A 60,977-nucleotide genomic window follows, 5' to 3' on the forward strand; every position below is an offset into this window, starting at 1 on the left:
GGTGCACTTCCGAACGGAAGCTCGGATCGACTCCAAACCTTCACCATCGTGCTCGGCGACCTCGAAACTATATAATGACGTGCCTCGTTTTCCTTTTACACTTTCATTAAGGGGGGTGCACTTACTTATCTCGGCCGCTGGGGGCGCTATCGAGCTAAAAGTGAGCGCGTTCGAAAGGGCGTCCGCCAATTACTATATATACGCAATTTCAAGTCTCTACCTACATCCCTTCGAAAGATAAGTGGGGGGGTGCACTTCACCAGGGGTGCAACCTTCGTTTTTTGCCCTACAACCTATTCTGATATCTGATCTATCCCCCATCCGAACCAAACTCTTACCCTAAGGTCAGGCACCTTCTGGTCGTTGGACAATTAGGCAAAATTCATCTAACCCCCACCCCAACCAAACTCTAAACCTAAGGTCAGGAACCCTCTGCAATGGACACGAATTGCAACATATCTCATCGAAAGGCTCGGAAACAATTGTCGGACCGCGTTCCGTTCGAAAGGCGTGGGCGAGACCTTTCCGACGAGCCTACGTTCGTATCTCTACGACCTTCCTACGCAGAGTTATGCCCACTTATTCAAAAAATAGCGCCGCCTGGCGGACAAACGTTATAACTCCGTGTAGGAATGGACTAGAAACGCGAGACGGGTGTTGTCGGAAAGGTCTGGATGACACCTTTCCAACGAGCCGTCGACCGACGCGGTACGACCTTCCGTGACGGATAGGGGGAGCCAAACAGAAACGGCTCTAGAAAAAATATCTCGGCCTAGGAAGGTCGCAGCGACGAGTGCTTGGTGTCGTTGGAAAGGTCTCGGCGAGTCCTTCGAGACGCGTCAGACCTCGTCCTGCTGCGACCTTCCTGGCCAGAGATACGCTTTTCAGACGCCTTTCTGTTCGGGGGTCTAGCTCGGCTTAGGAAGGTCGCAGCGACGCGTGCTCGGTGTCGTTGGAAAGGCCTGGACCTCCCCTTTCGAATGACACCTGGCTCTAGGTTCTACGATCTTCGCGGCCCGAGTTACGTCGACTCCAAATTCGTCTGTTTAGAGCGTGTTTTCAGCCAAGTACAACCCCTTGACAACACATTTTACAAAAAGTGTCTCTCGAAAACTATACAGATCGACTCCAAATGGCCTGAAACGTGTAGAAAAAGGCTTTCTGGGTGAACGAATTTGCACTTTTCCACTTAGGAAAATTTGACAAACTTTTACAAAACTTCACCCTGGGGTGCACTTCCGAACGGAAGCTCGGATCGACTCCAAACCTTCACCATCGTGCTCGGCGACCTCGAAACTATATAATGACGTGCCTCGTTTTCCTTTTACACTTTCATTAAGGGGGGTGCACTTACTTATCTCGGCCGCTGGGGGCGCTATCGAGCTAAAAGTGAGCGCGTTCGAAAGGGCGTCCGCCAATTACTATATATACGCAATTTCAAGTCTCTACCTACATCCCTTCGAAAGATAAGTGGGGGGGTGCACTTCACCAGGGGTGCAACCTTCGTTTTTTGCCCTACAACCTAACCCTAACCCTAACCCTAACCCTAACCCTAACCCTAACCCTAACCCTAACCCGAGTTACGTCGACTCCAAATTCGTCTGTTTAGAGCGTGTTTTCAGCCAAGTACAACCCCTTGACAACACATTTTACAAAAAGTGTCTCTCGAAAACTATACAGATCGACTCCAAATGGCCTGAAACGTGTAGAAAAAGGCTTTCTGGGTGAACGAATTTGCACTTTTCCACTTAGGAAAATTTGACAAACTTTTACAAAACTTCACCCTGGGGTGCACTTCCGAACGGAAGCTCGGATCGACTCCAAACCTTCACCATCGTGCTCGGCGACCTCGAAACTATATAATGACGTGCCTCGTTTTCCTTTTACACTTTCATTAAGGGGGGTGCACTTACTTATCTCGGCCGCTGGGGGCGCTATCGAGCTAAAAGTGAGCGCGTTCGAAAGGGCGTCCGCCAATTACTATATATACGCAATTTCAAGTCTCTACCTACATCCCTTCGAAAGATAAGTGGGGGGGTGCACTTCACCAGGGGTGCAACCTTCGTTTTTTGCCCTACAACCTATTCTGATATCTGATCTATCCCCCATCCGAACCAAACTCTTACCCTAAGGTCAGGCACCTTCTGGTCGTTGGACAATTAGGCAAAATTCATCTAACCCCCACCCCAACCAAACTCTAAACCTAAGGTCAGGAACCCTCTGCAATGGACACGAATTGCAACATATCTCATCGAAAGGCTCGGAAACAATTGTCGGACCGCGTTCCGTTCGAAAGGCGTGGGCGAGACCTTTCCGACGAGCCTACGTTCGTATCTCTACGACCTTCCTACGCAGAGTTATGCCCACTTATTCAAAAAATAGCGCCGCCTGGCGGACAAACGTTATAACTCCGTGTAGGAATGGACTAGAAACGCGAGACGGGTGTTGTCGGAAAGGTCTGGATGACACCTTTCCAACGAGCCGTCGACCGACGCGGTACGACCTTCCGTGACGGATAGGGGGAGCCAAACAGAAACGGCTCTAGAAAAAATATCTCGGCCTAGGAAGGTCGCAGCGACGAGTGCTTGGTGTCGTTGGAAAGGTCTCGGCGAGTCCTTCGAGACGCGTCAGACCTCGTCCTGCTGCGACCTTCCTGGCCAGAGATACGCTTTTCAGACGCCTTTCTGTTCGGGGGTCTAGCTCGGCTTAGGAAGGTCGCAGCGACGCGTGCTCGGTGTCGTTGGAAAGGCCTGGACCTCCCCTTTCGAATGACACCTGGCTCTAGGTTCTACGATCTTCGCGGCCCGAGTTACGTCGACTCCAAATTCGTCTGTTTAGAGCGTGTTTTCAGCCAAGTACAACCCCTTGACAACACATTTTACAAAAAGTGTCTCTCGAAAACTATACAGATCGACTCCAAATGGCCTGAAACGTGTAGAAAAAGGCTTTCTGGGTGAACGAATTTGCACTTTTCCACTTAGGAAAATTTGACAAACTTTTACAAAACTTCACCCTGGGGTGCACTTCCGAACGGAAGCTCGGATCGACTCCAAACCTTCACCATCGTGCTCGGCGACCTCGAAACTATATAATGACGTGCCTCGTTTTCCTTTTACACTTTCATTAAGGGGGGTGCACTTACTTATCTCGGCCGCTGGGGGCGCTATCGAGCTAAAAGTGAGCGCGTTCGAAAGGGCGTCCGCCAATTACTATATATACGCAATTTCAAGTCTCTACCTACATCCCTTCGAAAGATAAGTGGGGGGGTGCACTTCACCAGGGGTGCAACCTTCGTTTTTTGCCCTACAACCTAACCCTAACCCCTAACCCTAACCCTAACCCTAACCCTAACCCTAACCCTAACCCTAACCCTAACCCTAACCCTTTTTTGCCCTACAACCTAACCTAACCCTAACCTAACCCTAACCCTAACCCTAACCCTAACCCTAACCCTAAGGACAATTAGGCAAAATTCATCTAACCCCCACCCCAACCAAACTCTAAACCTAAGGTCAGGAACCCTCTGCAATGGACACGAATTGCAACACATCTCATCGAAAGGCTCGGAAACAATTGTCGGACCGCGTTCCGTTCGAAAGGCGTGGGCGAGACCTTTCCGACGAGCCTACGTTCGTATCTCTACGACCTTCCTACGCAGAGTTATGCCCACTTATTCAAAAAATAGCGCCGCCTGGCGGACAAACGTTATAACTCCGTGTAGGAATGGACTAGAAACGCGAGACGGGTGTTGTCGGAAAGGTCTGGATGACACCTTTCCAACGAGCCGTCGACCGACGCGCTACGACCTTCCGTGACGGATAGGGGGAGCCAAACAGAAACGGCTCTAGAAAAAATATCTCGGCCTAGGAAGGTCGCAGCGACGAGTGCTTGGTGTCGTTGGAAAGGTCTCGGCGAGTCCTTCAAGACGCGTCCGACCTCGTCCTGCTGCGACCTTCCTGGCCAGAGATACGCTTTTCAGACGCCTTTCTGTTCGGGGGTCTAGCTCGGCTTACGAAGGTCGCAGCGACGCGTGCTCGGTGTCGTTGGAAAGGCCTGGACCTCCCCTTTCGAATGATCTTCGCGGCCCGAGTTACGTCGACTCCAAATTCGTCTGTTTAGAGCGTGTTTTCAGCCAAGTACAACCCCTTGACAACACCTTTTACAAAAAGTGTCTCTCGAAAACTATACAGATCGACTCCAAATGGCCTGAAACGTGTAGAAAAAGGCTTTCTGGGTGAACGAATTTGCACTTTTCCACTTAGGAAAATTTTACAAACTTTTACAAAACTTCACCCTGGGGTGCACTTCCGAACGGAAGCTCGGATCGACTCCAAACCTTCACCATCGTGCTCGGCGACCTCGAAACTATATAATGACGTGCCTCGTTTTCCTTTTACACTTTCATTAAGGGGGGTGCACTTACTTATCTCGGCCGCTGGGGGCGCTATCGAGCTAAAAGTGAGCGCGTTCGAAAGGGCGTCCGCCAATTACTATATATACGCAATTTCAAGTCTCTACCTACATCCCTTCGAAAGATAAGTGGGGGGGTGCACTTCACCAGGGGTGCAACCTTCGTTTTTTGCCCTACAACCTAACCTAACCCTAACCCTAACCCTAACCCTAACCCTAACCCTAACCCTAACCCTAACCCTAACCCTAATTAGGCAAAATTCATCTAACCCCCACCCCAACCAAACTCTAAACCTAAGGTCAGGAACCCTCTGCAATGGACACGAATTGCAACACATCTCATCGAAAGGCTCGGAAACAATTGTCGGACCGCGTTCCGTTCGAAAGGCGTGGGCGAGACCTTTCCGACGAGCCTACGTTCGTATCTCTACGACCTTCCTACGCAGAGTTATGCCCACTTATTCAAAAAATAGCGCCGCCTGGCGGACAAACGTTATAACTCCGTGTAGGAATGGACTAGAAACGCGAGACGGGTGTTGTCGGAAAGGTCTGGATGACACCTTTCCAACGAGCCGTCGACCGACGCGCTACGACCTTCCGTGACGGATAGGGGGAGCCAAACAGAAACGGCTCTAGAAAAAATATCTCGGCCTAGGAAGGTCGCAGCGACGAGTGCTTGGTGTCGTTGGAAAGGTCTCGGCGAGTCCTTCAAGACGCGTCCGACCTCGTCCTGCTGCGACCTTCCTGGCCAGAGATACGCTTTTCAGACGCCTTTCTGTTCGGGGGTCTAGCTCGGCTTACGAAGGTCGCAGCGACGCGTGCTCGGTGTCGTTGGAAAGGCCTGGACCTCCCCTTTCGAATGATCTTCGCGGCCCGAGTTACGTCGACTCCAAATTCGTCTGTTTAGAGCGTGTTTTCAGCCAAGTACAACCCCTTGACAACACCTTTTACAAAAAGTGTCTCTCGAAAACTATACAGATCGACTCCAAATGGCCTGAAACGTGTAGAAAAAGGCTTTCTGGGTGAACGAATTTGCACTTTTCCACTTAGGAAAATTTTACAAACTTTTACAAAACTTCACCCTGGGGTGCACTTCCGAACGGAAGCTCGGATCGACTCCAAACCTTCACCATCGTGCTCGGCGACCTCGAAACTATATAATGACGTGCCTCTTTTTCCTTTTACACTTTCATTAAGGGGGGTGCACTTACTTATCTCGGCCGCTGGGGGCGCTATCGAGCTAAAAGTGAGCGCGTTCGAAAGGGCGTCCGCCAATTACTATATATACGCAATTTCAAGTCTCTACCTACATCCCTTCGAAAGATAAGTGGGGGGGTGCACTTCACCAGGGGTGCAACCTTCGTTTTTTGCCCTACAACCCTAACCCTAACCCTAACCCCTAACCTAACCCTAACCCTAACCCTAACCCCTAACCCTAACCCTAACCCTAACCTAACCCTAACCCTAACCTAACCCTAACCCTAACCCTAACCCTAACCCTAACCCTAACCCTAACCCTAATTAGGCAAAATTCATCTAACCCCCACCCCAACCAAACTCTAAACCTAAGGTCAGGAACCCTCTGCAATGGACACGAATTGCAACACATCTCATCGAAAGGCTCGGAAACAATTGTCGGACCGCGTTCCGTTCGAAAGGCGTGGGCGAGACCTTTCCGACGAGCCTACGTTCGTATCTCTACGACCTTCCTACGCAGAGTTATGCCCACTTATTCAAAAAATAGCGCCGCCTGGCGGACAAACGTTATAACTCCGTGTAGGAATGGACTAGAAACGCGAGACGGGTGTTGTCGGAAAGGTCTGGATGACACCTTTCCAACGAGCCGTCGACCGACGCGCTACGACCTTCCGTGACGGATAGGGGGAGCCAAACAGAAACGGCTCTAGAAAAAATATCTCGGCCTAGGAAGGTCGCAGCGACGAGTGCTTGGTGTCGTTGGAAAGGTCTCGGCGAGTCCTTCAAGACGCGTCCGACCTCGTCCTGCTGCGACCTTCCTGGCCAGAGATACGCTTTTCAGACGCCTTTCTGTTCGGGGGTCTAGCTCGGCTTACGAAGGTCGCAGCGACGCGTGCTCGGTGTCGTTGGAAAGGCCTGGACCTCCCCTTTCGAATGATCTTCGCGGCCCGAGTTACGTCGACTCCAAATTCGTCTGTTTAGAGCGTGTTTTCAGCCAAGTACAACCCCTTGACAACACCTTTTACAAAAAGTGTCTCTCGAAAACTATACAGATCGACTCCAAATGGCCTGAAACGTGTAGAAAAAGGCTTTCTGGGTGAACGAATTTGCACTTTTCCACTTAGGAAAATTTTACAAACTTTTACAAAACTTCACCCTGGGGTGCACTTCCGAACGGAAGCTCGGATCGACTCCAAACCTTCACCATCGTGCTCGGCGACCTCGAAACTATATAATGACGTGCCTCTTTTTCCTTTTACACTTTCATTAAGGGGGGTGCACTTACTTATCTCGGCCGCTGGGGGCGCTATCGAGCTAAAAGTGAGCGCGTTCGAAAGGGCGTCCGCCAATTACTATATATACGCAATTTCAAGTCTCTACCTACATCCCTTCGAAAGATAAGTGGGGGGGTGCACTTCACCAGGGGTGCAACCTTCGTTTTTTGCCCTACAACCTAACCTAACCCTAACCTAACCCTAACCCTAACCCTAACCCTAACCCTAACCCTAAGGACAATTAGGCAAAATTCATCTAACCCCCACCCCAACCAAACTCTAAACCTAAGGTCAGGAACCCTCTGCAATGGACACGAATTGCAACACATCTCATCGAAAGGCTCGGAAACAATTGTCGGACCGCGTTCCGTTCGAAAGGCGTGGGCGAGACCTTTCCGACGAGCCTACGTTCGTATCTCTACGACCTTCCTACGCAGAGTTATGCCCACTTATTCAAAAAATAGCGCCGCCTGGCGGACAAACGTTATAACTCCGTGTAGGAATGGACTAGAAACGCGAGACGGGTGTTGTCGGAAAGGTCTGGATGACACCTTTCCAACGAGCCGTCGACCGACGCGCTACGACCTTCCGTGACGGATAGGGGGAGCCAAACAGAAACGGCTCTAGAAAAAATATCTCGGCCTAGGAAGGTCGCAGCGACGAGTGCTTGGTGTCGTTGGAAAGGTCTCGGCGAGTCCTTCAAGACGCGTCCGACCTCGTCCTGCTGCGACCTTCCTGGCCAGAGATACGCTTTTCAGACGCCTTTCTGTTCGGGGGTCTAGCTCGGCTTACGAAGGTCGCAGCGACGCGTGCTCGGTGTCGTTGGAAAGGCCTGGACCTCCCCTTTCGAATGATCTTCGCGGCCCGAGTTACGTCGACTCCAAATTCGTCTGTTTAGAGCGTGTTTTCAGCCAAGTACAACCCCTTGACAACACCTTTTACAAAAAGTGTCTCTCGAAAACTATACAGATCGACTCCAAATGGCCTGAAACGTGTAGAAAAAGGCTTTCTGGGTGAACGAATTTGCACTTTTCCACTTAGGAAAATTTTACAAACTTTTACAAAACTTCACCCTGGGGTGCACTTCCGAACGGAAGCTCGGATCGACTCCAAACCTTCACCATCGTGCTCGGCGACCTCGAAACTATATAATGACGTGCCTCGTTTTCCTTTTACACTTTCATTAAGGGGGGTGCACTTACTTATCTCGGCCGCTGGGGGCGCTATCGAGCTAAAAGTGAGCGCGTTCGAAAGGGCGTCCGCCAATTACTATATATACGCAATTTCAAGTCTCTACCTACATCCCTTCGAAAGATAAGTGGGGGGGTGCACTTCACCAGGGGTGCAACCTTCGTTTTTTGCCCTACAACCTAACCTAACCCTAACCCTAACCCTAACCCTAACCCTAACCCTAACCCTAACCCTAACCCTAACCCTAATTAGGCAAAATTCATCTAACCCCCACCCCAACCAAACTCTAAACCTAAGGTCAGGAACCCTCTGCAATGGACACGAATTGCAACACATCTCATCGAAAGGCTCGGAAACAATTGTCGGACCGCGTTCCGTTCGAAAGGCGTGGGCGAGACCTTTCCGACGAGCCTACGTTCGTATCTCTACGACCTTCCTACGCAGAGTTATGCCCACTTATTCAAAAAATAGCGCCGCCTGGCGGACAAACGTTATAACTCCGTGTAGGAATGGACTAGAAACGCGAGACGGGTGTTGTCGGAAAGGTCTGGATGACACCTTTCCAACGAGCCGTCGACCGACGCGCTACGACCTTCCGTGACGGATAGGGGGAGCCAAACAGAAACGGCTCTAGAAAAAATATCTCGGCCTAGGAAGGTCGCAGCGACGAGTGCTTGGTGTCGTTGGAAAGGTCTCGGCGAGTCCTTCAAGACGCGTCCGACCTCGTCCTGCTGCGACCTTCCTGGCCAGAGATACGCTTTTCAGACGCCTTTCTGTTCGGGGGTCTAGCTCGGCTTACGAAGGTCGCAGCGACGCGTGCTCGGTGTCGTTGGAAAGGCCTGGACCTCCCCTTTCGAATGATCTTCGCGGCCCGAGTTACGTCGACTCCAAATTCGTCTGTTTAGAGCGTGTTTTCAGCCAAGTACAACCCCTTGACAACACCTTTTACAAAAAGTGTCTCTCGAAAACTATACAGATCGACTCCAAATGGCCTGAAACGTGTAGAAAAAGGCTTTCTGGGTGAACGAATTTGCACTTTTCCACTTAGGAAAATTTTACAAACTTTTACAAAACTTCACCCTGGGGTGCACTTCCGAACGGAAGCTCGGATCGACTCCAAACCTTCACCATCGTGCTCGGCGACCTCGAAACTATATAATGACGTGCCTCTTTTTCCTTTTACACTTTCATTAAGGGGGGTGCACTTACTTATCTCGGCCGCTGGGGGCGCTATCGAGCTAAAAGTGAGCGCGTTCGAAAGGGCGTCCGCCAATTACTATATATACGCAATTTCAAGTCTCTACCTACATCCCTTCGAAAGATAAGTGGGGGGGTGCACTTCACCAGGGGTGCAACCTTCGTTTTTTGCCCTACAACCTAACCTAACCCTAACCTAACCCTAACCCTAACCCTAACCCTAACCCTAACCCTAAGGACAATTAGGCAAAATTCATCTAACCCCCACCCCAACCAAACTCTAAACCTAAGGTCAGGAACCCTCTGCAATGGACACGAATTGCAACACATCTCATCGAAAGGCTCGGAAACAATTGTCGGACCGCGTTCCGTTCGAAAGGCGTGGGCGAGACCTTTCCGACGAGCCTACGTTCGTATCTCTACGACCTTCCTACGCAGAGTTATGCCCACTTATTCAAAAAATAGCGCCGCCTGGCGGACAAACGTTATAACTCCGTGTAGGAATGGACTAGAAACGCGAGACGGGTGTTGTCGGAAAGGTCTGGATGACACCTTTCCAACGAGCCGTCGACCGACGCGCTACGACCTTCCGTGACGGATAGGGGGAGCCAAACAGAAACGGCTCTAGAAAAAATATCTCGGCCTAGGAAGGTCGCAGCGACGAGTGCTTGGTGTCGTTGGAAAGGTCTCGGCGAGTCCTTCAAGACGCGTCCGACCTCGTCCTGCTGCGACCTTCCTGGCCAGAGATACGCTTTTCAGACGCCTTTCTGTTCGGGGGTCTAGCTCGGCTTACGAAGGTCGCAGCGACGCGTGCTCGGTGTCGTTGGAAAGGCCTGGACCTCCCCTTTCGAATGATCTTCGCGGCCCGAGTTACGTCGACTCCAAATTCGTCTGTTTAGAGCGTGTTTTCAGCCAAGTACAACCCCTTGACAACACCTTTTACAAAAAGTGTCTCTCGAAAACTATACAGATCGACTCCAAATGGCCTGAAACGTGTAGAAAAAGGCTTTCTGGGTGAACGAATTTGCACTTTTCCACTTAGGAAAATTTTACAAACTTTTACAAAACTTCACCCTGGGGTGCACTTCCGAACGGAAGCTCGGATCGACTCCAAACCTTCACCATCGTGCTCGGCGACCTCGAAACTATATAATGACGTGCCTCGTTTTCCTTTTACACTTTCATTAAGGGGGGTGCACTTACTTATCTCGGCCGCTGGGGGCGCTATCGAGCTAAAAGTGAGCGCGTTCGAAAGGGCGTCCGCCAATTACTATATATACGCAATTTCAAGTCTCTACCTACATCCCTTCGAAAGATAAGTGGGGGGGTGCACTTCACCAGGGGTGCAACCTTCGTTTTTTGCCCTACAACCTATTCTGATATCTGATCTATCCTATTCTGATATCTGATCTATCCTATTCTCATATCTGATCTATCCCCCATCCGAACCAAACTCTTACCCTAAGGTCAGGCACCTTCTGGTCGTTGGACAATTCGGCTAAATTCATCTAACCCCCATCCGAACCAAATTCTAAACCTAAGGTCAGGAACCCTCTGAAATGGACACGAATTGCAAGATATCTCATCGAAAGGCTCGGAAACAATTGTCGGACCGCGTTCCGTTCGAAAGGCGTGGACGAGGCCTTTCCGACGAGCCTTCGTTCGTATCTCTACGACCTTCCTACGCAGAGTTATGGCCACTTATTCAAAAAATAGCGCCGCCTGGCGGACACACGTTATAACTCCGTGTAGGAATTGACAAGAAACGCGAGACGGGTGTTGTCGGAAAGGTCTGAATGACACCTTTCAAACGAGCCGTCGACTGACGCGGTACGACCTTCCGTGACGGATAGGGGGAGCCAAACAGAAACGGCTCTAGAAAAAATATCTCGGCCTAGGAAGGTCGCAGCGACGAGTGCTTGGTGTCGTTGGAAAGGTCTCGGCGAGTCCTTCAAGACGCGTCCGACCTCGTCCTGCTGCGACCTTCCTGGCCAGAGATACGCTTTTCAGACGCCTTTCTGTTCGGGGGTCTAGCTCGGCTTAGGAAGGTCGCAGCGACGCGTGCTTGGTGTCGTTGGAAAGGCCTGGACCTCCCCTCTCGAACGAGGCTCTAGGTTCTACGATCTTCGCGGCCCGAGTTACGTCGACTCCAAATTCGTCTGTTTAGAGCGTGTTTTCAGCCAAGTGCAACCCCTTGAACCTTTTACAAAAAGTGTCTCTCGAAAACTATACAGATCGACTCCAAATGGCCTGAAACGTGTAGAAAAATGAATTTTCACTTTTCGACTTAGGAAAATTTTCCAAACTTTTACAAAACTTCACCCTGGGGTGCACTTGAAAACGGAAGCTCGGATCGACTCCAAACCTTCACCGTCGTGCTCGGCGACCTCGAAACTATATAATGACGTGCTTCGTTTTCCTTTTAGACTTTAATTAAGGGGGGTGCACTTCCTTATCTCGGCCGGTGGTGGCGCTATCGGGGCGTCCGCCAATTACTATATATACGCAATTTCAAGTCTCTACTACCATCCCTTCGAAAGATAAGTGGGGGGGGGGTGCACTTCACCAGGGGTGCAACCTTCGTTTTTTGGCCTACAACCCTAACAGAGTCTATGTCAAAGTAACTTTACAAAAAGTGTCTTTCGAAAACTATACAGATCGACCCCAAATGGCCTGAAATGTATAGAAAAATGCTTTCTGTGAGAACGTTTTCCCACTTTTTGACTTATGAACAGTTTCCAAACTTTTACCAAACTTCACCAGGGGGCTCATTCGAAAACAAAAGCTCGGATCGACTCCAAACCAGGGTCTACCAAATACCCCCGAGTCCACACTCGGCCTCATCTGGCATTGTCAGAAATACAAGAACTCACTGCTTCAGCAACCTGGCGGTACCTACGGTCCGAAGACAATCCTGCGGACAGCATAACACGAGGTAAACATTTCTGTGACCTTCTAGACCTCTAGAATCTAGAGCAGGGGTGTCAAACATACGGCCCACGGGCCGTATCCGGCCCGATAAGGCGTCCAATACGGCCCGAGGGAAGATTTGAAAAATAATACAAATATGAAATAAAAGTTTATTATTATTTTAATTAATTTAAAGTTTATTAATACAATCAGGTTTTCGCTGCCATATTATGTTTTGTTTTATTAAATTTTTTATTTTATCATTGATCATTTAATTGGGCTTCTGCCGGAACCCCTAACAAGCATGCGCATTCTAAAGCGCCGCCTACATTTCAAAAACAAAGTCGGCTAAGTTGTGCGGCAAGGACTAGTGATTTTAAAATGTCCAAATAAAGAAAACTGACGGAAGAAGACGTATTTCTTCTGTGAGTTCAACGGTAGGCCGGTATGTTTAATCTGCTCACAAGCTGGGCTGTGCAAAACGAGTATAATTCACTAATAGGAAAAACTGCCTTAACATATTTAACAATTAGTACAGTAGTACAACTTCACTTTGGATATGAACATTAAATCCGGCTCCATCAGGCCCTTACCCTAAAATGAGTTTGACACCCCTGATCTAGAGGGTAGCCAGTGGAGTCAAGGGCTGCCCTTTCTCAAACCGCCTCCAGAAAAATGGCCCAATCAACCTTCGTTGCCATCAGAAGAGTCAAGTAACGAGCTAAGGTAGTCTGCCTTTTGCGGATTGACTGCAGCGACCTCTTTTCCAGACCCACAGCAGTTTGATACCTTAACTCAGTACCTAGAGGCATGCATTCAGCAGTTTCCCGGGTGCGGCAGGTCTTGCCTGTTCTGACACAAGGAAGGAAGTGGAACTAGAGGTGCTTCATCAAACATAGACAGACTCATTCCCCACTGAGGTGGCTCAATTACAGTCAAAGAAGACAGTATCAGGTTCGAGTGGTATCATGGAGGTAGATACGGTTCATCCAATTCTCCTTGCCCACCGACACATTGACCAAATTTATTATCAGAGATTATGATGAAAGGCTGCACCATCCAGGACCAGAGAGGGTGTTTGCGGAGATCAGAAGAACCTACTGGGTGCTGCGAGGACGGCAGGCAATTCGCGGACATCAGCGACATTGTATAGAATGTCGCAGATGGAAGGGACAACCAGAAGTTCCCTTTATAGCAAATTTACCGCTTGCAAGACAGCAGCTTTTTAAGCCCGCCTTCTTCTTAACTGGAATGGACTGCTTCGGACCCTACATGATAAAGATTGGTCTTAGAAAGGAGAAGCGTTGGGGTATATTGTTTAAGTGCCTTACCACTAGAGCTGTGTACATAGATCTCTTGTCAGGGGTTGATCCAGACTCATTCCTAATGGCCCTGAGACGTTTCATTGCTCGACGTGGAAAACCGTGCGAGTTACTGAGTGACCAAAGGCGGAGAGCGAGAGTTGAGGGAATAATTTGCTGCTCTGCATGAAGAGTTACATGGTCACCTTGCTTCCCGACAAATTAAGTTTATCTTCAATCCACCAGGAGCACCCATTTTGGTCAATGTTGGGAGAGGGAAATTCGTTCAATCAAGACAGCTCTTCAGGTGACCATCGGGGCGCAGATTGTGACTGAAAAAGTTTTGAGAGCTGTTCTTACTGAAATTGAAGGAATCAGACAAGGAGAATCTGCAGATCGAAGACGTGGTAGTGGTTGTGGATGCTCAACTTCCTCAAGCCTTGTGGCCTGTGGGTAAAATCAAAGAAGTGTTCCCAGGAGCAGATGATAAAGTAAGAACAGTAACTGTGGAAGTCAAGAGTAAAATGTATACTCGGCCTGTATCCTGTCTGGTCAAACTCCCAGCCTTACCTGATGAGGAGGATCTTCATTAGGGACCTTTTGGTCATTGTGCGAATTCATTACTGAATAAGGAGGCGGCTGTGCAAAAGGCTGCCTTCCCTGGAACGAATCGTCAAGTGCTACGTCACCGATGACGCAACTTCCCTATAGCGTTGCAGGTGCGCGGTAAAGAGTTGATGAAGCTAACTTGGATCGAGAGGGATTAAGTTAATTTTAAGGACTAAAGCGATTTACTCAACTCAATTCAACTTTATTTATATAGCGCTTTTCACAATTTGCATTGTTCTAAAGCAGCTTTACAGGGGAAAAATAAAACCCCCAAAAAAGGGTAAAACACGATACATGGTGTTTTATATAGTAAATTAAATTATTTTAGTAAATAATATCTAATGTCAGCATCTCCTGGTGGTTTATTTAGCATATGTTGCATTAAGTGAATGCTTGGCTGAAAAGATGCGTCTTTAGTCTAGATTTAAATTGGGCGAGTGTGTCTGATCCTCGAATAATATCAGGAAGGCTATTCCAGAGTTTAGGTGCTACGTATGAGAAAGCTCGGCCCCCTTTGGTGGATTTAGTTATTCTAGGTATTATCAAAAGTCCTGCGTTTTGAGATCTTAGAGAGCGTGATGGGTTGTAGTGTGATAGAAGCTCTGTTAGGTAGGTAGGGGCTAAACCCTTTAAGGCTTTATAAGTGATTAAAATAACTTTAAAGTCAATACGATACTTAATCTGTAGCCAGTGAAGGGTTGATAAGATTGGGGTTATGTGATCGTATTTTCTGGACCTGGTTAGAACTCTGGCAGCTGCATTCTGAACTAACTGTAGTTTGTTTATTGATGATGCAGGACAACCACTAAGTAGCGCATTACAGTAGTCAAGTCTTGAGGTCATAAATGCATGAATAAGCTTTTCCGTGTCAGCAACACATAGAATATTTCGTAACTTGGCAACATTTCTTAGGTGGAAAAAGGCTGTTTTTGTGACATTTGAGATGTGATTTCGAAATGACAGGTTGTTGTCTAATATAACGACTAGATCTTTTACAGTATTAGTTGGAGTAACAGTACATCCTTCAACTTGCAGTTTATAATCAGAAATATTCGGTTTGCGTGTCTTTGGTCCGATAAGTAATATTTCTGTTTTATTAGAATTTAAAAGAAGGAAATTACAGGTCATCCAGTGTTTTATATCTTCAATGCACTCTGCCAATTTGGATAGCTGGGAGGAATCATCTGGTCTTGATGCGATATATAGCTGAGTATCATCTGCATAGCAATGGAAGCTAATTCCACGTTTTTTAATAATGTTTCCGAGGGGCAGCATGTATATGGAGAACAGCACGGGTCCCAGAACGATACCTGAGGAAATCCATAATTTACTTGCGTTAGATTTGATGATTTCCCATTTAAATGGACAGATTGATGTCTGTCTGACAAGTAAGATCTAAACCATTGTAGTGCCTGTCCCTCAATACAGGTATAATTGTGTAAGTGATCTAGAAGTATGTTATGGTCTACGGTATCGAACGCAGCACTAATGTCAAGCAGGACCAGGAGTAAGATGTTACCTTTATCTGATGCTATAAGCAGGTCGTTTGTAATTTTAACGAGTGCAGTTTCAGTGCTATTATGCGTTCTAAAGCCTGACTGAAATTTTTCGTGTATGTCGTTATTTTGTAAGAAAGAGCACAACTGAGTGGACACTACTTTTTCTAGAATTTTAGACAGGTATGGGAGATTTGAAATTGGTCTATAGTTTCCTAGTTCATTTGGATCTAAGTTTGGTTTCTTGATTAGAGGCTTAATGACGGCCATCTTAAAGCGTCCTGGGACATGGCCTATATTAATTGACGAGTTGATAATGTTATAAATGGGGTCAATTGCAACAGTTAGTAGCTCTTTTAATAATTTAGTTGGTATGGGGTCTAGTAAGCAAGTTGTAGGTTTAGAAGTTGCGATAAGTTGAATTAAATCTTCCTGTTTTATAGGTGAAAAACGCTGTAGCCTTTCTTTTGGAGCGATGGTTGGTGCTAATTCATAGGACAGATTTGGAGGTTAGGGTTTTTACTATTTTGTCACGAATGTTTTCGATTTTCTCTGTAAAAAATATCATGAATTCATTGCTACCGAGGTGCGGCGGAATAGCCAGGTCAGGTGGAGTCTGTTTATTTGTTTTATTTAGCGACTGTGCTAAATAAAAACCTTGGATTGTTTTTGTTTGTTTCTATGAGGTTACGGAGGTGCTCAGCCTTTGCTGCTTTTAGTGCCTTTTTATAACAATTTGCACTCTCTTTCCACGCCATTTTAAAGACTTCTAATTGAGATTTTATCCATTTGCGCTCTAGTTTGCGAGTTTCTCTTTTAAGGGCGCGAGTGGTGCTATTGTACCATGGTGCAATATTTTTCTCATTAATCTTTTTTGACTTCGTAGGTGCGACAGCTTCTAATGTATTAGAGAAAATAATGCCCAATTTGCTGGTCATGTCATCGAGCGATTCTTTATTTATTGGTATGGTTATTAAAGGAGTCAGATCTGGCAAGCTCTTTGCAAAGCTATCTTTAGTAGCGGAGGTGATTGTTCTAGCCTGTCAATAACGAGTTAAACGGCTGATTACTGCCGTGCGCAAAGTACCTGTTATAAGATAGTGATCGGTGACATCGTCGCTTTGAGGTATAATATCTATATTGGTTAGATCGGCTCCGTGAGATATAATCAGTTCTAGTGTATGATTAAATCGATGAGTGGGTCCTTTAAAGTGTTGTATTACCCCAAAAGATTGTAGTAGTTTTACTTTAAACGCCAGTGCTAATGCATCGTTAGCACTATCTATGTGGATATTAAAATCTCCGACAATTAGTATTTTATCAACGTTAACCAATAGGTTCGATAAGAAGTTCTTTCAACTCTTTCAGAAAATCAGTATAGGGACCAGGGGGTCTATACACCGTAGCCACTGTAAAAGAAAGCAATGTTTTTTTACTTTTGGTAGGAATACTTATGTTCAACGCAAGCACTTCGAATGATTTAAATTTATGCTCTGTTCTCTTAGTTACAGTAAGAAAGTTTCTAAATATTGTAGCGACGCTGCCACCCCGACCGACCGGACGTGGCTCATGCATATAACAGTAGCTTGGTCTGGTACACTCATATAGACCGAAATAATAATTTGGTTTAAGCCAGGTCTCGGTAAGACAGAGTATATCAAAACTGTTGTCCGTGATCATTTCATTTACAATTACTGCCTTTGAATTTAGTGATCTAATATTAAGTAGGCCGACCTTTATAAATTGGTCTTGGTTGTTTATTACATTGTCTTCAGGTTTAATCACGATCAGATTTTTTCTCTGACTTTTACCAAAATATTTACTGTGCAGTATTATTTGGGGGGGACATACGGTCTCTATATATTTGGAGATAGCACTTGAGGAGCACAGACTATGGATAAAGTTTTGACTTACCTGAGGGAGACTTACCTGAGGGAGACATAGTCAACAGGTGCGTAGCGCCTTCGAGATGTTGTCGGACAGGACAGCCGCTCCGATGCTGTTGGGGTGCAGGCCGTCGGGGCGGAAGAGCCTAGGTCGCTCCCAGAACAGATCAAAATTATTAACAAATAGCAGCTTCTGTTCAATACACCATGACATCAACCATTGATTAAGCGAAAAAAGTCTACTGAACTTTTCATTCCCTCGTCGGTAGGTAGGCAGCGGTCCTGATACTGTGATGGAAATTTTCATGACGTGGGTTTCTTCATGCTAATCTCTGTAAAAATTGATTCAAGACTGTCTATCTTGTTGTTCTTAAATTCCTGAGAAATGTTTTGCTACGTGGCAGACCACTCAGCTCCTTTGCCCTTGAGCAAAGACCAAGAGGTTCTGGTAAAGATAAGGGATGGCGACACATTTGTGTTACCAAAGATACGTTCTTGCTCAAGGGAGGGGAGAAGAAGGGGTGTCATGTTTGGATCATATAAAAGCCCCTGTAAATGAGCAGGGAGGGACCTTCACTCTGCATATGTCTTTTGATGCAGACTGAATGTCAATAAAACTACTTTGCAAAGTACCTGATGTCTCTGTGTGTTGCGTTTGTCAAAATTGACCCACCTTGATTAAGGAATAAGAAAATTCCACAACAATACGATGATCCTCACTGCGGGCGATGCGTTGCGTACCGTCTCGATCAGACTCCTGAAGTTCCTCTACAGGATCTCGACTGCCCCATCCTGACGTCGTTCACTCCCACGTGCAGCACGACAGCTTCGACGTTATCGTCGTCCTTTAGGATCGCAGGTACCTGCTCAGACACATCAAGAACACGAGCGCCGGGAAAACAATGAGTGCGCACCTTACCTTTAGTGGAGGAAGCGCGTACGTTCTGGACGATCGAGTCTCCGATGATCACAGCGTTGCATTCGGTCTCGCAGAGGGCGGCAAAGCGGTTCCTAGTCGGGATCTCGAAGACCGGTGGCGGCAGCTGAGTCATCTCACCGGTCCTGGCTTGCGCCTTTCGCCGTGGGTGTGCCGGTGCAGGAGTGAAGTTCATTCGGGCTGATCGTGTTCTCGTAGCCTGGGCTCTGTGCAGAGAAACACGCGGAGTAGAGGTGGAAGAAGTATTATAATCGCGATGAAAACTTACCGCGGATTTGCGAGCTTCGGCACGGGATGTTTCCAGCGCCATTTTACGTTCTCGTAACCGTGTCTGCTTCTCAAGTAAATCCTGGATCTGCTTCTCCACAGCCTCCAATTCCGACTGAAGCGGGAGCGTTTCCTCATCTGCACTCGAAGGTACAAACAGGTCTGAAGCATTAGCATTAGCCAATATTAGTGATGTAATAATGAGAACAGCGAGTTAAGCAGTATGCAGGCTGGTAATGCTAACAGCCTAAAGGCTAACACAGAAGGATCCGATAAAAATAATTTATCAGTACGTTTAACAACGATTTTTGTTTATGATATACTTAAGGATAGGTTTCACCCTCGCTTAATAACAATTTAAGACACAATTCTTCAAGATATAACAAGGATAGACGATGTATTAGATTTGACCTTTTTTTATGTCCGATCATTTATTGATGTCTGATTTTAGTCAACTAGTTGTCAGGGTTTAGTCAGGGTAAAGAAAAATATATGGATTCAATTGCAGGGATAACAGGAGTATTTATTGAGCTGCGACAGAGAGAATCAGAGTTGGAGATGACCAATGATCCGGACGTCGGGGCTGACTGCAAGGCCAACTTGGAGACCCAGTGTACGGCAGCGCCAGCCGATGGAGAAAGCGAACATCCGTCCAGCTCGAAGGACCACCCAGAAAGAGCAGGCAACAGCAGCAGCGAAGACAGAGCCACCAGCCAACGACATTGGAAGTCTTGTGTGGAGTCTGTTCTCCCGAGTGAAGCAGGTGGGGACAACAGTGGGCGGCGGCGATTGAAGTAGGAGGCGCTCATCCGAGCAGCCTCAACGAGACCCTGTGTGCGCCGAAGACGGCAGTAGCGAGTGGGGAGACAGCTAAGCGCAGTGTCGGCAATCCCCTCGGAGGCGGCGATGTCCGCTATGGGTGACACAGAGGTGGCAGGGGTAAATCCACTAGATTTGGGAAGACTGAGCTAACAGAGGAAATGAAGATAGAGGTAATTCACAACACGACACGCACACATCCGACAAGGTATCCAGCACTTCAGGCTAGACGCGACAATCCAAAAGAAGGACAGGACAGGACAGGACAGGACAGGACAGGACAGGACAGGACAGGACAGGACAGGACAGGACAGGACAGGACAGGACAGGACAGGACAGGACAGGACAGGACAGGACAGGACAGGACAGGAATACTTTAACTGTGGTACGGAGTCAGAGTTTGTGAACTAAATACAACGATCGCACAAAGGGAGTGTGAATAGGTGAGGATTAAATAGGGCAGACTTAATGAGCACCAGGTGCAGACAATGAACTAAATGCGTGCAGTAATGAGGCGGCAGGTGTGGCACATAACGCAGATAGAACGCGTTACTGTCAAAACAATCCTAACAAACATGAACATTCACACACACACCAAATGATGAAACAGACATGTGCTAGTCCTGAGGCCTGACACTAGTAATGTAAGTGGGGTATAAATCAATATAGGCTCGCCAGCTGCGCTAAAGATCGCACGTGATCACCGGACAGTGGCCTTGCTAGCCCCCTTTTAGGGGAGCTAAAGCCCCCTAAAGTTCTAGTTTAGCTAGTTATTTGTTATAAATACAGTTTACATAATATGATGCAGGAGCAATACAAGACCGTTTCTCATCCACTGTAAAATGTTTTGTCTGCGTTCACCCCTCGTCACACTGTTAACTTGAAATCATGTCACACCAATGACGGCATACTTTACAAAACAAGCATGATGATGTTGTTGCGCACAGTGTCATTCATGATGATGAGCTGTTTTACTTTTCTGCAACTAGTTATTGAGAGCTGATTGTAGTTTCGAGAGCCCCGGAAAGACCACGGGCAGATAGGGTCAGCCTGGTGCGGCTGCTGTGTTATTTATTGTTCTGAGATCCGAAGACGAATATTTGTGTTATTAATTTAAAATATATTGTGTGGATGTAATACATGAACACGCAGTCATGCACAGGAGTAACAGCGCTCATGATAATCAGAATGAATGGCAGGGAAAACATATCAATATCATATGAAGTTATTTCTTTCAGCAGTTGATTGTGACATTTATGTGGATTTGTGACAGTTATTGTCACTTTGAATTGTAAATGTTGCAGATCGATCGATTAATGTGATATTAATTTAAATAACTTGTCTTTAATCTGCATATTATTTCTGAATTATTTATTTTAGTAATATAAACAGTATGTGTTGCTAAGAGAGGGGCTATGTATTATTTATTTATATCCTCATTGGAGGCTGAGTCCCTCCAACATTGAAAACCTATAAAATCGCCCCTGTGTCACGCTCTGAGAGAGAGAGAGAGACCCAAGAGCAGGAGGAACATAAAAGTTTATTAAGCACAAAGTCAAAATGAATCACTCGAGCCAAGCGCGGAAATAGTAAATACGGAGGTAGTCGAGAAGGCTGGGGTCGGTCGATCCGCGAACAGAGTCCAGTGGGGCAATGACAGTTCAGAAGAGGGACAGGCAATAGTCAAACCGAGGGGCGAACTTTATCAAAGGGGTGCAGCAACTCGTAAACAGGCAGACAGGAGTAAAAACCGGGGAAACAGTCCAAGGAGCTCTAACCAGCGATCACCAACTCGGATGAGCACACACTGGACAGAAGACAAAGTTAGTACACAGTATATTCAAATGACAAGACGTACCATGGTACAAGGGCAAGGCGATCAGCATAATTTGCAAAACACACTGGCAAGGAACAGAAAGACGGAAGCAACTATAACAGTCAGAAATTAGCGAGCAAAGAGAGAACAGGTGTGCAAGAGAGCGAAATGATAGTGGTAGCAGCTGTGCGTGAGCGCACGTAGAAGAGAGTAAAACGAAAGACAGCGCGAGGATTAGACCAGAGTCCTGACATTACCCCCTCCCTTAGGCGCGACTCCCGACGCGCCCAATATTGAGTAGGCGTGGCTGCGGTGGAAGGCCTCGATGAGCGAACGGTCCAGGATATCCCCGGCCGGGACCCAACATCTCTCCTCAGGGCCATACCCCTCCCAATCCACCAAGTACTGGAACCCCCGTCCACGTCGTCTGGAGTCCAGTATTTTCTTGACCTTGAAGGCCGGGGCACCATCAATGATCAGAGGAGGTGGGGGAGAGATGGGAGACACCACCGGAGGTAAATGGGGAGAATGAAGAACAGGCTTTACCGTAGACACATGAAACACTGGATGAACCCCGTCCCAAGGACCTAGGCAAGCGAAGGCGTACCGCAACCGGATTGACAACCTTGACAATGGGATATGGCCCTATAAAGCGGGGTGCCAACTTGCGAGCCGGAACCCGCAAGGGAAGGTCTTTAGTGGAGAGCCATACCCGTTGTCCACAGATGTATCTGGGAGCCCTCCTCCGGTGGCGATCTGCGCCACGCTTAACGCTATCCCTGGCACGGATCAGCGCTTCACTGGCCCTCCTCCAGGTGAGGCGGCAGCGGCGAAAAAACGCCCCCGCTGAGGGGACTGGGGAAGGGAACAGGGGAGGCTGATACCCCAGACAGCACATGAACGGAGACAACCCAGTCGACGATACTGGCAACGAGTTGTGAGCATATTCTGCCCACGTGAGCTGCTGGCTCCAAGAAGCAGGGTTATGAGAGGCCAGGCAGCGGAGCATCCGACCCAGCTCCTGGTTGGCGCGCTCTGACTGCCCATTGGTCTGAGGATGAAAGCCTGACGACAGACTGGCAGACGCGCCAATCTGCCGGCAGAACTCCCGCCAGAACCGCGAACTAAACTGCGGACCCCTGTCAGAGACCACGTCCTCCGGAAGGCCGTGAATCCGGAAGACGTGGTCGATGACCACCTGGGCAGTCTCCTTGGCAGAAGGGAGTTTAGGAAGAGCAATGAAGTGAACCCCTTTAGAAAAGCGGTCCACGACAGTTAGGACCACCGTATTGCCACTGGAAGGTGGGAGACCAACCACAAAGTCCAGGGCAATATGAGACCAGGGGCGGGACGGGATGGGAAGGGGTTGGAGTAGCCCGGAAGGAGGTAGACTGGAAGTCCTGTTTGGAGCACAGACAGAGCACGCCCCCACGAACCGATGAACATCCTCCGCCATAGTCGGCCACCAAAACCGTTGGCGGATGGCAGCCAGTGATCTCTTGGCTCCCAGATGGCACGTGAGTCTGGAAGAGTGGCCCCAGTGAAGGACCGACTCATGGACAAAAAGAAGACTCGCTGGGCACTTCCGAGGCACCTCAACACCGACCAGAGCTCGCCTGACCCGCTGTTCGATTCCCCAGGAGATTGCCCCCACCACCCGATCAGTCGGTAAGATGGTATCAATGAGGGGCGAATCCCCTGAGGGGGTAAAACATCGTGACAGTGCGTCAGGCTTGCCATTCTTTGAGCCAGGCCGATATGAGAGGGTAAAGTTAAAACGCCCAAAAAAGAGGGCCCAGCGAGCCTGCCTGGAATTCAGTCGTTTGGCCGACCGAATGTACTCCAGGTTCTTGTGGTCGGTCCACACAACAAAGGGAATGGTGGCTCCTTCCAACCAGTGGCGCCACTCCTCCAGGGCCAACCGGACAGCCAACAGCTCACGATTGCCAACATCGTAATTTCGTTCTGTGGGAGACAATCGGTGAGAAAAATAAGCACAAAGGTGTAATTTTTTATCACCGGCGGATACCTGGGAGAGAATCGCTCCAACGCCCACCTCCGAGGCATCGACCTCCACCACAAACGGCTGGGCCGGGTCAGGGGAGGTAAGAATAGGTGCTGAGACGAACCTGCTCTTGAGCTCCCCAAAAGCCTCTTGCGCGGCAACCGTCCACGTGAACGGCGTCTTGGTGGAGGTCAACGCAGAGAGGGGTGCCGCCACCTGCCCGAAGTTCCTAATGAATCGCCGATAAAAATTGGCAAAACCCAGGAACTGTTGTAAGGCTTTACGGGAAGTAGGTGGCGGCCAGTCAGAGACAGCTCTCACCTTGGCAGGATCCATACAAATACCTGTCGGTGAGATGATGTGTCCCAAGAACGAAAGTGACTGGACATTGAACTCACACTTCTCAGCCTTCACGAAAAGTTGATTCTCCAGCAGGCGATGGAGCACTCGCCTGACGTGCTGAATGTGCACCTGGAGGGAAGGGGAAAAGATCAAAATGTCATCCAGGTACACAAAAATAAACTTATTGATCATATCTCGCAGCACGTCATTGACGAGTGCCTGGAAGACAGCAGGGGCATTAGAGAGTCCAAACGGCATAACCAAGTACTCGAAATGCCCCGTGGGAGTATTGAAAGCAGTCTTCCATTCATCCCCCTTCCTCATCCGGACAAGATGGTAGGCGTTGCAGAGATCTAGTTTCGTGAAGAACCTGGCTCCCTGCAAGAGTTCAAAGGCCGATGACATAAGCGGTAGGGGATACCGATTTTTAATGGTTATGTCATTGAGGCCTCTGTAATCTATGCAGGGACGCAATGAGCCATCTTTCTTCTCCACAAAGAAGAACCCCGCACCAGCCGGAGAGGAAGAGGGACAAATGATGCCCGCTGCTAGAGAATCATTGAGGTACTTCTCCATGGCTGCCCGTTCCGGAGCAGCCAGGGAGAACAGCCGCCCACGAGGCGGAGAAGTGCCTGAGAGGAGGTCGATGGCACAATCGTACTGGCGATGAGGAGGAAGAGAGGTGGCCCGGGATTTACTGAAGACCGCCCGTAACTCATGATAAACCTCAGGAACTCGGGTCAGATCTACACGCTCCACCTGAGGAACAGAGCAAGAAGAAACAGAAAACTGTGCAGAACCAAGACAATTTGCATGACAATAAGCGCTCCAACTAGAAATTGAATTATTTGCCCAATTAACAGCAGGATTATGTAGAGAGAGCCAGGGATGCCCGAGTACTATGGGGACCAAAGGGGATTTAAAAATGACCCCAAGCGGGACGGTGATGTGTGAGACAGACCTGAGAACTCTACCATCCAACGAGTGGGCGTTGATAGGTGGGATGAGAGGCACGATAGGGAACCCCTTACTGCGGGCCCAAGCTTCATCCACAAAATTCCCTTCTGCACCCGAATCAATGAGGGCAGATGCTTTAATGGAAAACAACTTGTGAGTCAAAACCACCGGCAAGAGAGTACGAGAACCCAAGGTGGGGTAGGTGGTGATAGCGCTCGCCAGGACTCCCCTGACTACCGGCGAGCGCCAGCTTTTCCCGGACAGGAAGCAGCCTGATGTCCCAGACCGCCACAGTAAAGACACAATCCCTCGTTGAGACGCCGTTGCTTCTCCCTGGCAGAAAGACGTAATCTACCCAGCTGCATCGGCTCGGGATCCTCGTGGAAAGTGGGCGTTGCCACGGGAAGTGGATGGGAGTCCAAGCGAGGTGTAGAGGACGCCTGGACTCGTCGACGCAGTTCCATCCGGGTGTCGATGCGAATGGCGAGATCTATGAGGCCGTCAAGTTCGTCAGGAGGATCCCGTGCATAAATCTCGTCCTTGACGTCCGCCGTCAACCCCTCGAGGAAGCGCGCTACGAGAGCCTCTGCATTCCAGTGGCAAGAAGCCGCCAAAGTACGGAACTCAATAGCGTAGTCCGCGACCGAACGCTTGCCTTGCCGGAGAGCCGCCAGAAGTCGTGATGCCTCCTTGCCGAAGACCGAGCGGTCGAAGGTCTTAATCATCTCGGCTTTAAAATCCGCAAGAGGTGTTCCGTCCGCTGGGTCCATTATTGGCCAGTGTGTTATGTCACGCTCTGAGAGAGAGAGAGAGACCCAAGAGCAGGAGGAACATAAAAGTTTATTAAGCACAAAGTCAAAATGAGTCACTCGAGCCAAGCTCGGAAATAGTAAATACGGAGGTAGTCGAGAAGGCTGGGGTCGGTCGATCCGCGAACAGAGTCCAGTGGGGCAATGACAGTTCAGAAGAGGGACAGGCAATAGTCAAACCGAGGGGCGAACTTTATCAAAGGGGTGCAGCAACTCGTAAACAGGCAGACAGGAGTAAAAACCGGGCAAACAGTCCAAGGAGCTCTAACCAGCGATCACCAACTCAGATGAGCACACACTGGACAGAAGACAAGGTTAGTACACAGGGCAAGGCGATCAGCATGATTTGCAAAACACACTGGCAAGGAACAGAAAGACGGAAGCAACTATAACAGTCAGAAATTAGCGAGCAAAGAGAGAACAGCTGTGCAAGAGAGCGAAATGATAGTGGTAGCAGCTGTGCGTGAGCGCACGTAGAAGAGAGTAAAACGAAAGACAAAGCGAGGATTAGACCAGAGTCCTGACACCCTGTCACCGGATTGTACATTTCTTTTATACTAATCAAAGTTATTGGATTACTTTGACCCCTTTATGTTCTACTCGTGTAATTGATGTGATTTAAGTGACATAGGTCAATAGTGTAGCCTGTCATTACGGAACGTTAAGAATTAAACTCGTGTTTGTATGGTCGGGATAAATGCGCTGATGGCGGCACCTTGTGGACACACATAAATACGCAGCACACTTAACTGTGCATTAATGAGACTAGATTGCTGTATATACTAGTTAATCTTCTTTTGTATTCACTGTTGGCTATGCCTTTGTTGAAAAAGTACATTATTAATGTACTTTTATTGTAAATTTTATTTCAGAACCACACTTAATGTAAACTCACTAAAAGGGTTATTACTTCATATAGATGTCACACACCCAGTTCTGACTGACTTTCTGCAGGGGTTCGAATTAACCGAAACTAGTGATAAACTAAAACCTCCATTACACCTTTATAAAAGTCTTTGTTCTCATGAAGACAGAGAAAGATATTAGGAAGAATGTTAGTCATTTTCAGTTCTGGGACATCATCCACTACCATAGCAGGAAAAATATATTGTATTGTATTGTATTGTATTGTATTGTTCTGTTCTGTTGAATACATAATGACTCTTAAAGAATTGAGGAAAACAAAGAGTTCTCGGGTACTTTTGACGACCTTTTAATTCTTCCTACAATATGATGACCCGGAACTGAAATGACTCAAACAAATATGTTTCTCTGTGTTCACTCTGTGTATCTAATACAGGTATGAAATGAAATGAGCTTGAATAAATGACGAATATACTTTTAACATTTTTTCACGATGGACTTTCATTGCAGACAGCAGAGGGCAGTATCTCACATGAAATGTCGCAAAACATTCTCACGGTTACCAAGCAACACAGAGCAGAAGCGTTTGGTTAGCATGCTGACGGAGCTAACGGATCTTTTGTAATACTAATATCGACACTAATTACAGGTAAAGTCTAACGCTTTATGGATGCAGGTCTGTCGGTTTTACAGACTTGTGCTTGAAAACTAAAACGAAGTACAGAGAAAACAACCGAACTTTTGTGTTGCTAAGTCGCTGCTAGCCAGTCCACGATCTTTCGTGTTAATGTTGTCGTTCTTGTTTTCTTCGAGGTTTTATAAGGATTATTAGTTTATCGTGTCTGCTTGGTTGGACATCACCCTAACACATGCAATATCTGCTCGGTTCATGTCAGGATGACGAGTCAGAGACCCGTAAGCCGCGGGTCTTTTGGACCGATTTCTGGAAGACCAGCAACAGGAGTCCGACCCCCAGAAACTGCCCTCAGAGTGGGCACAGCGGTGAGAAATGTCCTGATATGACAAATGTTCTTATGTGCTCTATATATCATATTGTGCACGATTATACATCAACTTGTTAGAAATGATCAAGTTTGTGTGTTTGACAGATGGTACCGGGCACCGGGAGACCAGGAAGCAGAAGTGGACCCCTGGCTGCTGGTGTTCTCTCTGCCCAGATTAAAGTTGCTGATCGTCCTGTTACTCAGCAGGGTCTCAGTGGTATGAAAACCGGAATGAAAGGTTTGTTTTTATGTCCTTCACCCACAGACTGGATCTCCCTATATCAGAATTTTACAATCTTGCGAGGTCTGCATACTTACTTTGTTTGTTATCCTCTCTTAAAGGACCTCAGAGACAAATCCTGGATAAATCATATTACCTTGGGTTACTACGGTAAAGACTTCACTCGGTACAGATCATAAATCTCAGCATCTATTCGGATGTTTCAGACACTTTTTGTTTGTTTCTCACAGGAGTAAAGTAAATGAGTTGTCAACCGAATCCAGCAAATTACAGAAAGACATTGACACCTTCAATCAGGAGAATTCGGTCTATCTTTCTTATGAAAAAAGGTAAGCTGTTTTTAAACAACAAACAAAGAGGTCATATTGTTATGAAGTCAATAAAATCTCCTTATGTAGGTATTTTAGGGCTGTCAAACCCCCCCAGAAATGCAAGTTCAGATATTTAAATTAGCATGTATTTTATTACTATGAATATAAAAACTTTCTTTATACAATATAATATCAATTAAATGTAAAATGCATTTTTATATAACATCCAAACACAGAGTGGAAGTTAACTGCAGGCCAGGCACATGGGTCCGATGAAACCGTCTGGAGACCACTTTGCAGGTTGCAAGATTGGTCCAGAAGCACTTTCAGTTGAATTATTATTTAGTTTTTTCCTATATGTAATTCAACCTTAAAGATAAGAAAGATATTGTTTAACATTTTGATTCAGTTATAAATGTTCTGTTGGTTGTATTCTGTTCAAATGGTTGTGTAGTGTAGGATGATCATGGCTTACCTTTTCTGAAGTGGTCTATAGGTTTAAATTCTGTTTATTGTTGTCCTAACAGATTTACAGACGCACTTAAACACATAAACCATTTACAGTACATATATTTCAATTGTCAATTTAATGTATTACGTTTTTTGAATTGGCTTGTTTAATATACATTAAACTTATGTTAAATATATATGAGAGTCCTTTAGTAGTCAGTGCAAGGTTTTATTTAATTCTTAACCACGTCTGAATGTCATTTGAACAGAGCAGAAGGACTAGCCGGAGAAATTAAAGATCTTCAGGGACAACTGGCAGATTACAACATGGTACACAAATATAAAAACTGTGTTTTTTTTTTAAAAGACGGCCGATGTCTAATTTCAGAATGAAAGAATCTAGTAAGAAAATCATGAGCTTTTCATAATTTTTAATTTATTATTTGTCACATAACCAGCTGGTTGACAAGCTGAACACAAACACTGAAATGGATGAAGTGCTCAATGACATCATCGTGGTGAGAGCACATCTGAAAACATATAACATTTGATATATCGCATTCTTGTATTTTTGCTCATTGTTTTTTTTTCTTTTTTCTTTGTCTTTTTAGCTGAAAGCTCAGAATGACCGAGAGGCTGAAGGTATGGACGTCATTTTCACTGAAAGAAGACAGTAAGTGCCGTTGTTTTGTCATGAGTTAAGCTTTTTGGTGCTTCAGTGTTGTGTAGTTCATGTTAAATGGGTCATCAGCTGATGTTTTTAAATCTTCTGATCAAAAGGAAAACTGTTCTAGTGTACCAATGCAAGCATGCCAGAACTCATCTGTAGCTAACCACTTTTCTACCCATTTAAATACTTTTTCCAAATACTGGGTTTAGACCCGAGACAAAAATATTGTATGCATTACAGATGAACGATGTGAAATTTTGCTTAATTTTCTGTGTTATGGCTCTTGTTGCGATAATTTCATGTCAATTTTTTTTCCGGGCAAAAGCTCTCAGTGTTACCAGATCTTTCTTCCACACGTTAATTTCATTCCAGCGTTTGGTTATTGTGTGTCTTGATGTAGCCGTCCTGTATAAAGCCGTCGTCATCCCCTAAAGGCTGCAAGCTCAGCCTGTGCTCTCGTCCAGCTCCTGTATGCTCGTCTCCGTCTGTTCTGTGTCCAGACTGAAGTTGGAATAGCGTCCGGTGTTGATGACGTTGGGCTCTGCATCCTCACAGAGTCTATGATGGCGATAATTGAAGAGAAGTTTGTACCAAGACGGTGACTTGACAGCACATACGATCAGCATTGATGTGCTAAGGGTTGTAACTAGCACCCCAAGCAGGAACTTCCAACTGTTGCTTCTCGTCGACAGCCCAGCTGTGCCACCACTTGTGGTGAACTCTGTGAAGAGGAATACATGAGCGTTAGCTCTTTTATAGAGACCCAGCCCAACTGACATATCTGCTGTAAGCACACTAGAATGTTCCGTCTTATTTTGTTTGTGGGGTCACGTTCAGAGAAGCTACTGAATGCACGTTACCTTCGTGAGACCCATTAACATGAATGCTGTTTGTAGGCGGTGCTGTCAGTGTTGATGCACGTTTGATTGTTTTCGCTGTAGATGTGTTCTGAATTGAGCACAAGGATTCTTCATCCAGGACTGTTTTACCAGCCAGCTTCTCTGGGGTTTTACAAGTTACTTGTCTGCCTGCACAACAAGGACCGTTTGGCATTACAAACCTGTCAATATAGAAATGTATGTATATAGAAATGATATTTCTGTTCTCACCTATTGATACACCAGAGTCATTCAGATGTTTGATGAGAGTAACGAGGGGGCACGAACAGTTCCATGGGTTGTCCTCCAAAACCAAAGTCTTTAGTTTAAGAAGTCCTTTAAAGAGGTCATTGGGAAGAGAATGCAGTCTGTTTTCCCTCAGATTAAGAATCTCCAGGTGCAGAAGGCTGTGAAAAGCTGTTGAAGGCAATATCTCTATGCGGTTGTAAGAAAGGTCCAGCACCCTCAGCCTGGTATAGCTCTTTAACGCGTTTATATCCGAGTTAGACATCACAATTGAGTTATGGCTCAGCAGAAATTCTGTGTGCGTTGTAGATCGGTTGGTAGGAATGTTTGTCAGTGACGCGTTTATATTCACCTGAACATAAATGTGACATCAGAACATCTTACATGAAAAAATGGTCTCTGTTGGATTTTAGATGAAATACAGTCACCGTACCTACCACTGAAAATAGTTTCAATCTATGATGTGCTTATGCTTGATTCTAACACACTCGCTTTTAAATAGAAAACATGGAAATTTACATTAAAAACTCACCAGCTGTGCGTTCAGCCCTGAGGTCAGAAACACAGCTGCTATCCACATCTGTCTGCTGGCCATCATCTGTTACCTGCGCCAATAACTTCAGCGTTCTGTCCATAAGACAAAAGAGAATTCTCACCAGATGTCTGTGTCGCGAGCTGTTGTCATGAGAGTTACAAGAGGATCCTTGTGCAAACCGTTCAGCATGCTGTCGTCCCGTGTCTCACTGCTTGTATTGGCTGCTCTCTCTCTCTCTCTTTTAAACCCTTTTATCTAGCATCGGACACAAAGCTGATCATGGTCTACCCCGGCTGACTTGAAGCACAAAGTCTGCCATTGTTCTTCAAAGCTTGTTTTCCTGCCCTAACACTTAACACTGATCTTTTCCTGGAGTACAAGTTATGGTTCCTGATTATTGATGACTTTACTCTTATCGATAATCGTTACAATTACATTTAGGAGAACAGCTGTTCGCTAAGAACCATGATCATTAAAGAGTATTTTATTTTCTTTATTGAGTTTAAACTGTAAGCTTGTTGAGAACATATATACATTAAACCTATTAAACATTTCCGTTAAACAGTGATGATGTCCATTACATTACTTGATCTGTTTTCTATGAAAATATTATTTGTTATAAATGTGAAAGTTAGAGTGACTTACCCCTGAGCAGGTGTGTATTGTTGGGAAACAGAATGTGAGAGACTTTGCTCTGTGTAATAAAGACTGGCTAAAGATTGACAACATCAAATCATTTCACTTCAGTGAATTTCAGATACCTCTCGATGTTCATGACTTGATTTATAATGTCTGAACGCATAACATAGCCTAAATATCACTTTGTCACTTTGTTTTATTTTATGAAACCTTGCTATGCAAATGGAATAAGTGTTTTATTAAAGCAATAAGCCCATGTTACAGTCCATTTTATATCAGCTGAGGGGGTTTTAATGACCCCGCTTCACATCTTTCATTAAATCGACTGTAACACACTGCTTCGCAGGACTGACTGCTTTATTAAACTGTGTGGGGTACAGCATGAAATTTTATAATTGTAGTTACATCGAGATGTCATATCAGAGCTGTGCGTTACAGGGATTTGAATACAGTTCTACCTCAATGATGCAGTATACGCTAATAGTTCTCTCTCTTTGTTAGAAAAGAGGATTTGATCCAAGCTGTGGAGGAAAATATCGTCCAGGAAAAACAAGCAGCAGAAGACATCATTCAAAAGATGTCTGCTGATAAACAAGCAAAGTATTCTGAGATGAAAGGCACCAATGAAGAGCTAATGCAGGTTGGGAATCTCACTTCACACCAGAAAAACTCAGATTAGCTGATTATATCTGCCTACAGAAAATTCTTAATATATTTGATGCTGAAGCCAAATTCAAGAATTGATCAGCCAAAAGAAGTTATTCCATGTATCACAAAAGGAAAATTTGGAAGAATCTTCACAATAAGCACTGGTTTAAAGTCATAAGAAGTCTTTGTGTGTGGAACAGAATCAAGTTTTGGTTTAAGTTTAACCAATAGTCTAGGTTCTGATATCACAAGAGTTTTGTTATAGGGTTAGTTCACCCAAAAATGAAAACTATCTGTTTAATTGTGTGTTTAATGAATGACACGTCATCTGGATCCAGGAGCTGGATGCTCTTCAAGAGGAACTAGATGCTCTCATTAGCAGGAAGGAGACTTTTGAGACGGTACATGGACCCACACACACACTTCTCAGTCTTTCCTCTCATACACACACTCACTAACAGTCAGATGGTTCTTACATGAATGACATGTTGCTGTGTTTTATTATGGACTTTTGTAACATGTACTTTATTTTCTCAGTTGTGGAAGCTTCACATTCTTTGCACAGCATTTCTTTTGTTGACATCATTTGTAGCATATTCTAAACAAGTCACTTTGGTACTAAAACGTTGCTTGGATACATAAGACTTGTAATGCCCGTGGTTGTGGATTTACTGATCAAATGTTCTCAATTTTGTTCAGATATTCAGATGTTCCTAATGGATACGCCTTTGGAAGCTCAGTGTTCAAACATGCGTGTGTGTGTGTGTGTGGGTGCAGGAGTTACTTCACTCGCAGGTCAAACAGGAAGCAGTCATTCTGCATGAGAAGCTGTTGGAGCTGGAGAACCGCAAACAAGCCATGCTGGCTGAAGACAGGACCACAGGATCTCCTCAAGAGGAGAGGGAGCGACTCTTTAAACAGGTCTCTTGTATATTACCGTACATACTGGTATTAGATTCATTGATGTTCAGAGATTTCATCATGATTTAAGAGTAGTTCGCTTCGAAATTGCCCTCATTGACTTTCCAGAATGAGGGCTAATTTTGAAGTGAACTACTCCTTTAATTTCTCTAGTGTTCTTGTTTTAGGTAAAAGAAAACAACCAGGAAATCGCCAGTATGGAACGACAGTATGTATTTGATGTGAATATGTTTGTTTGAATACAGCCCAACTGTTATATTAAACTATGTAAGTAAAAAAGTATTATAATGTCACTTAGCCCTGGATGTATGCTTCATGTGTAGTGATTTAATATGCAGTAACAATAATGTAAAAAATATGTTGTGATGTTTTTGAGAGAGGCAGAATGCAGGAGACAGAGTGAAGACCGAGCTGTCTTTTAACTATATTTTCTTTACGCGTTCGTGGTGTCACTTGGTAACAACGTTCTTAAGGTTTTCTGAGCTTTCTGTGGCTGTTGTGACAGTCTTTTTCCGCAAAAAAAGATATTCGAGAAACCTTTTTTTAACCATCAACAGAAATGTCCTCTAACATAGTAACAAATACAATACGGAAGTGCAGAGCATCAAACAGAGAGTCACTCGCGGTAATGGTGCCTTCCATGGAGACGTCAAGATAAAGGTAGACATAGAGACATGAAATTACAATTCTTGTTTACATTCACGGCCATTCTGATGTAGGCAGTATACACCTGATCAGTAGGGCACACTTTCAAAAGTACTTAGAATAGTGACCAGGGCCTGTATGTAAAAAACTTCTCAAAAATGCTCTTAAGAGTTAGGGTTAAACTTTGGGTTTTGTGTAAAAAAAATATTAGTAAGGACTAGGACTTTTTACGAGTAGGAACATTTTATAAAGAAGCTCAAAGCAACTTTCAGTAAAGTTTAAGACTTGACCTTAAGTAAATTAAGAACTACAATGATACCTCTGAATCAGCCAAGAGCAAAGGTGAAGTCAAAGCAGCATGGCACCCCTTAGTCATGGCCGAATTAAAACATCACATTAATATTTCATTATTCTTTTTTTATTCATTAATATATACAGCTGCAATCCATAACTTATTTGGGTAAAATAAGCCAAAATGTAGTTATTGGGCAAGTACAGAAATATCAGTGTTTAAAACTGTCTGTCTACCTTCCCCTGATTTATAATAGTGATTGAGCTGTACCATATTTGTGGGAAATTTAACATGGGTTGACTTCAACCCATATGAAGATAAATACATAAAGTAACCTCCAATTTTATATTTCAAACAGAGATGCAAAAGTTAGAAATTGCAGTTTCAAACATTTAGTTTGCATTATGCACAAAAATATTACAAATAGTTTTAACAGTTCATTTAAATTGTTAATCTGCTGAATCACATCTTATTCCACCACAGCTTTAGATAAAGAAAAGACCAAAGGTGCAAATCCTTGGATTTAACCTTTTTTATATATTATTGTATTATTCTCCGTGTCATCATATCATTACAACACATTGTTTCTTTGTTGTAAAGTCCAAGATATCTGGCTCTGTACTGCCATCTTGTTACTCTTAACTGGGTTAGGAGACCTCTTCAGATCCCTTCAATCATTTACTCTTAACACTTATGAACCTTTATGAATCACTCTTATTCTTAAGTGTAAGAAAAAGGAGTCAAATTATGTCATTCTTAGAATTTTGACACAAAGGTTAGGGTTATTTTACTCTGGGTGGGTTTATACATACGGGCTAGTGTTGATCTACTGTTGTAGAGATGAAACCGTCATACATAAGAGTTATCAGTTATACCGAAAGTCATCCATATTGAAACAGAGAATTGTACTTTGCACGTGTATTGTATTGTGAAGAGAGAGAGAGAGAGAGAGAGAGAGAGAGACACGTGAGAAAAAAGCTTTTAACATTCTCACTCAGTGATGTTTGCGTATTTATTTCATCATTCGATTTTAAACTGATCTTAAATTAGTTCCTATGTGTTTATTTATATACTGAAATGTGAAGCAGTTCATCACATTCAAACAAAGCGTCCACAGTTATAATGCTTGTTTTTATTCAGATTAACAGATGTTCGGGAAAAAATCAGCAGTCTCACAGAAGAATTGCGACAACTCGATGCTAACATTGAGGAACATCAAGGTGCTGATTTAACAGCTGGAGCAAATACAAACAATGATTTATTGTTGTGGTTTATAAGAAAACGTTTTCAACATGAATTACTTACATAGACTGACTTTAATTAACTTATAGAAGTCTCTTTCCATGTGCACAGGTGAACGAACACAGAAGTACAGAGAGCTTCAGAAGAGAGAGGAAGAAATGGATTGTGAGTCTTTGTCGCCTTCACATTAACACTGTATGTTTTGATCAGTGTTATGAATGCGTTTATCATGTGTGTTCCTACAGCGTATCTCAACACATTTGAAGAGAACACTTCTCTGGAGCTGCAGCACATCAGAGACGCTCAGAGCAGAATCGTGGCTTTACTGGAGCACTCTAGCAGGGTAAAACTCACACAGTTATGAATGTTTACATCATCAGTTTTCAGTGTGACATGAGTGTGTTCCTCCTCAGAACATCAATCGCACGCAGCAGCTGTCTGCAGTCACTGCACAAGAGCTGAAGTCCATGCAGGAGGACCTGAGCTTTAAAGAGACCGAGATGCAGAAGTCTCAGAGCACAGCTAAAGGCCTTTCCTCAGGTTACTCTCTCTCTCTCTCTGTTTCTTCAGTCTCTCTTTCTTTCTTTCTTAAGCACTTTTCATACAGAGATCTTAGAAAATACACAAATAATGTGTCCCGGTGCAAGAACGCGAGGTACTGTAGGCTATAGTGCCTTGTCTCCTTAAGTAAGAGAAAGCCCAAACAGCTTACACTAAATATGAGATAAACATATATTGTCAAATGAAAATAATAGCTCCCGCCAACTTAACTGCCGGCCACACAAACATGTATACTTTTGAAACATAAATACACAGCTTGCACTGCAATGAAATTTTGGGTTGATACTGTATGTCCGTTTACTTGCTTGAATTTTCAACACCATGTTGCAGGGGCGCAGATGGGGTTTTTGAACGGGGGGATCAAGCTGACAGCAAATTATTTCAACTCAACTTTATAGTGGCTTACACATCAGTAAATTGACCTCAGTCAACTTATACAGTACATTGGGTTACATGATAATGTTATGCCAGGACGCTATAATTTAGTCTTGCATGTCCAAATAAAACATTATTTCCTGAAGATAAATTGTTTGATTTATCCTTCAATTGTTATTTGCCTCTGTCCACTCACCCTAATTGCATAGTCATGCTCTCCACATTTTGTTGTGTTTGCTAAGTGTAAAGGACAAATTAAATAAAGCTATACAAATAAATTACAAAACTAATCTGCCACATCTGTGAAAAGTCAACAGGCACAGGATACTTGCATTGTTTGGTTTTGGATAAAAACGAGCTGATTGTTTTCTGTGTCTTCATTGCCTTTATGTGGCAGTTATGCAGTCCATTTGTTTCAGTCCAGAAAAATCACCAGCTCAGTCATAGACGATGGCTTTTGATCACTATGGTTACCGCTACTACAGGCACAATTGAGGCAGCTAACAGCTCCTCGTAGGACCCCCAGGGGGCGGGGTCAGGAGTCGTAGCAGGCTAGCAGCAGTACACTGAGAGCACAGAGAACATGAATGTCGGTGGCAGCACCGTCATGTTTTTTATTGACAACAGAACACTGTGCAGTGAGAACGTGGGTACAAAGAAATGGTGGATTATTATTGTTACCCGGTTCTAAAGCAGTGACGTGAACCCCCGTCCATAGTGCCATCTGCGCGCCTGCCCTGTTTCTTTAACACTGCACGGCATACAATACATGCATGTTGCTATTTTATATGCTAGCCAGGGAAATCTTTGAATTCTGCCAGTTACAAAACATATTTATTTAGTTGCAAGAGCGCTTCATCATGAGCTCCTCTCTGACTGTATGCCGCACTTGTGCAACAGAACATTAATCCCATTAAGGTTTAAATGTATACACCAGTGCGACCATTAAGAAACACTGGTCGCACTCTAAAGCCCTGCCCCGTTAATACATCTAAATGATTCAATAAACTGACGAACATAAATTAAAGGGATAGTTCACCTAAAAATAAAGATTGGGTTAATGTCTTTGGGCAGCTGAACGCAAAGGAAGATATTTGTAAGAATGTCAGTAACCTAACAGATCTCATCCCATATTTTCTGTCATTTTCGGGAAAATAAAAACTATGGTTATCAATGGGGATGAGATCTGTTTGGTTACTTTGGGTGAACTAACCCAATAGCTAATCTATTTACAATTTATCGTAGATGTGTACCATCGCTGGTACGCAGAGAATTGTTTCAGCCTTTTATTCACACAGGGCTTCACAGGACTGATCCCGGCAATGTTACCAGGTCCCCTTATCGTAATCAATCCCCGGATCTATTCTGGGATGGGTTTGCATTCTCACAGAAGCAATCCAGCTATTTCACAGCAGTCTTTTGGGTTCAACAGTCTGTATGAAAGGGCTTTTACTCCCTTTTATTCTTGCTCTCTTACCTCTTCTCTCGATCTCATTCTGTTGTCTCTCTCTCTCTCTCTCTCTCTCTCTTAATCTTCTTCACTGTTTGTCTCGCTCTTTCTCTCCATCTGTCCTCTCACTGTCATTTACTTTCTCTCTTAATGTATTTTATTTGTGAAGTGTTTTTCCTTCCTTTAAGAAACTCCTCAACATTCTTCTTTCATGTGCAACCATTGTCTTATCTCTTCAGTTCCAGTGAAAAATGCAGCACAGAACTTCCTGTCAGTCGCTCATTGTTCGTCTGTTTGTTGGTTTTCTGTCATTTCACTTTTAGTCCTGACAAAACACCCTAACTGTGTGTTTGTGTTACACAACATGAATAAATACACGGTTCTCTGTATAATGCTGCTCATGGCTAAATATTTGCATTAACCCAAACCAAAGCGTGTGTGTGTGTGTGTGTGTCTCCAAGACCCTGGAGAAGGAAGTGGTCCAGAATGCTCAGAAGTGCTGACGGGGCTTTTAACTGCTACACACACACACACACACACTCTCTCTCTCCAAACACTGATGTGGGCATACTGCCTATCAGGGGAAGCCGCCCTCTTTCACTTCCTTCCTGTTCTGCTTCCTCCTCCTCAGAAAAAGTCCATACACCCCATCACATGGATGTGCAGGTCTCTGTGTGCACACATGAAATCTTGATGCTTCAATTGTTTGTCCAGATAGAAAACATGATTATTTCAGCTTTTTTGTGTCAGTATGCAAACATACATACATCATGCCAGCAGTTACCCAGAAGGTTTATGCCTAACTTTAATGTCTAAATTAAGCAGATGTGACCCTCTGATGTGATCTATGTTGGGTTTTCTGTACCACACACACACACTCACGTTTCATCTTGAAAATGACCCAGAAGGAAATAAAACATAAACACATTTTTATTGGACGTCAGCATCACAACTAATTTCTGAACAATATTAATGTCAAGTCAAATGCGTGTTTGTAGTGACACCTGTTGGATAAACAGTTGCTCAACACAATCCAATCAAAACAGGTTTGTGGACCGGTGTTCATGTGGGTTTCTGGTGTGTTTGTGCACATAGAGAGTGAGCGTTTACAGCTGGACCTGTTGAAAATCGAGCAGCTGGAAGGAAAAGTCACGATGGAGCTTCAGACTCATACAGATCAACTTAAATTAATGACACATGAGCTGAACATGTACAGAGATCTGGATGCACTCAAAGCTGCTGGGGAGGACAGAAAGAAGGTATCAAACCCACCGTTTCATTAAACAATGAGTTGGGTTAGAGTTTGCCCAAATACACATTATAGTTGTTGACACCATGAGCCATGGCTGCGATTTTAGTTGACAGCCCCAAGGGTGATTCTGTTACATGAGACTGTTCTTTCTGTAAGTGTTTGTGATGTTCTGGAGCTCATCATTCGTTGTTTCTTTTAGAGGCTGCAGGGCGACCGAGCTGTGCTCACTCAGATGAAGAACACATTTAAGACGACAATACACAAAAAGAATCAAGAGTTTGAGTCTCTTAAGAGTCATTTACAAGAGCATGAGACCCATGTCGAGGTGAGAGAGACACATTTATTTTCAGACATACGGAATTCTGCGGCTTCGGTCTCGGTAGCTGAACCACCCTGTAGGTTAAAGGTCAAGAATTATCTCTATCAGAGGAAAGGCTCCTTTTTACTATGCCCCATTTAGGGCTTGCTTACACCAAACTATTTGAATCGTGCCCGAGCACGTCTGCTTGGTTTGAGTAGTGAGAACGCTCTGAACTGTGGTCTTTGGCAGGGTTAACGCATAGTGGGTCTGCAAATCATGCCAAAGCACAGACATGAGTCATGCGACTGTTTTACTTCCTACTTTAACTTTCACTGTAAAAAAAACTTCTAACACGTGGAGCAGATCTGTGTCACTGCGTCACACAACACTGCAAATAGTAAGTGTGTTCGACACTAGATAATGCACAGTTAAAAGTCTCCACCGTCCACTTTCTCAGAATGTTTGTTAGATTGTACAGTTTATGGCTCTTCTAACATGCAGCTTGACATGCCTCAATATCCCCTTAAAAAAAAGCATTGCCAGATTTATTTGACATTCATTAATTTTACAGACATTTTATCCAAAGCAAATGAGAGTGCATTTAGTGCCAGTGGAGGCTGGCAGCTCATTCCACCAGAGAGAAACCTTGTTGTGATGGAGAAACTACATTTGTTGATTGTAGATGAATAAATTCTGCCTTAATTTGTCAACGTTAACACAATTCAAAGATATACATCTATAACATGCTTGCTTAAAAAATCGTTTTGCCATGAAAGTGTGACATCATCATGGATGTACACAGTGTCTCCATGTCCTCACGCGTTTTAGTGTTGTGTACGTGTACCTCACATGTGTACATTTATTTTTCAGCTGACTAACATGGAAAGAAAGTGGCAGCATTATGAACAGAACAACTATGTGATGAAAGAATGTATCCTTTTTCCTTGTAACATTTACTAATTAAATGGAATATAATATTGATGTGTCTGAAGATCCTTAACTCTGTACTCCAGTCATCGCCTCAAAGGGCGTAGAAACCGATTACCGACCAGTGGCCAAGAACGTCAACAAACAGCTGACAGACTACAATAAGATACTGACAGACAGCCTGCAGGGCACTAGAAACTGATTCTCATACTCGCTTGCTTTTTAAGAGAAATGGCTACAAGTTACTGTAAATTAGTTTGAGTGGATAGACATTAATGACAATCTTACAAACATGCTAAACGTTTTTCCATTGCAGAGGTAAAGAATGCAATGTAAACCCTGTATGTGTGTAATTAAAGAGATTTTTTTATTTTTGGTTTATCTTTTGCTGCTGTTTTCATTGGAGAAACTGGCTTACAATTTGGCTGACCCGAGATGAACTATGTATGTTGCTGCGTTACTTTTACATTTGGGTTAAAGTGTTTACTTGAAACTTATCGCTATGAATGCTTACATTTTCAAAAATGGCAACACTTAATGGATTGGGAAATAATATAAAATAAGGCACAAGCACATGTTAAGCTTTCTGATAATTATATTCAGCAAGGGGTCTTTAATGCAGTGGAAATAAAACTGTATTTGGCATGATTTGTCAATTAAGGAGTATTTTTGTGTCTAGTCAAATCAGAACCCAGTTTCTGACAGTTTAACTTGGATAAATGTAGCATATTTTGGTTTGCATTTATTCCTTACTAGTGTTCATCTGAACCCTTTTATGATCTCCGTGCTGGCTCTGAGCCGGTTCTGGGTGTGGGCTCTCAGAGAGGAAGTTCAATGATGAATGACCTTTCACAGCTTAACCAACTTCTTTCAATATGTCCTCTGGCATCTCCAGTTGAGCTGTAAAACACTGTTAAATGCACCGAAGTTTCATTAAAACTTACTAGAAAGCAAATCTTTGTGTGACTAATTTCACTTTATTTCAACAGCCGCTGAGTAACTTAATTCTCTTACACACAGGATGAAAGGCAAACGTCTGTCAAAACAACCGTTCTTTAAGCTGAGCCTCTCTACAGTCAAAGGTCTGTGAGAATGTTTTTCCTATGGGGCTCGGGGAGTGTCAATGGACTGATATCATCATCATCATTCCGAATTCATTCATGATCTGATTTCAAACATAGTGCCCGATCACACATGCCATTAACCAGTCAACTGCTTCCCTGTAGCTCAGAAGTTATTGTGTGGCGCTAGCAATGGCAACGGTCATGTGTTCGATCCCAGGGATTACACATACTACGATACAAATGTATAGGATAATGCAATGTCACTTGCTTTGGAAAAAAGCGTCTGCCAAATACATAACGTAGACACGTGTAAATGAGGCCGTTTGATGACTTTCCAAATAGACTGAACAGGAAATATGTTGATTTGTTAGATAGAGTGAGCATGGTTATCATGTTTTTCTTTTGTTTATGTTCTTATTGTTTTTTTTTATTTATTTCTATGTTGAGTGGTGTTTTGAGCAAAGGTGAGGTTCAGGCTGTTAGGAGGGGATTCACATCAGGTGGAGACAGGGTCTGGTTGACTGTACAAGCTCTCTTCCGAGTCGAAATGCCACGGCTGCCCTGACATCTGTCTTTGTAGTTGCTATTGTTAGCTAGACCCAAACTGGACCAGACCTCATACCAGTGGTCAAAAGAATGATGGGCAGCTTTGGAAGTTATCTGCCAATGTTCTTGAAATATGAAATCATGACAGGAACTTTTTGGTTAGGCGTCTTGTTGACATGTTTTTTTGTCATTTTCTGATCATCTCTTAGCGGACCCCGTGAAATATTAAAACGGTTTCATTTTTACTGAAATCTAGTTTGTATACCTGAATTCTGGATTTCTTATTCATTTATTTGTTACTGCTGAACTCAATCATTCTCAGACATGTTTGGCAACTCTTTTACCAACACTGGGTACGTTCATTTTTGGGTCGGGTTTTTGTTTTTTAATTCTGAGATGTAATCACAGACATAAACTCAGTGAATGGTTAGTTTAGAGACCAGAGGTGTTTGTAAGAAAAGAGTGCACTGATTTCATTATGTCAGATTTGACTTATTATTAGCAGTCAGAGAATGAATCTGCCTGTCTTGAAGAAGGACCTGCCTTTCAGAATCTGAAAATTAATGACATGCGATTGTTCAGACTGCAGCCCTCCACATCCTCACAGCTCAGAGAGAGGAAACAGGAAAGGGAACATGAACTCCCTTTGCCTGGACAAGAGGGGTGGAGACGCAGCTAGGAATGAAACAGAGAGAGTTTAGGGAAAGAGAATGCATTTGTCTCTGAATCGAGGGATGTGTATGGACGGCCTGATTCGGTGAATGCGGATGAACCCAACAACTGTGCCTCGCTCCCGACTTCAGCGGTGTGGCGTAGGGACCATGAGTCACCTGTTCTTCTCTGCCCTTCTGCATCTGATTGGCTGCTTTCTTACAGGTGACGCTATATTTTTTCACACACTTCATTTGTCTTTTTGATGAAAATGAAACAATGTACCATGTTGCCTAACTTCTATCTGGCGTTAGAACTCAGATAATGTGAACTTTATTGCTTTGAGATTGATATAACGAAAAGTCTTGTTTGGATGGGGATGGGGGTTAAAGTAATTTTTTGGCCAATCTTTTACTGAATGTTGGATTATATCAAAAATGAGATCTCTTTAATATCTCAGTTAATACCCCAGATATTGCTCCTGAGGAAAAGAGCCAGAGTTGTCACAGATAAGACTTTCAGAAGAGCTCTCAACAATGTCTCAAACTGAGCTCAGATTTGTCAGGTCAGCATTGAATTATTTATAGTATTGAACATTTTAGTACAATGTCATATAAATGTATCGGAAACCATAATATTTACACGTACAGTTTGTATTTATTAACATATTTGACATAAACTGCTTCTGTGTAGAAATTTTAGAAGAAACATCTTAGAATAAATTCAGATGTAAATGAAATACAACTGAGAATTCTGATCCTGTTCTATAAGTTGGTGGAAACAGAAAATACTAATGTGTGTTAGGAGATAGAATAAGCAGTGTGTACACTATAAAAGTCATTATGTATAAAATGTATAAATCACACACACAATGTATAAAAACAATGTGTGTGTGATCTCTAGGTCTAAAACTGTGTAACCACCTACAAGAACTGTTTGTTGCCCCACATGTTGTGGCACATGTCCAGTTTTAATAAACAATATTCTTTTGCTTGATGGCATTGCAGAAGACCCAGAACCCGGTCATGTTATCATATGAGTGGAAAGGGGGGATACCTCAACGATTTAAAGCTCTAAGGGCTCCAGCTTCAGTAAATAAAGAAGAATTCTGAAAACACATCACCATTTTTCATTTTCTCACCAACATTTAAAATATTGAATTAATAGCTATCTCTAAAATAAGGAGAGATCACATGTACAGTAGATCATACGGTTGCATCTGGAGATAGTAGTGGATTAGAATGTAACATTCATCTGGTGTTTTATCACAGAAACGTCCTAATACTATTGTTGATGAAGAGCAAAGGAGGCGAAGGGGAATTTGTTTATGAATGTGTGGCTCAATGAGCAGTTATGGGCCAACAATAACACTGTCATCAGTTATTTTCCTTCAGGATAAAACTTCTGTTGCGTGTGTTGAGTTGAATGTGTCTTTTCAGTTCACTCACTTGACTTATGTTCATTAGGTAAGAGAGTTTATATGGTCACTCATGTTAGGGGTTAGTGTATAACATTAGGATCAAATTTGTCCAGTCTAATGGTCAAACCTGTAAAATCAATATTAAATTGTCTGTATGGTCTCTAACTTCCTACAATTTTTTAAATACTTTTACAGCCCAAAAAATATACAAATGTATACAATTTTGTATGTATAAAAATACCTTCAACACATTACAACCCATCACACACACATGTGTTGGGTTTCAAAATAAACTTAATTTAGTTTGATTTGATTTATGTAATTTAGTTTTCCTCATGGTGTCCAAAAATGTCCCAACACGATCAAAAATGACTGCTGTTTTATATTGTATATACTATATTTGTGTGGACATTTGGACCACATACTGTAGGGTTTAGCAGGACAACAAAAACACAAACTGTACTCTCCTTTAAAGTTCACTTGGTATCAGATCACAAGTTTGTTTAGCTTTTGCGCATTTCCAGTATTTGAAATATTTTTCTTTGTGTGTTTTTATAATTTGTTATACAGTCTCACTGGGGTCTGGGCTTGTAGGCGCAGTGGTTTGAGGGTCTTTTTTCTTGTGACAGAGGGTCTGCTGTTTCGTAACCTCTCTTAAAACACAGCCAGTAAAGCACCTAGTCCTTTGCCATGCAGATTATTGAATTACAAATCAGACTCTGTTTGCAATGGGATGACAATTAAGAAGCAGAATCACATAAGAACGCCAACTGTCATTTACATTAAACCTTCTTTCTTAAGAAACGTGTCATGGTCTTAATTGGGATCAATTATTCTGTGAAATTCTTTTAAAAAAATCATTTAAAAAAATCGTATTAACGTCTGAAATTCAAAGACAAAGATCCAGGTCAGGATCGAAATTTAATCTCGTAATTACAGTATTGTTTTTAAATACATAAAATGTCCCTTCTAAGTGCAAGTGCACACCCAGAGCAGTATGACCATTGTTAGAGGAACAATAGCAGGGTGAGGTTTCCCGTGTTCAGTTTCTTATACAGAAATAACCTTCCATCATCACCACCACAGGTACAGAAGTCAGCACTGCTGTACATTACCCTGACTGACTGACATGTGTAAACCATTGGTCATGTCATGATTGATCAATAACAGAAGTGCTCATGTTAGGGTGAATTGAAATGTTTTTCAGAAGATGATGAATGTGTGTTAACGGAGAATGTAAACCGGCTCACTGCCGTCATGTCTCTTGTCTATTTTGCAGCCGGTGCTCTTGACATCTCAGATGTGACTCTCATAAATCCTGACCCAGTTGTGTCCTCGGCAATCTCGCCGTCACTTCTGTGTGTAAGCAGCGACTGGACCACTTCTGGGACAAGTTCCTTGAGTTTGGGCCAAGAATCTCCCGATGACGAAGCTCATAACCTGAGAGCAGAGGTGGACCGAAGCCGTCACGCTGCTGCTAAAGTCACATGGATGTCACGTAATCACACCTTTGGAGTTTTTTACTGCCACGTCAAAAACTCTAATGGAAGTAAAATCTACACTTACAAGATGCTCAGTGAAGGTAAAAACCTTGTTATTAACCGCCCAAAGATCACAACAACTGAAAACATACAAATGAGTTCATTGTCAAAGGCCTCGTGTTTGATGACGTTAAATACAAACCGTAGTTAAACATAAAGAGTTACATGTGCTGTTAAGATTATTATTTGTTCCAAAATAAAGAACTATTATATGTCGTGTCATCTTTAGCAGACTATTCTTTTTTCTCGTTCAGCTTCTTTCCTCCCAGAATCTCTGACGGTGACTGTGAATGAAGGTGAAGATGTAAACATTTCTTACACAAGAAAGAAAGATTTACCTGAGGATACCGTCATCAATAAAAACAGTAAACAGACATGAACTAAATGTCACTGAATACATTTATTATTATTATTCATACTGACCTGTTATTGACTTCAAGTGAAGCTGATTATTATTGTTTTCCAGACTAAACTTCAGCAATATTTTCAAGAATCTCATAGATTTCATAGACCTTTTGTTTTTTAGGCGAGTTTGTACATACGTCACCCAAGGACATTAAGGACATGGATCATTACTCTATAACCAACGCTCAAGCAGAAAATCATGCAGGAATTTATTCCATTCATTACATTTCTGAATCTCCATCTAGTTCAGCGATAACTCGACTGATCGTCAGGAGTAAGACTTTCTTGTGAGATATTATGAGAAATGACATCATTTGTATTTTTACTCATGATTAATGTTACTCTGATCTTAAGATGTAACTGTCCCATAACCCACAAATCATTGAGAGATTCATAAGTTCATTTTAGATAGATTTTCCAGCACAGTTTAACTGGTCCATAACATCTGCTCTTCATGTGCCTGTTCACAGGTTGTAAGGCTGGTTTATGGGGAGTGAATTGTACAAAAACGTGTCCGCTCTGTTTTAACGGAGGCATCTGTCATGATGGGACAGGAGAATGTATCTGCCCACCGGGATTCAAAGGAGTCACCTGTGAAATTGGTAACAGTTTTAGTTTTTATGTAGTTGTATTCACCTGTAAAACCCAGAAGAAAGAAAAAGTCACTTTGAAAGAAAGTGTTTAGAAGAAAGATCTCATTAATATCTCAGTCATTTCTCCTAGACATCAACAAGATTAAACACAGAGCATATGAAGTGTTTGTCTCAGATGTTTCTCCTTCGAAAAAGAGTCTCACATTAGAGTTTCAGAAGAGATGTCAACAATGTCTCAAATCAAGCTCAGATTTGTTCAATTTGTTAAATATGATTGAAGATCTCAATATAAACAACGATTCTCAAAAAATTTACCAAAATCCAGATTATATTACTTTGGCATTCTACTTTCATAATTGTTTATTTTAGTTCAGTTTCATTGATGTACATAGACGAAAAAACACTCTTAATTTGATTTATTTATCGATTGATTTATTTTCAATTCAAATGTATGTGAAGCTACTTTGCACTAACATTCTCAAACACAGGCCCCCAAATACAAGAGGAAAAGAAAGTTTTGCTTTGTTAACAATATATGTACCGACACATTTGATTCAGCCAGTAATGATATTTATGATATAATAATGTTGCTATCGTCTGGTGTGTTGTGTAGTGTGCGGTGAGGGGCGGTTTGGACGGAGCTGTAAGGAACGCTGTAAAGACGGACAGTGTCGAGCTTTGATCTTCTGTCTCAGAGATCCTTACGGCTGTTCATGTGCGTCTGGATGGAGAGGATTTAACTGCAGCGAGGGTGAGAACAACTGCCCACCTATCACATGAGTGAATAAATGATGTTTGACACAACCTTGAAGGACTATGAGGACTATGAAGTTTAATTCTGTAACTTTTGAAAAACTTCACCATTTGACCTAAAGTTGTTTTGGTGGTACTGTGTGTTCTGCATTGTGTGCGATCACACTTGAACCGAAGAGTATGAAGAGATTTGATATGTTATTATACACATCAGATTTGCGTTTTTATGATTTCAGCGTGTCCTGCCGGTTATTACGGTGCAGGCTGTAAACAGGAGTGCAAGTGTGAAGTGGAAGGAAAATGCGATCGCTTCCGAGGATGCGTGTGTGCTGGCAAGCACGGTGCTCGCTGTGAGGAAACAGGTACAAATGATTGCATGTGTGAACGTCCGGCACAGTCCTGCATGACATTGTCTGTGTCTGAAGAACCTTTACTTGTGTCTTTTCTTAAAGACGTGAGACCTGTTATCATGAGCAGCCTGAGAGACACTGAGGTCAACACCGGCATGGAGTACAGAGTCAACTGCTCTGCCGCAGGACGGCCGGCCCCTTTACACGGTGAAATAACCCTGGTAAAAGCCGACAAAAGCACTCTATATGTGAGTCCCTTCACATTGTTTACCACCATTAATAGTTGAGTTATTCAAAGGCTCATGTTTTCTGATTTTTGATTGTCATCAGGCTGTGGACACACGGACGGAAAATCATCAGACAACATCCATGTTCAGGGTGGAAAAGATATCGGCGTCTGATGACGGTCGCTGGTCATGTCATGTGAAAACCAAACATTTTCACGAGGAGAAAGAATTCCTTCTAAATGTCAAAGGTGAGATTGTGTAAGCCGTCTGTCTCTTTCAAGTCTAAAAGAAAGCGTTCTTTATTTCTCCTTTGTATCCTCTGTAACAATGACTTATGAAACAACTTTATCAGCCGATCTATCTTCAACCTAACATTTCATTTCAGTTCCACCCCAACCACACAACCCTCCGATCCTGAACGGCAGCGGTCCATATCACCTTCTTGTTCTGCTAAACACAGATGCCTACAGAGGCGATGGACCGCTTACTTCTGTCAGAGTTTTCTACAAACAAACCAGCGCATCCGTATGGAAGAACCTTGAGGGTAAACATCATTGTTTGAATGCATTTGTGGTGCCCTGTGTTGGCATTTCCAGTATATTAAAAAGAAGACAAAAGCACGCTCATCAACCTCAAGTGGGTGATGAGGAATTGCCTGTGTGCTCCAAACGTCACACGCCATGTGAAAGTCTTTGGTGTGCCGACTTTACATACAATTCTTTATAACATTCTTTATCTAATGTTAGAGTTGATTCAATTTATATAATTATGTGATCATTTGTGACTGCGCAATAGAAGGCCAAAACACTCTGTAAAGTAAGAGGGATTCTGGTGGATGAGCAGTTTTTGTGTTTGCAGCGAGCGGCTCTCTGGTAAGGTTGGACAATCTTTATCCCATGACTCAATACACTGTGTACGTCCAGCTTAGTCGGCGTGGAGCGGGTGGAAGCGGTCAGTCTGGACCTGCAGCGTATTTCTCCACACAGATGCTCGGTACAAACGCTCAAACTCATATCATGTGGTCAATTTGATCGAAATCATACAAAAAGATGATAGCAATGTCTCGTGTTTCTCCTCAGAGCTGCCTGTGGGTGTGAAACTAACGGCCATCAGCCAGACGTCACTGCTCCTGACGTGGGACTCGGCTCGGGCTGAAGACGAATGGCATTATGAGGTGGAATGCCAGCAAGCTGATGCTTCACAAACCTTGAGGCGCTTCCAGCTCTCCTCAAACTCCTCTGGCTTCCGTCTGACTGAACTCAATCCAAGACACAAATATCAGTGTAAGGTCCGAATGAGCACCAGTGACACCGGGCAGCCGTGTCCTACCGTCACTGCCTGGACGCTGAGCGACCGTAAGGATGTCTTTTATGTCACTCCCATAATTGATGTTGTTGTTCAAGGCTGCAAATTGGTCTCTTTCATCTTCTAGAGCTCCCTCCACCTCCGACCAACATCTCCACCTGCAACATTAGCGACACGTCAGCCATTGTCACGTGGTTGGTGGTTGAGGGTCACTCCATCTCCAGGGTGATCATTCGTTACCAGCAGACGGAGCAGGCGGACTACAGACAGCAGGCGGAGCCCGAAGTGCAGGCGCAGCAGACAGCCATGCACTTTCAGCTGAGGGGCTTGAGAAGCAACAGCACTTACCAGCTGGAGCTCTGGACTGTAAACAACATTGGACAGAGTGCAGAGAGACCCAAGTTAACCCTGAAGACCCTGACGCCGCAAGAGAGCTCACGTGAGTCTGCGTTCTTTAGCCTTTGAACTGCTCCTATTTTCAGCTGTTTGATAATCTTGTGAACACCTAATCCTAACACAACAACCTTTATTCAATCTACACTAGACAAAGTGTCATTTAACATTGAAATGATTCTGTAATAGAAATGATTGTCTCTAAAAACAGTTTACTGTGTCATCTACAAATACAGGTTAAAGCGATGTTGTGAAGCTGTACAGAATGTAAAGATGATCCAAAAACCCTTCTGTCTGCTCGGAGTCAAAGCTAATTGAATGTAGAGGGAAAATGGTTGATTTGCAGGAACAGCCATCGCATTTATTTTCTGAAATCCTAATAAAACTACAAAATTGCAACAAATCAATGTCAACACAACAGCCTACTACATCTATTACAAATGGCTCATAGAGAAACCAATATCCTTTAAAAAGGTCTCTTCAGTATTGGATAAATAAAATAATGTTTACTAAATAAAAAAGTCTAAGCCTTTTTTGGCCTCATCACCGGCTGCAGTGGCCTCATCTCATAAATAAACCACCAGCGATTGTCAACTTCCTGATAATGCGCTCGTATTTGCATAAAGAAGCCATGTTTTCATTTTACAGAGTGTCCAACTTTTTTTTGATTCAGGGTTGTATTAGTAATGAACGTATGTTGTGTTGTATTTCAGATTTCTATGGCTTCGGAGCTCATGGGAAGATGCTTTTCTATGCTATACTGGGTTCTGCTGCTATGACCTGCATCACAGTACTGTTGGCCTTCTGTATCGTACTGCAACTCAAGAGAACAACGTACCAGAGACGTATGATGCAGGCCTTTCACAACATAGCGGTGAGACAGAAACGGTGTGCGTGCGCACGTGTTCTTAAATTTACAGTTAGGGTCTAACCAATTTTTTAAGAGTTAGAAATGTTACAATGAAAATTGTAAAAAGCGCTATATAAATAAAGCTGACTTGACTTGACAGTACTGCACATTTAATGCTATTAATAGAAAATGTATTTTAAAATTCTCCTGTTTTTATATTACTACTTGACAGATTTAATATGATTTTTTCTTCAGAACACTTACATCACAGACACTGAGACACAGACCAGTTCACAGAGGATGTGAATACAATCCCATTGATAATTGAATTATACAGTAAAGGCTAAAATACACAAGACTTTGTCCAGATTTTCATTCTGTGCCAGTCTGCAGATTTGATCAGTTAGTGTGTTTCTATCTGAAACTTAAAAAAAGTCAGCAAGTGTATTTTAAACGTGTATTAAAGTCTAGTAGTGTATAGTAGAGTCTTTAATATTTTTTTGTGTTTGTTATTTTTTTCTTATTTATTAGGGTTAGGGTTAGGCTAAACATTTTTTTTGTGTGACTACTTTTTTGCAACCATGCAATGCAAAGCCGTGAAAAGCACTCAGCCCTAAATCTAAATTAAGTGAACCTTTGCAAGCACATCTTCCACTGCTGAATGTCATTCACAGAGAGAAGAGCCGGTGGTTCAGTTCAGTTCCGGCTCTCTGAACATGCAGAGGAAAGCACAGAACCCCAGCCACTCTGTGGCTTATCCCACCCTGGAATGGAGCGATATAAAGTTCCAGGACGTGATTGGAGAGGGCAACTTTGGTCAGGTGTTGAAAGCTCGCATTAAGAAAGACGGCCTGAGGATGGACGCTGCCATCAAGAGAATGAAAGGTGAACAGAACAGAAAGCATGTGGCTCAACTAGTAAAGCGCACTGCCGTTAGTCTGTCTTTACCGCTCGTTCTCTGTCCTGACATCAGAATACGCGTCTAAGGATGACCATCGAGACTTCGCCGGGGAGCTCGAGGTCTTGTGTAAACTAGGCCATCACCCAAACATCATCAACCTTCTGGGAGCATGTGAACATAGAGGTGCTCTCCACATCACAAATATAGAATACTGCCGTCTTCTGTGCAGCACCACTGCATCTTTACTGACAGCACATAGTTTGATCATTTCTGCTGCAGGTTATCTCTATCTGGCCATTGAATACGCTCCTCATGGAAACCTGCTGGACTTTCTGCGTAAGAGCAGAGTTTTGGAGACCGATCCCGCCTTCGCCATCGCCAACAGCACTGCGTCCACACTCTCATCGCAGCAGTTACTGCACTTCGCTGCAGACGTGGCCCGCGGCATGGACTATCTGAGCCAGAAACAGGTAACATCAAATAACAATGATAAGGGTATTGGTTAGTTGCTTTAGTTTTTCACTAGTACGCTCTTACATAGAAACGGTTTCCTGGTCCTGGAGTACCGCCACCACTGCACATTTTCTATATCTCTCTGATTCAACACACCTGTTTCAACTTATTAGCTCATTAGTAATGAAGAACTTATTGCTGTGTCCTAATTTGGGGCTGCGTCCTTTGAAGGCTGCATTTTAAGACCGGCTGTGTCATAGCAGCGTGACTGAAGGCTGGTAAGGCTGCTTCAAATGCAGCCTCAAAATGCGACTTTATTTACGTAGGTTTTTAAGGATAGAACGTATGTTATGTGTAAACGTGTGTAATTAGCATAAATGGTGCCTATCAGTGTTTTAATATTATATATGATGTTGTTCATTAACATGACTGCTGCATTGTTCTGCTTTACATTTATGAGGTTGGTTAATTTAAGATACTGTTGGGCTGTTTAAATCTACACAAACGCATGAGTTTCGTGGACCAAAGCATTGTGTTAATTAATACATATTTGTGCAAGTATTGGTAGTGTGCAGGATCTCCTCCTCGTTATATTATGTCGTTGGTCTACTTTTCCTATGTACCGATGGATCTTCAGGTGTGCTGAGTTTTTGTTGATGAATCTAACCCTAACGTGTCATATTCTCTGAAAGAAAAGAAATTCTGAGGGTACGTCCTTGTTTTGAAGTCGAAGGTTGCAGCCTTCTAATGGGGACACCTCTTGTATTGACCAAGAAGTGAAAGCCAATAGGACGTTCCATTGCAACATGCCGTATGCTTCGGCCATTTGGGAGTAAAAGTGACTCCACAGTCCAATGGCTTTTTGCTGTCGCTATATGGCAATATCGGCTGCTTTGTTTAAAAAAACATATATTTAAGCTGAAATTGACCCGAATGATGACAACACACTAAAATGGTGATAGTCAAATACTTTTAACAGCTTATTCTACAAACTGTGTTTAAGTCTTTGCATTGGTATTAATTCAGTGTTAATAATGCTAATGTATAAAATTAAATTAAAGGCATGCCACAGAAAATTGGGAATGCTGGACAATAGATATATAACAGTATTGTTTAATATTAATGTCAGTTAAAAAACAAAACTGTATAAAGAAAATGTATGTAAAAGCCACTGTCCCTAAAAGGATTTAATTATTCGGTAAGACTTTACTTAAAGCCTTTAGATATAATGCGTTATGAATAGTTATTAAATGGTGCATTTAAATTGTTCATAATGTGTACATTAAATGTCGTGGTATAGAATTATAACTAAAAGAAAATTGCGAATTGTAACAATGAATTGATAAGTGTTATAATGTATTAAGTGTAGTTGTAATTATTCCAGAGACATTATAAGGTGCATTACAATGCATTATTAATAGATCAAAACCACTTTTACAATGCACTATACATAAACAGGTATGTTACCTATTATTCAATTATGACAGACACAGCAATGCATCATGTTCTATAATATCATCATGGTATTAGTGTGTTTGGGGGGTTTCAAACGTACAATAAAGAGTCATAATATTAATAGAAAATGTGTAAAGTTGCATGAAATGGAAATACTCAATAAAGTAGGTTAAAACTACCTCAGTTGTGTACTTAATGGTTGGATTCCACAATGAATTAGGCTTCTATACCTTTGGTTAGTAAAGTCTCCAAGACCTCAGAAGAGTGTGTCAGATTAAAGTGACATCACAAATGTGCAGAGTTGGAGATGCTCCACGGCCAGGATTTGGAAACACTGCCATTGCTCCATAAAGAACCTTTAACATCTTCAGAACCTGAAACCTGAACCTTTCTTATGTTGCAGTTTATTCACCGAGATTTGGCAGCAAGAAACATCCTGGTAGGAGACACCTTTGTGGCAAAGATTGCTGATTTCGGCCTCTCCCGAGGACAAGAGGTTTATGTAAAGAAGACCATGGTAACTAGGCAGAACGCTGCTATTTTCAACACTACTGAACAAGTGTGATGTTCACACGTCCGTCTCTCCGCAGGGTCGTCTGCCGGTCAGGTGGATGGCCATCGAGTCTTTAAACTACAGCGTGTACACGACCAACAGTGACGTGTAAGAGAACATTTTATCTTCAATTCAATTTTATTTATATAGCGCTTTTCACAATTCGCACCGTTCCAAAGCAGCTTTACAGGGGGGAAAAAACGATAAAAACACAAAAAGGTAAACCACAGCACATGAATAGTTTAACTTGTTATAAGAAGACCTAGCAAACAATATCCAATGTCAGCAGTCTCCCGGTGGTTTATTCTGCATCTTCAGTAGTTTGGTGTCTCCCTCTGTGGATAATCTGTGTTGTTTCTCTGAGCAGATGGTCGTATGGTGTGTTGCTGTGGGAGGTGGTGAGTTTAGGTGGGTTTCATGTGAATAGTTTGTATATGATACGATTATTCACTGGAGACTTGATTCATTGGCGTTTGATTGGCAGGTGGCACGCCGTACTGCGGTTTGACATGCGCAGAGCTCTATGAAAAACTACCACAAGGCTACCGGCTGGAGAAACCGCTCAACTGTGACGACGAGGTGTAAGTGAAGTGTTTATGTGCTAGTGAGTGACAGATGACACATGAGCAGATACTGTATCAGACACACTCTCTCTCTAATGTAGTCATGGCAGGGCGTACGTTGTGTATGATTTGTCCACGATGTTAAAGAGTGCAGTTCTTTTTCCACTTGATTTTGTGTGCAGTGTGTCTGTCTCTACGGTGAGGTTATGATCTGTGAGTCCGTAGGTTGGGATTTGTGTGTGCAGTGTCATCATTTGCTGAATTTAGAGACAGAGAAGTGAAAAAGAATGCAAATGATCCAAGAATTAACCAGGTACGTTCTATGTCTATTTTCCTTTCTCTCTGCAGCTATGAGCTGATGAAACAGTGCTGGAAAGAGAAGCCATATGAGAGACCCTCATTTGCTCAGATCTTGATGTCACTTAATCGTATGCTGGAAGAGAGAAAGGTATCAGATATAATTTATAAATGTGCTGCTGATGATATAAGTCAAAATGATGTGCTTCAACTCTTTACTCTCATTGTCTTTAGACGTACGTCAACACAACGCTCTATGAGAAGTTCACGTACGCGGGCATCGACTGCTCTGCAGAAGAAGCTGGCTGATGTTCCTGATGTCACTTCTAACCGCAGTCCGTGTAAATGTGCTGATCACTAAAATGCTTTATGTGATCCTCTGAACAGAATTCAGTTTTACACACATTGTGTATTCCAGGTATCAGATTGTGTGTTTGGCTCTGTGTATGTTGTGAAATGTGTGCTTGTGCAGATGCTTGTATGATGTTTGTACGACTGGGAGTATTACACTTGTTTTTAATTAAAAAAACAGTTGTTGGATTCTGAGACTCATGTTAAAAAGGTAAAAGTGTTGTGTTGTGAAAAATATTCTTTCTACAGATGGGAATGCCTTTGATTATCAAAGTGCACAATATTTTACATTCCTCTCTTTGGTATTTATACACTTAAAGGTCTAGAGAGAATTTAAAGCTGCGACTAGCGGTGAGTTTGAGAATTGCAACCAATCTCTCTGTCCAAACACGACGGTGTCCACCATAGTACAAAAAGATTTCGTCGGCAGAGACAGCGTGTCCGCTCATGTTGACACAGGTAAGAGATCATGCGGGCATTAGAAAGACTGTAGAAAGAGCCATGTCTTATTTATTACATAAAATAAAGGGTCTGTGGATTTAAAGTGTAAAAAGACGGATAAAAGTCCGGCGGAGCTAGGACCTGTGTTAATATCATAAAGACTTTCCAGCTGAGGCGGGTTAGCACTGAGATACTCATAGTTATAGCAGAGAGACGTTGGAGAAAAAGATCGTCTTAAAATCACCTGGAGGACGTTGCTTTGATTCAGATCGGTATGTGAGGGACATTGATTTTTCTGTTTGTTAGAACCAAAATATGTTGTTCAAAAACATCCCATACTTCTACTTCAGCAGCCTGGTCAGATTGAAATGCAAATTCAATGTAACTGTAAATCATCGACCTTTTCTTGATGCACACATTGACATTATCATTGTCTAATATTTCAAATGAAATGCTTGCAAATGTTTTTTTGCATTTAATTCTTTTTGCAATGATTGCAACAGCAATTTAGCAATAATAATAAAAATAATAATTAAATGGGGACACAGCACACTCGCTGTGTACATTGTGATATTTAGTTTAACATTCACAAGATAATATATTCACAAGTGTAACATTCACAAATGTATTGCCGTCAATACCTGTGTCAGTTTTTCTACATCCACAAACATACGAAACATGTTAGAACAATCAGATTGTCTCTGATACAGCCCTCTTCTGCACTTTCCATGACTGGTTCCACATGATCCTGAATTCTTCCCCTCACGGCAACGGTTCTTCCTCTGCCATCTCTCTCTGAGCCATGAGGACACAAACCTCATAGACACGGAACGCAGCGAAGGCTGTGGCCAGCAAACAAGCGGCACCCAGAATGTACCACCAGTTAAAGAGACTGAATGAAACTCCTTTCACGATGCAGTAGAGGCCAAAACACACCAGGGCAACAGTGGACAAAATCTGGACGCACAATGGTGGTCCGGACAATGCTGACTTTTCCCCCATGTTCACCAGAGGTCACACACGGGCTCGAAGACTGAAAATCACACTGACCCAATCTGACGGTTGAGTAACATTTGAGCAGCAGAATAGAATCACATTTGCATCATGACGACTAAAGACAGACGCAATCTGAAGTAAACGGCAAGAAGAAGCTTGACAACAGCAATGAGAGATCTGAATGTTATATACACGCCTCAGATTACAAATCTAAGATTAAATAAAACAGAAACATCCTTCCAATTTCTTATGGATAATCCAGATCAGAGAAAGCCTGATATCTCACATGGCATTAAAAGATGCATTAAAGAAACTTACGGTACATTGCAGGTGTCTTGTAATTAAAGTAAGTGCAACTGATAAAGCGCTTAAAAGCTGATGAAGGGTTGATATCCACTAGAAGGGTTGATATCCACTAGAAAAAAACTACTAAGAATAAAACAGGGTCTCAGAATTTCACTCCAACTAAAAATATTTTTACTTTATTGTGACATTACACTGCAATGTACCGCAGAATTAAACCGATTTTACAGCGCAACTAATCATAAAAATAATGTACCCCTTCAGTACATATGTGTAGATAAAGGGGAACAATATGTAAAGTTTAGGAAATAAAGGCGTAAGAGTATGGAAAATTTTTAAAACACTGTATATTTATGAGAGGAACTGCAAGCCATATAAACATCCAAATCAAACCGCTCTTGAAATATAGGGTCATAGTCTCAAAAGATCAGCATTTATTTTACACATTAAAACTCACCTCAAAATAACTCATAATTAAAATAAATTATTAACACTAAAGTCAAAAGTTGACAAAGAGTCTGCGGGCTTCATTTCTGAAAATCTGAACACAATTTACACTTATTTCATGTTTGCTATAATAATAAAATAAGAACCCTGTACTTAATTAATATCCACGTGTATCTTATGTATGGCTACATTGTGATTACAAAACTGTAGTGTATGTTCACGCTAAGCTTGTTGCATAGCATACTGCATATACCACGTTACATAAAAATAGTAACCCCTTAGTTATACAGTATAAATATTTATTAAAACTTGAATCCCCTGACTTTACATATTGTTCCCCTTTACTTACAGATGTGTACTGTAGAAGTATGTTATTGTTTCATTATGCGGTACATTGCGGTCCATTATCTAAAGCAGGATCTGTACATATCTGAAAGAAACATTTGCAAATGTGTGTGAAAGGTGTTTTAATTTCAAGTGTCCTCTGTAAGATCATTTATTTATATATATTTATTTAAGATTGGTTAGCACATCGTCTCTTCATGATCCTTGAGTCAGTAATGACGTCATCAGGCTTTGGCATCACCTCGCCATTCATGGCAATTCACTTCGCAGGATTTAAATTCTCAGCATCTGGAAAACATCAAGCTGGCCACAACTCACAAGTCCATTCTTGATGTCATATCTTTCTGAAAAAGAGAAACAAATCAATTAACAGACGACAGTACAAAGGTGAGTTTTTGGTACCCTCGTGTTGTTCCAAACCCATAAGACTTTCCACATGTAGTGATCTGGGTGATCGCCACCCGGTGTTGTTTCTCCTTTTATTTTTAAAACCCCACAAATATACTTTTCTTAGTACTTTTCTCCTGGGGCTAGATTTGCAAAACATCCAAAACGAAAATTCTTCTTAACTGACATCATTTTTCTCACATTACTTATTTAAGGAAAAAGTTAGTCATTTTATACATGTATTCCTGAAAAAATTAAGTTCTTCCATTTTTTCTCAAGAACGATCTTAGGAAAAAAATGAAGAAGAATATAAATTCTAGAAACAAAAGCTGTCGTAAATATCATCTTCAAATTAAGATCACGGTTGTCTTAAATCTCCAAAGCGTAAGATGTTTAATACCTGTACGTGGTTGTTTCACATGTGACGTGTATTGAGCCAGAATCATAATTTACACTTTCAAGTATACTACAGTACACTGATATTAATATACATACTAAATAAAGTATACTTAAAATATACTTGAACTTAATCATAACATCATAAAATGTTTTTTGAAGGGAAACCCTTTCGAAATACATCTGAAGTCTTGGTGTTAAAGCTCTTCCACGCAGATGTTATAGATGTTATAGAACCTGGTGTTTCACGTGGCACGAGAACGTAACGTAAGCCAAAGGTTACTCATATCCAATCTGAGGAGTCAGTCTGAAATGGATTTGTAGCTTGAAACCGGTTTGCAAAAATCATATGATTTTTTGGCTGTTCACACTTGCTAAATACAGATTTCAATCAGATATGCACAAAAATGGGATTTGGAATGACAGTCTGAACATGTCATAAACTGTGTACATCCGTTACTACAAGCTTTGTTGGATTGTGTTTTATGGCTTCTTCTGTTGTGTAATTTGGTGTTGATAGTTGAAACTGTTATTTTAACACTCAGGATAAAATCCATGAAGTTTACGGACGATCGTCTAAATTCGTACTAACCCTACAGGCAGATAGAACAGATGAATGTATTTAGGTGCATATGTGTCTCATTCTGTTCTCACCAGCGGCTCCAGCTCTTTGTGGTCTATAAGGTTGAATTCAATGGAAAAGTTGTAGAAATGCTTGTAGCAGGTGTTGACATGAGCTTCGGCTGCCATCTGGAGAATGCGGTCAAAATGATGGATATACACATGCACAAAAACACGGAAGAGCCGACACATAATCTTCTTGCAGATCTGAATGAAGTTCTTTGGGAAAGGTATTTCTAAATAATGCATGGAAAATGAGAAAGAGAACAAAGAAAAAGTTAAGAAATTGCTGAAGTATCTTAAACATTTCTTTACTTTACATCATAGCGTTTCTGCTTTACACCGTTACATTTTCAGGCTTAAATACAAAACTTGTATTAACTTCGAGACCCGACTGCTTTTTAAGAGTAATGGATTGAAATCAGCTACTGGGTGTTAAAGCATCTTGTTTTCTATCACAAAGACCGAACCGAGCTGTCGAGCAGTTAATGCTCTCAGTCACGTGAATGGATTTGTGTTGTTGTAGGTCACGAGTGAGAATCAACATGGCCTTTAATCAGCTTACAATGCTGTGAATATCCTACTGCGGGCTGGGAAAGGTTCTCCCATTATGGGCTGATCAACTTTTGGACTGTTTTCAGTCAGGGTACCTTTTAATTTCACACTGACAAATGGTTCAACATGAACTTCCACAATTGCAGAAGTGTTTAGTCAAAACTACTGATGGTCAAAGTCAAAGCTCTGAAATGTTTTAAATCTTCTCTGCTGTTAGGGTCAACGTCACCAGAGAAGAACCAAAGATTGCCAGAGGACTTCATTGCTCAAACTCTTGACCTTCAGTAATCAAAAACTCTTCAGATGAGAAGGAAAAGGGTTGGACACACCAAAAAAAGTTCTGACAGTGTACTTGATCAGTCGGAATGATTTACTGTTGTTCGGGAAATCTAATATTGAAATGTCTTATATTGTTTTGCCATTGGTTGATTCCTCGCAGTATCAGTACTTATATAATCCAAGATATTCCAAGAAATTAGTTTTTCCTCATTTGTGTTGGTTTACAGCAAAATGCTTTCTGACGTCCAAATGGAACAGACGAGCAATGATTGGCAGTGGATGAATAAAGGTCCAATCACGGATCATTCTAATTCTAATAAAGGCATTAAATTAAATTCCATAAAAGTTTAGTGTTTTACTATGTTCTACTGCACACCTCGTGGGTTGATGCTTTGCCAGGCTGACATCACTTTTGACCAACAAACAAGGTGCTTTGCACTGATGAGACGTTCATTTGGCCTTTCTGCAGGCTGGTAAATAAATCAGAGCTGGGAAAGAACTTTAAAACCAGACGAGAAATGACGATGAGAGACTGGGCTGTGTTTTCACAGGAATACGCAGCAACTGATGCTCTTGAATTATTGACAGCATGTACCCAACTCTATGTCTACTCTCTATCTCTCTCTCTGTTTTCTGAATAATGTTTGTGAAATATCTGATCTGGCATCAATTGAGGCCAGTGTAAACAACAACAACAAGTATCACAAATGAATTTTGAAGACAGGATATGAATATAAATAATCCTCTTCACACACAAAAGTATCCGATCTACACACACATGAATGCTGTTTCTGTACAGCCCTCTGTGAGGAATGAATAATTGCTTTTCTGTCACAAAATGCACCTGGCTTTAGGCCCCAGGTCGCTGGACTCACCTGTGCTGGTGGGGAAAATCTCTTCGTTATTGATTTGCATTTCTATCCAGTCCATCAACAGGTTCATGTATTGTGGAGCGGGCAGTGCCGTGGGCTTCTTGTACTTGTGTTCATCTTGCCATCGATACTCGTAGCGTGGGCCACCTGACATCACCGGACAGCTCTTCTCCGTGCAGAACTCGCACACCGTACCGTAGATGAGGTTGATCCTGTTGAAGAAGTCCACCACATGTACAGCAACCCAGTCGCTAACATCCTCGCCGCAGGGCAGTCGCACGGCCGATTTAAGATCCACGCCCGAGTTCAGCGACGCCTGCGCCCACTTGTGCAGCTCGAAGCGTTGTGTGCCCAGCTCCAACTTGCGCTTGGGTCGAAACGTCTTGTCTTTGTTGAAGACTTGTTTCAGTGTGACAGACATGATGTCAGCTGAAAATGGGAAGAGAATTTGTGACTTTCACTCCGTGGATGAGTTAATAATCCAGTGAGGACGAGACAGGTGAGTCCTGGAAGGACAAAAAACAACCACGGTCAATGAATTTCCCATTAAAAGTTGTTAAAGTAAAAAAATAGGTAAATCTTTAAATCACACTTACTGTATACAAAACCACATTTAACACAAAACACGCTCGGAGTCTGATACCCTCTAAATAAAAACATGCCTCTGAAAACATTACTAGACATTTCACTGACCGAAACATTGCCACAACAGAACAGATATGATTTCATAAACATTGATGGCACATGGCCACTGCTGTACAAACACAAAGGTTTTTGACTTCTTGTTTC

General features: G+C 43.0%; 4 protein-coding genes across 6 annotated transcripts; 2 read left to right on the plus strand and 2 right to left on the minus strand.

Annotated features, from left to right (window-relative positions):
* Nucleotides 1–26,795: 26,795 nt before the first annotated feature.
* On the plus strand, nucleotides 26,796–40,833 carry ift74 (intraflagellar transport 74). Of its 2 annotated transcripts, none has more exons than XM_079477478.1 (20): nucleotides 26,796–26,936; nucleotides 27,184–27,289; nucleotides 27,397–27,529; nucleotides 27,634–27,682; nucleotides 27,763–27,861; nucleotides 28,563–28,623; nucleotides 28,752–28,811; nucleotides 28,905–28,966; nucleotides 31,763–31,901; nucleotides 32,248–32,310; nucleotides 32,687–32,830; nucleotides 32,998–33,038; nucleotides 34,908–34,987; nucleotides 35,121–35,174; nucleotides 35,255–35,352; nucleotides 35,423–35,549; nucleotides 38,491–38,654; nucleotides 38,847–38,972; nucleotides 39,819–39,879; nucleotides 39,962–40,833. In XM_079477478.1, the coding sequence occupies exons 2-20, from the start codon at nucleotides 27,185–27,187 to the stop codon at nucleotides 40,075–40,077; spliced, it is 1,782 nt and encodes a 593-aa protein (XP_079333604.1). In that variant the 5' UTR covers nucleotides 26,796–26,936; nucleotide 27,184; the 3' UTR covers nucleotides 40,078–40,833. The 2 variants fall into 2 exon arrangements, with proteins under 2 accessions (XP_079333604.1, XP_079333605.1); XM_079477479.1 differs by having other exon boundaries at nucleotides 26,843–26,936; nucleotides 27,101–27,289.
* LOC306906253 (leucine-rich repeat-containing protein 19-like) lies at nucleotides 29,178–31,318 on the minus strand. The gene is given in 6 exon segments (XM_079477494.1): nucleotides 29,178–29,407; nucleotides 29,410–29,684; nucleotides 29,824–29,991; nucleotides 30,073–30,439; nucleotides 30,620–30,714; nucleotides 31,268–31,318. Coding segments are annotated over 5 exon segments (957 nt in total). The 5' UTR covers nucleotides 30,686–30,714; nucleotides 31,268–31,318; the 3' UTR covers nucleotides 29,178–29,326.
* Nucleotides 40,834–42,150: 1,317 nt separating the features above from the next.
* tek (TEK tyrosine kinase, endothelial) lies at nucleotides 42,151–54,758 on the plus strand. Its single transcript, XM_079478902.1, has 23 exons — nucleotides 42,151–42,361; nucleotides 44,836–45,138; nucleotides 45,352–45,462; nucleotides 45,624–45,776; nucleotides 45,973–46,104; nucleotides 46,709–46,846; nucleotides 47,085–47,210; nucleotides 47,301–47,446; nucleotides 47,529–47,673; nucleotides 47,811–47,969; nucleotides 48,284–48,418; nucleotides 48,505–48,780; nucleotides 48,858–49,169; nucleotides 49,837–49,997; nucleotides 50,648–50,858; nucleotides 50,947–51,057; nucleotides 51,154–51,344; nucleotides 53,186–53,299; nucleotides 53,373–53,443; nucleotides 53,703–53,743; nucleotides 53,820–53,916; nucleotides 54,247–54,346; nucleotides 54,430–54,758. The coding sequence occupies exons 1-23, from the start codon at nucleotides 42,247–42,249 to the stop codon at nucleotides 54,502–54,504; spliced, it is 3,423 nt and encodes a 1,140-aa protein (XP_079335028.1). The 5' UTR covers nucleotides 42,151–42,246; the 3' UTR covers nucleotides 54,505–54,758.
* Nucleotides 54,759–55,458: 700 nt separating this feature from the next.
* LOC306891130 (MOB kinase activator 3B-like) lies at nucleotides 55,459–60,697 on the minus strand. 2 transcript variants are annotated; one of them, XM_079451161.1, is made up of 3 exons: nucleotides 60,192–60,697; nucleotides 58,516–58,718; nucleotides 55,459–57,422 (listed from the first exon to the last, which is right to left on the minus strand). In XM_079451161.1, exons 1-3 carry the CDS (start codon nucleotides 60,607–60,609, stop codon nucleotides 57,393–57,395), a joined length of 651 nt encoding a protein of 216 aa, XP_079307287.1. In that variant the 5' UTR covers nucleotides 60,610–60,697; the 3' UTR covers nucleotides 55,459–57,392. The 2 variants fall into 2 exon arrangements, with proteins under 2 accessions (XP_079307287.1, XP_079307288.1); XM_079451162.1 differs by having other exon boundaries at nucleotides 57,128–57,418; nucleotides 60,192–60,661.
* Between the last annotated feature and the right edge of the window lie 280 nt (nucleotides 60,698–60,977).

This window comes from Barbatula barbatula, assembly GCF_947034865.1.
Source record: "Barbatula barbatula genome assembly, chromosome: 2".
In the NCBI taxonomy this organism is placed as follows: domain Eukaryota; kingdom Metazoa; phylum Chordata; class Actinopteri; order Cypriniformes; family Nemacheilidae; genus Barbatula; species Barbatula barbatula.

Coding starts and splice junctions, on each gene's coding strand:
- ift74 (XM_079477478.1), top strand. CDS start 27,185: ATGACGAGTCAGAGACCCGTAAGCCGCGGGTCTTTTGGACCGATTTCT. Junction 28,812..28,904: donor TGCTCAATGACATCATCGTG/GTGAGAGCACAT, acceptor TTGTCTTTTTAG/CTGAAAGCTCAGAATGACCG. Junction 28,967..31,762: donor ATTTTCACTGAAAGAAGACA/GTAAGTGCCGTT, acceptor TCTCTTTGTTAG/AAAAGAGGATTTGATCCAAG.
- tek (XM_079478902.1), top strand. CDS start 42,247: ATGCGGATGAACCCAACAACTGTGCCTCGCTCCCGACTTCAGCGGTGT. Junction 48,781..48,857: donor TGCCTGGACGCTGAGCGACC/GTAAGGATGTCT, acceptor TTCATCTTCTAG/AGCTCCCTCCACCTCCGACC. Junction 49,998..50,647: donor AGGCCTTTCACAACATAGCG/GTGAGACAGAAA, acceptor TGTCATTCACAG/AGAGAAGAGCCGGTGGTTCA.
- LOC306891130 (XM_079451161.1), bottom strand. CDS start 60,609: ATGTCTGTCACACTGAAACAAGTCTTCAACAAAGACAAGACGTTTCGA. Junction 58,719..60,191: donor GATTTTCCCCACCAGCACAG/GTGAGTCCAGCG, acceptor TGCATTATTTAG/AAATACCTTTCCCAAAGAAC. Junction 57,423..58,515: donor ACAAAGAGCTGGAGCCGCTG/GTGAGAACAGAA, acceptor TCTCTTTTTCAG/AAAGATATGACATCAAGAAT.